At 43.8% G+C, this 72,089-nt stretch overlaps 1 protein-coding gene, 1 long non-coding RNA gene and 1 other non-coding gene across 4 annotated transcripts; 1 reads left to right on the plus strand and 2 right to left on the minus strand.

Annotated features, from left to right (window-relative positions):
* Window positions 1-33,166: 33,166 nt before the first annotated feature.
* LOC123398118 (hexuronate transporter-like) lies at window positions 33,167-37,846 on the minus strand. Of its 2 annotated transcripts, none has more exons than XM_045092622.1 (3): window positions 37,441-37,841; window positions 34,389-35,134; window positions 33,167-34,200 (listed from the first exon to the last, which is right to left on the minus strand). In XM_045092622.1, exons 1-3 carry the CDS (start codon window positions 37,732-37,734, stop codon window positions 33,708-33,710), a joined length of 1,533 nt encoding a protein of 510 aa, XP_044948557.1. In that variant the 5' UTR covers window positions 37,735-37,841; the 3' UTR covers window positions 33,167-33,707. The 2 variants fall into 2 exon arrangements, with proteins under 2 accessions (XP_044948557.1, XP_044948558.1); XM_045092623.1 differs by having other exon boundaries at window positions 34,086-34,186; window positions 37,441-37,846.
* TRNAK-CUU lies at window positions 33,290-33,362 on the minus strand. Its single transcript has one exon. It is a non-coding gene; the product is annotated as a tRNA-Lys (tRNA).
* Window positions 37,847-43,958: 6,112 nt separating the features above from the next.
* Window positions 43,959-44,909, plus strand: LOC123396009. The gene is made up of 2 exons (XR_006609877.1): window positions 43,959-44,595; window positions 44,698-44,909. It is a non-coding gene; the product is annotated as an uncharacterized LOC123396009 (long non-coding RNA).
* Window positions 44,910-72,089: the final 27,180 nt, after the last annotated feature.

The following is a 72,089-nucleotide window of genomic DNA, read 5'->3' on the forward strand; positions in this document are numbered from 1 at the left end:
ATCGGGATCGGTTCATGTTAACCCGCTAGACTAAGAGGCCGGGTTGGGTTGCTATGGCGACTTATGGAAGTAGGGTTATTTCCAAAGGCTATATTTCTGTGGATGGTAAAATCTATTCGTTCCAAAGCACTAAGGGGGGATGAAGGTTACAAACAGTTTTTTGCAAACAGTAAATGAGGAATGGATCTGCCGAACAGATGTGAAAACTTACGAATATGACTGAGCACGAACAATGTATTATCGGGTGACGCCCCTCGTTTGGAGAAGACATTGTGTTCAAAAATTCGCGAGTACAGCGGATGATTAAAATTATTCAGGGCACTGGCTACCCTATCGGTGCTCGGACTAATCGATTCGAGGGAGATGAATAACTGTGAGCGGAAAGCTTCAAAGCTACGGCAATGGCGGAAATACAAGCAAGGAATAAACCTACTCCTAAGAGGTTGAACGAGGGCCTAACCTTACGCTCTCGATCAAAGAAGACCGGCGGTGACGGAGATCGTTGGAGAAGCGCGGGGGTCCCGACGAACGAAGAGACCTTCGGCGGCGGCGGAGCTCGGGGCAAGCAACGAGGTGGTCGGTGATGATGTGATGGACAATGGCGGCGGACGGATCGTCTGAGGTGCGAAGCTTAACGACGGCAACGGCTTGCGGGCGGCGCTGAAGCTCCTCGAACGGGGGCGGAAGCTGCGACCGGCGGCGGAGCCCTCGGGAAGCGATGAGTTATTTTGCTGCGATAATGGGGGGGGACTGACGAGACTGGTAGGTGGCCAGCGCCAGCCCTGTCCCTTCCGTCTATTTATCAGGACGGGTGCTGGAATCGAGGCGCCGTGAGCGGGAACCGTTGGGGAATAAAAAGATTCGCCATGATGACGTCCGGAGATTTTGGGATAATGATGCACTAAAGATCCGTTGGGATTATGATAATTTTCCCGAAGATCGAGGGATAAGAAGATGCCAACAGGAAATGGTTTGGCGGCTCAAAGATTTTTTTTTTGGTGCCAGATGGCGAGTTACAATTTCTGACGTATGGAAAAAGACAAAGGAGTGAATCACCCTCGACTAAAGCGAAAGCATTGGCATGAAAGTTCAAGTCAATTTGGGGCCTAATGTTGGGGATATTGCTTATTAAGTGACCCGCCCAAGATGGGCCGGGTTACTAGTAAGGCGATTCATCCTTTGGGCTACTTGGGCTTCGGCCTGGGCGGTTCAAGGCTGCGTGACGGTTATGATTTATGGAAGATCTCTGAGTTTTGCAGGACGGCGACTTAGAGACTACGGTGGTCACGGTTTGTAAGGAGGAAGGGACTCTTGTAAACCCTAAAAGCCTCGACCTATATATAAAGGCGAGTCTGAAGGAGGATAGGCAAGTTAGTAATCATCGAGCACTAGGTTAGGCGAGTTACGCCTCCCTTGTAATCGAATCCACATCAATACACACAAAGCAGGACGTAGGCTATTACCTCCTCTCGAGGGGCCGAACCTGGGTAAACCGCCGTGTTCCTCCCGTTTAACCCCTTTGAGTCGCCACCGAGGTGCGATGGCTCCCGTACTAAGTCCTTTCACGAGGACATCTGCCGTGACAAAACCACGACATTATGGAAATCTTTCAAACTAATGAAGTGACAACCAGCCACTACAGAAACAAGGATTGATTGGGAGAAACAAGATATGAACAAATTCTTACACCAAGAGGATACATTGAAAACTTGGATTAATGACAAGCACCATGATAGCAACAATCCATAGGAAAGGCTTTAGGTGAAATCCAAACCAAGATATCTCAATGAAGAAATCATGGGTTGAAAAATATCTCATGACCATAGAATTGGTGGATTTAATTATCTCATACTTGAAAGGAAATCTCTTCGAGGCTCCTACACTAACAAGAATGCTATAATACCACCTCAAAGGATAAAGGAAGAACAAATGCACTTGGGAATGCAAGAGAATGGATACTTGAGGTTCTCCAACAAGAATCTTGAAGAACACTTTGAGAATGAATTGATATCATGAGCCACTCTGGAAGAAGAATTGAAATCTCTTGAAAGAAGGAAGGACAATAATAAGAATTATGTTATGCTCATCCTTCGTCAAATTAAATTGATGACAAGCAACGGATCTAGCATACAACTTATTCTTCTTGAAGGAAACTTGAAGAGAGAGATAGATATGCACCACATTAAGTAAAAATTAAGGAAGCACCGGTAAGAATTCACAACTGAATGGGAATTTCAAGAATGGATGGAAACACATGAGAATGAAGAGATCATGATCCACCTAACAGAAGACTTAAATAAGGCACCGGAATAATCGAGAGACGAACGAAGAGGCAACAATTGAGAAGATTTGAGGATGAAAGCTGAAAGCTGAGAACGAAGAAATCTTCTGAAATGATGGCCTTCAGAGGAACGAGAAATGAACACAACATTGAAATGCACCGGGTCGCAAGAAAGGGATACTCATGATTGGGAATAATTCAAGATGACGGCACAAAGCTGAAATGACGACTCTCCAAGAGAATGAACAAAGATTGAGAGAAACACTCCTTCGAATCTTCAATGGAGAGAATGACGAGAAGAACACCACCAAGAATTAATGAGACACTCCGGAACAAAGAAGAATGAAAGGTTGAGCCAAATATGAGATTAATCCAAACAGATCTTGAAGAAGGGATATGAGTGATGAAAATCATACTTACGTCATAGTTGAAAAGAATTTAATGATCTCCGGAAAAGATTAAAAGAGCCAGGAAAGATCCTGGGAAAGAACCTCTGGGTTATGGGCCCACTCAAAGAAATCACCGTTGAAACAATTGCTAGAACGAGAGATATTGCACCGGTATAAGAAAACTAGATGAGGTTAGCACCTCGAAATAATTAAAAGAATTGAAAACGAGAAACTACTGAAATATCTTTAACACTCCGAATAGAAAAGAGATGAATAAACAAGATAGGCTGATAAAAATCTCCAACATAGGAAAGAATTACAAGGATGAAAAGGATATGATGACACGGACAACTGAATTAAATTCATCGGTAAGAATGACAAGAATGAATAAATATGACACGAATCTCCTGAGAATCTTCACAATGAATCACCGGGTAAGAGAAAAAAGAACAGACAGCGAAAGCACAAAGAAAAGAAAAACTCCTGGATAAAAATTGAATCACTGAGAAAAAAGGGCGGGAGGGTGGGGAAAAACAAAGACAACTTGGGCTAGATTAGATGAACTCCGGATAAAGAGAGAATGATCTTGCAAAATTGGAGAGGATTGAGTTCACTTGGAGAGAAACACACCGGTTAAAAAGGAATTAACATGACGACTCCGGTTAACAAGAATTGACAAGACAACTGATTAAGCAAAAGGATTAGCATTCCCACAAAAATATGAGAACACCGCTTAGAGAAGATCTGAAATCACCACTTGACATCGAAGCAACTTGAATTACCATATTCCAACAACACAAGGGGTGCGGCTTATGAAACAAGCCAGAACAAACTCATGAGAAAGATTTCGTTCGATATTTTCGTGGACAGGAATCCACTAGATGTCGAACCCCAACCTAATATCATGCATTTGTTGGAAGATTGTCCTATAAGCAACTACTTGAATTCCCACCTATGAATGCCCGAAATATCTGGTTATGCAATCTGGTACACGGATACAAGGAGTAATATTCACACAACTCCTATACTAACCCGTCACCTGTATCACATCCGTCAACACAGAACCAGAATCTCGGACCTTCATCTACAACACACCCTCATGATCACAACGATACAAAGTATGGCAGTACTTCCGAACAATCTGCACCAGTACTGGGAACATCGGGGTTATCTTGCCACTACTAGTATTGAAGCAATTGCGAACATCCTTCATACTGAGATACTAGGAAATCTGAATGATAACGATGTGCTCAAGAATCCCCTGTAGCTCAACTCCCCTGAAACTCAAAGCAGATAGGAGGCACCAACACAGAACTCCGTCACATCGGCATCATATAGATTCCAAAAATACCCGCGTGATCCTAAAAAAAATTTGAGTGAGAAGAGGAGTAGAATTAAATTATTACGTCAAGATTCCTCACCAGAGCATAGAAGAGGAGAAAAAAGAATCCTACTCTCCGATATATAACTAGACTCAAAGTATTTTTTCACTAAACTCGACTCGGCCAAGTTGGCTCAATCAAGGGGGCTCCTAGGTCGGTACTGCTCTGATAGCAACTTGTCACGCCCAAGATGCGACCCTATCCTCAATTTGGCATGAAGGCCTCGTCAGGGATAGAAGTGCATCTCGTCGTGTCACAAGAACGGATATCGTTACAAGTACACGTACTGAAAAGAAGAGATATGTAAAGAGAGTTGGCTTACACTCGCCACAAGCTACATCAGAGTCACAGTAGTACATTACATAAACATCATGAAGAAGAGCAGGGTCCGACTACGGACGAAAACAAACGAGAAAATGAAACGACGTCCATCCTTGCTATCCCAGGCTGCTGGCCTGGAACCCATCCTAGATCGATGAAGAAGAAGAAGAAGAAGCAACTCCAAACGAACAATCAACACGCTCGCGTCAAGTAACCTTTACATGTACCTGCAACTGGTGTTGTAGTAATCTGTGAGCCACAGGGACTCAGCAATCTCATTTCCAAAGGTATCAAGACTAGCAAAGCTTAATGGGTGAGGCATGGTTAAGTGGTGAGGTTGCAGCAGCGGCTAAGCATATATTTGGTGGCTAAACTTACGAGAACCAGAAATAAGAGGGGGGAAGATCTACGCATAACGGACGTGAGTACTGACGATCAAATGAATGATCCTGAACACCTTCCTACGTCAGACATAACCCCACCGTGTCCTCGATCGGAGAAAGAACACACGAAAGAGATAGTCACGGTTACGCACTCAGTTGGCATATTGTAATTAATTAGCTTCAACTTATCTAGAACCAGTGTTAAACAAAGTTTCCACGTTGCCACATAACCGCGGGCACGGCTTTCCGAAAGATTTAACCTGCAAGGGTGCTCCTGTTGGGGAACGTCGCATGGGACACAAAAAAATTCCTACGCGCACGAAGACCTATCATGGTGATGTCCATCTACGAGAGGGGATTTCCGATCTACGTACCCTTGTAGATCACACAGCAGAAGCGTTAGTGAATGCGGTTGATGTAGTGGAACGTCCTCACGTCCCTCGATCCGCCCCGCGAACCGTCCCACGAACCGTCCCGCGATCCGTCCCGCGATCTAGTGTCGAACGTACGGCACCTCCGCGTTCAGCACACGTACAGCTCGACGATGATCTCGGCCTTCTTGATCCAGCAAGAGAGACGGAGAGGTAGATGAGTTCTCCGGCAGCGTGACGACGCTACGGAGGTGGGTGGTGATCTGATCTCGGCAGGGCTCCGCCCGAGCTCCGCAGAAACACGATCTGGAGGTAAAACCGTGGAGGTATGTGGTCGGGCTGCGTTTGAAAAGTTCTCTCAAATCAGCCCTAATTGCTCCATATATATAGGAGGAGGGAGGGGAGGCTTGCCTTGAGGCTCAAGGAGCCCCAAGGGCTGCGCCACCAAGGGAGGAGGAGTCCTCCTCCAATCCTAGTCCAACTAGGATTCGAAAGTGGAGTCCTTCTCTCCTTTCCCACCTCCTTTCTTTTTCTTTCTCTTTGATTTTCTATCCTTGGCGCATAGGACCTTCTTGGGCTGTCCCACTAGCCCACCAAGGGCTGGTGCGCCACCCCCAAGGCCTATGGGCTTCCCCGGGGTGGGTTGCCCCCCCGGTGAACACCCGGAACCCATTCGTCATTCCCGGTACATTCCCGGTAACTCCGAAAACCTTCCGGTAATCAAATGAGGTCATCCTATATATCAATCTTCGTTTCCGGACCATTCCGGAAACCCTCGTGACGTCTGTGATCTCATCCGGGACTCCAAACAACATTCGGTCACCAACCATATAACTCAAATACGCATAAAACTACGTCGAACCTTAAGTGTGCAGACCCTCTGGGTTCGAGAACTATGCAGACATGACCCGAGTGACTCCTCGGTCAATATCCAATAGAGGGACCTGGATGCCCATATTGGATCCCACATATTCTACGAAGATCTCATTGTTTGAACCTCAGTGCCAAGGATTCATATAATCTCGTATGTCATTCCCTTTGTCCTTCGGTATGTTACTTGCCCGAGATTCGATCGTCAGTATCCGCATACCTATTTCAATCTCGTTTACCGACAAGTCTCTTTACTCATTCCGTAATACAAGATCCCGCAACTTACACTAAGTCACATTGCTTGCAAGGCTTGTGTGTGATGTTGTATTACCGAGTGGGCCCCGAGATACCTCTCCGTCACACGGAGTGACAAATCCCAGTCTCGATCCATACTAACTCAACGAACACCTTCGGAGATACGTGTAGAGCATCTTTATAGTCACCCAGTTACGTTGCGACGATTGATACACACAAAGCATTCCTCCGGTGTCAGAGAGTTATATGATCTCATGGTCATAGGAACAAATACTTGACACGCAGAAAACAGTAGCAACAAAATGACACGATCAACATGCTACGCCTATTAGTTTGGGTCTAGTCCATCACGTGATTCTCCTAATGACGTGATCGAGTTATCAAGCAACAACACCTTGTATATAATTAGAAGACCCTGACTATCTTTGATCAACTGGCTAGCCAACTAGAGTCTTGCTAGGGACAGTGTTTTGTCTATGTATCCACACATGTATATAAGTCTTCGTTCAATACAATTATAGCATGGATTATAAACGATTATCTTGATACAGGAATAATAATAATAACTATATTTATTATTGCTTCTAGGGCATAATTCCAACAGTCTCCCACTTGCACTAGAGTCAATAATCTAGCCCTCACATCATCATGCGAATTACATTGTAATAAATCTAACACCCATACAGTTCTGGTGTTGATCATGCTTTGCCCGTGGAAGAGGTTTAGTCAGCGGGTCTGCTACATTCAGATCCGTGTGCACTTTGCATATATTTACGTCCTCCCCTTCGACGTAGTCGCGGATGAGGTTGAAGCGTCGTTTGATGTGTCTGGTCTTCTTGTGAAACCGTGGTTCCTTTGCTAAGGCAATGGCACCCGTGTTGTCACAGAACAAGGTTATTGGATTCAGTGTGCTTGGCACCACACCAAGATACGTCATGAGCTTGTTCATCCAGACACCCTCCTTAGCCGCCTCCGAGGCAGCCATGTACTCCGCTTCACATGTAGAATCTGCTACGACGCTTTGCTTGGAATTGCACCAGCTTACCGCACCCCCATTAAGAATAAATATGTATCCGTTCTGCGACTTAGAGTCGTCCGAATCTGTGTCAAAGCTTGCATCGACGTAACCCTTTACGGCGAGCTCTTCGTCACCTCCATACACGAGAAACATCTCCTTAGTCCTTTTCAGGTACTTCAGGATATTCTTGACCGCCGTCCAGTGATCCACTCCTAGATTACTCTGGAACCTGCCTGCCATACTTATGGCCAGGCTAACGTCCGGTCTAGTGCACAGCATTGCATACATGATAGAACCTATGGTTGAAGCATAGGGGACGGTGCTCATATGCTCTCTATCCTTATAAGTTGCTGGGCACTGAGTCTTACTCAATCTCGTACCTTGTAAAACCGGCAAGAACCCTTTCTTGGACTGTTCCATTTTGAACCTCTTCAAAACTTTATCAAGGTATGTGCTTTGTGAAAGTCCTATCACGCGTTTTGATCTATCCCTGTAGATCTTAATGCCTAGAATGTAAGCAGCTTCTCCTAGGTCCTTCATAGAGAAACTTTTATTCAAGTAATCATTTATGCTCTCGATAAACTCTACGTTGTTTCCAATCAGCAATATGTCATCCACATATAATATTAGAAACGCCATAGAGCTCCCACTCACTTTCTTGTAAATACAAGATTCTCCAACCACTTGTATAAACCCAAATGCTTTGATCACCTCATCAAAGCGCTTGTTCCAACTCCGAGATGCTTGCACCAGTCCATAAATGGATCACTGGAGCTTGCACACCTTGTTAGCATTCTCAGGATCAACAAAACCTTCGGGTTGCATCATATACAACTCTTCGTTAAGGAAACCGTTAAGGAACGCCGTTTTGACATCCATCTGCCAGATTTCATAATCGAAAAATGCAGCTATTGCTAACATGATACTGACGGACTTAAGCATTGCTACGGGTGAGAATGTCTCATCATAGTCAACTCCTTGAACTTGTGAAAAACCCTATGCCAAAAGTCGAGCTTGATAAACGGTCACATTGCCGTCAGCGTCCGTCTTCTTCTTAAAGATCCATTTGTTCTGAATAGCCTTGCGGCCCTCGGGTAGTACTTCCAAAGTCCACACTTTGTTTTCATACATGGATCCTATCTCGGACTTCATGGCCTCCATCCATTTGTTGGAATCTGGGCCCACCATTGCTTCTTCATAATTTGCAGGTTCATTGTTGTCTAACAACATGATTGACAAAACGGGATTACCGTACCACTCTGGAGCAGCACGTGGTCTCGTCGACCTGCGTGGTTCGATAGGAACTTGAACCGGAGTTTCATGATCATCATCATTAACTTCCTCCTCAACCAGCGTCGCAACGACACGGGTTTCCCCTTGCCCTACGCCACCATCCAGAGGGATGAGAGGTTCGACAACCTCATCAAGTTCTATCTTCCTCCCACTCAATTCTCTCGAGAGAAACTCCTTCTCGATAAAAGCTCCGTTTTTAGCAACAAACACTTTGCCCTCGGATTTGAGATAGAAGGTGTACCCAACTGTCTCTTTTGGGTAACCTATGAAGATGCACCTTTTCGCTTTGGGTTCCAGCTTTTCAGGCTGAAGCTTTTTCACATAAGCATCACATCCCCGAACTTTAAGAAACGACAACTTTGTTGCCATACCACAGTCCGTATGGTGTCGTCTCAACGGATTTTGATGGTGCCCTATTTAAAGTGAATGCAGTTGTGTCTAATGCATAACCCCAAAACGATAACGGCAAATCAGTAAGAGACATCATAGATCGCGCCATCTCTAATAAAGTACGATTACGACGTTCAGACACACCATTACGATGTGGTGTTCCAGGCGGTGTCAATTGTGAAACAATTCCACATTGTCTTAAGTGAGCACCAAACTCAAAACTCAGATATTCACCCCCACGATCAGACCGTAGGAACTTGATCTTCTTGTTATGATGATTTTCAACTTCACTCTGAAATTGCTTGAACTTTTCAAATGTTTCAGACTTGTGCTTCATTAAGTAGACATAACCATATCTACTCAAATCGTTAGTGAAGGTGAGAAAATAACGATATCCGCCGCGTGCCTCCACGCTCATCGAACCGCACACATCGATATGTATGATTTCCAATAAGTCACTGGCACGCTCCATTGTTCCGGAGAACGGAGTTTTAGTCATCTTGCCCATGAGGCATGGTTCGCACGTGTCAAGTGAATCAAAGTCAAGTGACTCCAAAAGTCCATCGATATGGAGTTTCTTCATGCGCTTTACACCAATATGACCTAAGCGGTAGTGCCACAAAAACATGGCGCTATCATTGTTAACTCTAACTCTTTTGGTCTCAATGTTATGTATATGTGTATCACTATCAAGATTCAATATGAAAAATCCTCTCACATTGGGTGCATGACCATAAAAGATGTTACTCATAGAAATAGAACAACCATTATTCTCTGACTTAAAAGAGTAACCGTCTCGCAATAAACAAGATCCAGATATAATGTTCATGCTCAACGCAGGCACTAAATAACAATTATTCAAGTTCATAACTAATCCCGATGGTAACTCAAGTGAAACTGTGCCGACGGCGATTGCATCAACCTTGGAACCATTTCCTACGCGCATCGTCACTTCATCTTTCGCCAGCCTTCGCCTATTCCGTAGTTCCTGTTTCGAGTTGCAAATATGAGCAACAGAACCGGTATCGAATACCCAGCCACTACTACGAGAGCCGGTTAAGTACACATCAATAACATGTATATCAAATATACCTGATTTTTCTTTGGCCGCCTTCTTATCAGCCAGATACTTGGGGCAGTTGCGCTTCCAGTGACCCATACCCTTGCAATAGTAACACTCTGTTTCAGGCTTAGGTCCAGCTTTGGGTTTCTTCGTCGGATTGGCAACAGGCTTGCCGCTCTTATTTGAATTACCCTTCTTGCCTTTATCGTTTCTCTTGAAACTAGTGGTCTTATTCACCATCAACACTTGATGCTCTTTACGGAGTTCAGACTCTGCGACTTTCAGCTTCGCAAACAACTCGCCTGGTGACTTGTTCATCCCTTGCATGTTGTAGTTCAACACAAAGCCCTTATAGCTTAGCGGCAGTGATTGAAGAATTATGTCAGTGATAGCCTCTTGCGGGAGTTCAATCCCCAGCTCAGCTAGACGGTTTGAGTACCCAGACATTTTGAGCACATGTTCAATGACAGACGAATTCTCCTCCATCTTGCAAGCATAGAATTTATCGGAGGTCTCATACCTCTCGATCCGGGCTTTCTTCTGAGAGATAAACTTCAACTCCTGGAACATCTCATATGCTCCATGACTCTCAAAGCGACGTTGAAGTCCCGGTTCTAAGCCATACAAGACTGCACATTGAACTACTGAGTAGTCCTCCTTACGTGTTAACCAAGCGTTCTTAACATCCTGGTCAGCCGTAGCGGGTGGCTCATCTCCTAGTGCAGCATTAAGGACATAATCCTTCTTCCCAGCTTGTAGGATCAACTTAAGATTACGAGCCCAGTCTACAAAGTTGCTTCCATCATCTTTCAACTTAGCTTTCTCTAGGAACGTATTAAAATTCAGGGTGACTGTCGCGTGAGCCATGATCTACAACACAAATATATTCAAAGTGAACTTTAGACTATGTTCAAGATAATTAGAGTTTAACTTAATCAAATTACTTGCTAAACTCCCACTCAAAAAGTACATCTCTCTAGTCATTTGAGTGGTTCATGACCCACTTACACTAGCCCAAGTCCGATCATCACGTGACTTGAGTATAGTTTCAGTGGTAAGCATCCCTATGCTAATCATATCAACTATATGATTCATGATCGACCTTTCGGTCTCATGTGTTCCGAGGCCATGTCTGCACATGCTAGGCTCGTCAAGCTTAACCCGAGCGTTCCGCATGTGCAACTGTTTTGCACCCGTTGTATGTGAACGTTGAGTCTATCACACCCGATCATCACGTGGTGTCTCGAAACGACGAACTGTAGCAACAGTGCACAGTCGGGGAGAACACAATTTCGTCTTGAAACTTTAGTGAGAGATCACCTCATAATTCTACCATTGTTCTAAGCAAAATAAGGTGCATAAAAGGATTAACATCACATGCAATTCATAAGTGACATGATATGGCCATCATCACGTGCTCCTTGATCTCCATCACCAAAGCACCGGCACGATCTTCTTGTCACCGGCGCCACACCATGATCTCCATCAACGTGTCGCCATCGGGGTTGTCGTGCTACTCATGCTATTACTACTAAAGCTACATCCTAGCAAAATAGTAAACGCATCTGCAAGCACAAACGTTAGTTTAAAGACAACCCTATGGCTCCTACCGGTTGCCGTACCATCGACGTGCAAGTCGATATTATCTATTACAACATGATCATCTCATACATCCAATATATCACATCACATCGTTGGCCATATCACATCACAAGCATACCCTGCAAAAACAAGTTAGACGTCCTCTAATTTTGTTGTTGCATGTTTTACGTGGTGACCATGGGTATCTAGTAGGATCGCATCTTACTTACGCAAACACCACAACGGAGATATATGAATTGCTATTTAACCTTATACAAGGACCTCCTCGGTCAAATCCGATTCAACTAAGGTTGGAGAAACCGTCACTTGCCAGTCATCTTTGAGCAAGGGGGTTACTCGTAGCGATGAAACCAGTCTCTCATAAGCGTACGAGTAATGTCGGTCCAAGCCGCTTCAATCTAACAATACCGCGGAATCAAGAAAAGACTAAGGAGGGCAGCAAAACACACATCACCACCCACAAAAAAATTTGTGTTCTACTCGAGAAGACATCTACGCATGAACCTAGCTCATGATGCCACTGTTGGGGAACGTCGCATGGGAAACAAAAAATTTCCTTCGCGCACGAAGACCTATCATGGTGATGTCCATCTACGAGAGGGGATTTCCGATCTACGTACCCTTGTAGATCGCACAGCAGAAGCGTTAGTGAACAGGGTTGATGTAGTGGAACGTCCTCACGTCCCTCGATCAGCCCCGCGAACCGTCCCACGAACCGTCTCGCGATCCATCCCACGATCTAGTGCCGAACGGACGGCACCTCCGCGTTCAGCACACTTATAGCTCGACGATTATCTCGGCCTTCTTGATCCAGCAAGAGAGACAGAGAGGCAGATGAGTTCTCCGGCAGCGTGACGGCGCTCCGGAGGTTGGTGGTGATCTGATCTCGGCAGGGCTCCGCCCGAGCTCCGCAGAAACGTGATCTGGAGGTAAAACCGTGGAGGTATGTGGTCGGGCTGCCTTTGAAAAGTTGTCTCAAATCAGCCCTAATTGCTCCATATATATAGGAGGAGGGAGGGGAGGCTTTCCTTGAGGCTCAAGGAGCCCCAAGGGCTGCGCCACCAAGGGAGGAGGAGTCCTCCTCCAATCCTAGTCCAACTAGGATTCGAAAGTGGAGTCCTTCTCTCCTTTCCCACCTCCTTTTTTTTCTTTCTCTTTGATTTTCTATCCTTGGCGCATAGGACCTTCTTGGTCTGTCCCACCAGCCCACCAAGGGCTGGTGCGCCATCCCCAAGGCCTATGGGCTTCCCCGGGGTGGGTTGCCCCCGCCCGGTGAACACCCGGAACCCATTCGTCATTCCCGGTACATTCCGGGTAACTCCGAAAACCTTCCGGTAATCAAATGAGGTCATCCTATATATCAATATTCGTTTCCGGACCATTCCGGAAACCCTCGTGATGTCCGTGATCTCATCCGGGACTCCGAACAACATTCGGTAACCAACCATATAACTCAAATACGCATAAAACAACGTCGAACCTTAAGTGTGCAGACCCTGCGGGTTCGAGAACTATGCACACATGACCCGAGTGACTCCTCGGTCAATATCCAATAGCGGGACCTGGATGCCCATATTGGATCCCACATATTCTACGAAGATCTCATCGTTTGAACCTCAGTGCCAAGGATTCATATAATCCCGTATGTCATTCCCTTTGTCCTTCGGTATGTTACTTGCCCGAGATTCGATCGTCAGTATCCGCATACCTGTTTCAATCTCGTTTACCGGCAAGTCTCTTTACTCGTTCTGTAATACAAGATCCCGCAACTTACACTAAGTCACATTGCTTGCAAGGCTTGTGTCTGATGTTGTATTACCGAGTGGGCCCTGAGATACCTCTCCGTCACACGGAGTGACAAATCCCAGTCTTGATCCATACTAACTCAACGAACACCTTTGGAGATACCTGTAGAGCATCTTTATAGTCACCCAGTTACGTTGCGACGTTTGATACACATAAAGCATTCCTCCGGTGTCAGTGAGTTATATGATCTCATGGTCATAGGAACAAATACTTGACATGCAGAAAACAGTAGCAACAAAATGACACGATCAACATGCTATGTCTATTAGTTTGGGTCTAGTCCATCACGTGATTCTCCTAATGACGTGATCCAGTTATCAAGCAACAACACCTTGTATATAATCAGAAGACCCTGACTATCTTTGATCAACTGGCTAGCCAACTAGAGGCTTGCTAGGGACAGTGTTTTGTCTATGTATCCACACATGTATATAAGTCTTCATTCAATACAATTATAGCATGGATAATAAACGATTATCTTGATACAGGAATTATAATAATAACTATAGTTATTATTGCCTCTAGGGCATAATTCCAACAGCTCCAACTAGTCCATCATACATTAGCACAAGCCGCATAGAAATCCTCAATCACGAAGCTCGCGATCTTGTCGGATTCCCTAGTGGAAAACCTCAACTCTTAGATTACCCAAAGCATCACCAGAATCCCGATGCACAAGATATTTCGTCAAAGGTAAAACTAATCCAGCAAGGCCGCCCGATGTGTCGACGATCCTGATAGGAGCCGCGTATCTCGTTCTCAGGTCACGGCGGATGGGTCACACTAGGAGAACCACACCTCGGGTTGCCCCGCGATGGCCCCGTAGTCTGCCAATTTGGACCAACACTCATGAGAAGCACTGGCCCGGGGGTTGATTAAATTTCCTCGGGTGCCGGCGGGTCCCTATGCATTATTATTAGGTTATTAGGCAAATGTAGTACCAAAGTTGGGCCTTGCCAGACCAGTCTTAATCTAAAACGAATTATCAAGGGGGTCCCCATAACAACCCCGATCGTGTTAGGAGCGCTCATTTATGGAACATAACACCAGTAGCCGAAAACTAAGGGGGCAAAGTGGAACAAAACACCAGGCTAGAAAGGCCGAGCCTTCCATCTTTTACCAAGTATATAGGTGCATTAAATTAAATACCATTCAATATGGTGATATAACAAGGAACCCGTGTTTTCACATGGAAGCAACTGCACCTGCAACAAACAACGCTAACACAGGGTTAAGCAAGCAGTAACATAGCCAATCAGTGGTTTGCTAGGTTGAACAGGTTGAAGGTTTTCATGGCATTGTTGAGAGGGTGATACTTAACAGGTGGTAGGCAAAAAGACATAATCGATAGAAATAGTAAAACTAGCATGGCAATGATAGTAATGGTATCTGGGAAATGGTCATCTTGCCTGAGATCCCGCTTGGAAGAAGAATGCCTCCGTAAAGCAGACGAACCGACGTAGTCGAACGGGTCCTCACATCCGACACGCTTGTGGAACTCTATCGAGACGGGGAAAACCGGAAACAAGCATCAACACACGGAATTCACCACACGATGCACAACACATATGATGCATGAGCAGCTGAATACATGCAAGACACGGCATGACAATTCACGACAAACAAACACTACACATTAAGTGAAGTTGAATATGCAACGAGTAGCATATTGACGAAACTCCACGTTTAATTATCTAGTTCTATCCCGATTAGATACACGGCAATATTAAATGTGATTAAACATGGCAAGAAGTGAAGCGCGATTAAACTACCTATCTAGGCATTTTAAATGAGGTCGGAAATGACATATAGCATCTCCGAGGCGACCTCACATGTTAATTTACAATTCTGTCCAGATCTGAACTAACACATTTAATTAGTTGTTAAACAGCAAAACAAATAGGTTCACGTGATTCTACGTGTCGAGACAAGCAATCTACACATAAAGAACATCTCCAACGGAGCTACGGTTCAAAAGATACAAGCACCGCAAGATATGATGGCATGAATGCAATATGTGTGCAACGACGGTCACGAGCACTTCAAAACACACAACCAGAAAGATAAAATGAAACTACACGAGATTCTAAGCAAGTTTCATGTAGGACACGATCAAATCGGAGCTACGGATCAAAAACTACGAGCAAAACAAGATATCACCACAATCTGCCAAAATCAGCCACATAGCACTTTCTACGACCCACAACTACGGGCTACACAACTCCGATAAACTCAAGCAAGGCATGACACGAAAGAGGGCAAGAAGCACTACTACAAACAACTAACAACAACTAGCATGGCATCATGAATCACTAGGAAAAGAAGTCACAAAATGGCTTCTCACACACACAGTTTCAGACTTGGTGAAAATAACACTTCATGAAAGTGCAGTTTTCAGCCTGAAGGCATATTGACAGCAGCAAAACCTATAGCTACAGGACTCCAAATGGCATGAAAATTCACAGCATGCTATAGAATCACAAGGGCTACAACTTACTCCAGTGCACCAACCTCAAAAGAGCTACATATCACAAGATACAAGCAAGACAAGACAGCAACAAAATATAACAGATTCCAGACTTAGAAATATTTCAGCTCTCCCAAATCAGCACTATTTTTAGCAACTTGAGAGCAAGCAAACCACACCTAAACATGCATTTTTATTGCAACCAAAAATAACAGGGGCTAGACTAAACATCCAAGATCAACTCTCTAGTTGACAACTCTTTCAAACGAAGCATGGAATAAATCCTACGAATTAAACAAAAGGGCAACATAGCAAAATATCGCGCGAACTAACTTACTCGAAAGCTAAAACTAATTGCACAGAAAAATCCCATGGATTTTTCTACCCCGAAAACATATAAACTGTGTGGGGTTGCAACACGAAAATACTGCCACACATAAATGCGAGATAAAGACCTAAACACGGAAATTAATCTAGCGGCTAATCCCTAGGCACAAATATACCAACGGCTACTCTAAAATACATGGAAAACGGTTCCTAAAAATAAATACGGGACGTAACAATGTAGACAGCACGTAATTCTAGGCATACGGCACGCTAAACGACGTCAAACAATTATGCAAGTTGTGCCAACGTATTCTACACGAGAAACTACACGAAATACATATATTACTCGCTTCGTTCCGACTTACGGATAATAATCTACGGGCGTTTTAATATCTATCATAACCCCGAAAATATTAAATCATAGATTAATTAGAAAAACCGAATCGGGCCGAATCTACAGAGGGCATTCAGCGCAAGATAATTAAATAGCACTACGGGCGGGGATTAGCGGAGGTGCTCACCATGGGCTTCTTGGGACGGCCTCGAGAGGAGGCGCTGGAGGGGGGTTGGTTGCTGGGTCAGTCGGGGCGCTGGCTTGGGCTGAATTTGGCTACCACGAGCGGGAGGCTCCTGGGCCGCGGGAGGCTTCGTCTCCCTCCCGTCGTGGCTCGAACGAGGCCTCGAGCCACGTCGCTGCTTCCCAGCGAGGCAACAGAGACCGACGGGGAGATTCCATGGGCGCGAGGGGGCGGCGGATCCAGGTCGCGGCGATGCAGATCCGGACACACTCCGGCGGCTGGCAGCATTGATGGCCTAAGGCGGATGGCGGCGACGTAGCTGAGCGCGGGGCCGGTGGGAGGCGGCGCTCGGGAGGAGGAGCAGCGCTCGGGAGGAGCGGCTGACCGGCGGCTTGAGGCCGAACCGGCTCAGGCGGCGGCTGCTCTGGATCGGGGCTCCTCCCTGATCTGGAGCTCGGGCATGAGGCTACGGGAGGAGGAGGATCTCCGGCCTCTGTTGGCTCTGTGGTCGCCGGAGATGTCCGGTTTGACCACGGACATGTCCGGTAGGTGGAAAAACTGGGCGAATCTGGGCCTGTGGATGGAAATCCAATGGTCCAGATCTGACATGGGATGAGATTTCGGTGGAGAGAGGAGATGGGGCTAGCAGGTGGGTTTTTTTTGAGGGGCGTGGCTGCAAAAATGTCTAGGGGGAACCCTAGTAAAGTGAGAGAGGCATCTCCATGGGGTGGTCTTAAATAGGGTTGGGCTTTGGTGGGGTGGACCTCGTCCGTCCGATCATGATCCGATGACCACGAACGGAGGAAGTGGCTAGATGGGTTTAATGGGCTGTGTAGATGGGCTGTGTAGGGATGAGAGGGAAATGGTGCGGCATGGGAACGTGATTTTTAAACACCAAAAAAACGTCCGACGATAGACAGAATATGGTGCCGCTACGGTCGACCGTTCGGGTACCAGACGAACTCCGATCGCTACGAAATTCGACAGGCGGCCTAGCTATAGCTAGTCACGACCGCATGCCAAGTTTCACCCCGATCAGAGAAAGTTTTCAACACACTTTTAAAACAGGGTTTTGACGATGTCGCGGGCGAGTGCGTGTGCAGTCGGGCTCAGAACGGACAACGACGAGAACCGGCAACTACTAACAGATGCAAGTTTTGAAAACTGGCGACAACGGAGATGCCGATGCAATGTAGATAATGCGAATGATGCGATGATGATGCGACCAAAGAAAATAGACACACGACGAAAACAGAAAGAAAAGGGGAATCTTCTAGAACGTCGGCATCGGGCTGTCACACCCGGGGGCCATAGTGTTCACTAAAGGCTTCTCTCATGATAGCAAGTATTACGGTGGGTGAAAAAATTACTGTCGAGCAATTGATAGAATGGCGCAAAGTCATGACGATATCTAAGGCAATGATCATACATATAGGCATCACATCTGAGACAAGTAGACTACTACGTTCTGCATCTACTACTAGTACTCCACACATCGACCGCTATCCACCATGCATCTAGTGTATTAAGTTCATAACAAACGGAGTAACGCCTCAAGCAAGATGACATGATGTAGAGGGATAACTTCATGCAATATGATATCAACCCCATCTTTTTACCCTTGATGGAAACAACACGATGCATGCCTCGCTACCACTTATGTCACTAGGTGAGGACACTGCATGGTATGAACCCAAAACCAAGCACTTCTCCCATTGCAAGAATTATAGATCAAGTTGGCCAAACGAAACCCATAACTCGAAGAGAATTACAACGATACGAAATCATGCATATAAGAAATCAGAGGAGACTCGAATAATATTCATAGATAATCTGATCATAAATCCACAATTCATCGGATCTCGACAAACACACCGCAAAAGAAAGTTACATCGGATAGATCTCCATGAAGATCATGGAGAACTTTGTATTGAAGATCCAAGAGAGAGAAGAAGCCATCTAGCTACTAGCTATGGACCCGAAGGTCTGTGGTGAACTACTCACGCATCATGGGAGAGGCAATGGTGTTGATGAAGAAGCCCTCCGTGTCCGAATCCCCCTTCGACAGGGCACAAGAACGGTCCCCAGATGGGATCTTGCGGAGACAGAAGCTTGTGGCGGCGGAAAAGTATTTTCGTGGCTCTCTCCTTTGGTTTCGGGATTTTGGGGAATTTATAGGCGAAAGAGGTAGGGCAAAGGAGCCACGGGGGGGCCCACGAGCCTGCTAGGCGCCCCCCCTAGGGCGTGCCTAGGGGGCTCGTGACCTCCCACTAGACCTCTTGCCTTGGTTCTCAAGTCCTCTCGTATCTTCGGTTATGGAAAAAATCACCCCGCAGGTTTTATTCCGTTTGGACTCCGTTTAATATTCTTTTCTGAAAAAGGTCAAAAACACGAAAAAAACAGAAACTGGCACTAGGCACTGAGTTAATAGGTTAGTGTGCAAGCACTGGAATTATCGGTAACAAGTGATTGTGTGGTGAGATGATTCGTAGCAAGCAACAAGTAACAAAAGTAGCAACGGTGCAACAAACTGGCCCAATCCCTTTTGTAGTAAGGGACAAGCCTGGACAAAGTCTTATAGGAGGAAAAACGCTCCCGAGGACACACGGGAATTTCTGTCATGCTAGTTTTCATCATGTTCATATGATTCGCATTTGTTACTTTGATAGTTTGATATGTGGGTGGACCGTCGCTTGGGTACTGCCCTTACTCAGACAAGCATCCCACTTATTATTAACCCCTCTCGCAAGCATCCGCAACTACGAAAGAAGAATTAAGACAAAGTGTAACCATAGCATTAAACTAGTGGATCCAAATCAACCCCTTACGAAGTAACGCATAAACTAGGGTTTAAGCTTCTGTCACTCTAGCAACCCATCATCGACTTACTACTTCCCAATGCCTTCCTCTAGGCCCAAATAATGGTGAAGTGTTATGTAGTCGACATTGACATAACACCATTAGAGGAAAAACAACATACAACACATCAAAATATCGAATGAATACCAAATTCACATGACTTTTATTAGCATGACTTATCCCATGCCCTCAGGAACAAAAGTAACTACTCACAAAGCATAATCATATTCATAACCAGAGAGGTAATAAGTAGCATCAAGGATCTGAACATAAACTCTTCCACCAAATAATCCAACTAGCATCAACTACAAAGAGTAATTAACATTACTAGCAACCTTACAAGTACCAATCGGAGTCGCGAGACGGAGATTGGTTACAAGATATGAACTAGGGTTTGGAGATGAGATGGTGCTGATGAAGATGTTGATGGTGATGAGTCCCCTCCGATGAGAGGAGTGTTGGTGATGACGATGGCGACGATTTTCCCCTCCGGGAGGGAAGTTTCCCGGGTAGGATTGTCCTGCCGGAGCTCTAGATTGGTTCTGCTCAAGTTCCGCCTCGTGGCGGCGGCGAATCCTCGAAAAAGCATCCTCCTAATTTTTTTTCCGTACGAAACCCTTCATATAGCAGAAGAGGGGGGCCAGATGGCCAGCTGGGTGCCCACAAGCCCCCTAGGCGCGGCCAGGGGGTGGCCGCGCCTAGCAGTCTTGTGGCCACCTGCTAGCGCCCCTCTGGCACTTCTTTGGCCCAGTATTTTTTATAATTCCGAAAAAAATCCTCGTTGATTTTTACGGTGTTTGGAGTTGCGCAGAATAGGTATCTCAAACTTGCTCCAATTTCAGGCCAGAATTCCAGCTGCCGGCATTCTCTCTCTTCATGTAAACCTTGCAAAATAAGAGAGAAAAGGCATAAGTATTGTAATGTGAAGTTAAATAACAACCCAAGAAGCGATAAATATCAACATGAAAGCATGATGCAAAATGGTCGTATCAACTCCCCCAAGCTTAGACCTCGCTTGTCCTCAAGCGAAAGCCGAGCTCAATAAATATGACCACATGTTTAGGGAGAGAGGTGTCGACAAAACAAAATACGAACATGCATGCATCATGATCATGATCAGAACAGCAACACCAACATATAATCTCTCATGCTAAAGTGACAATTCCTTCACAAAGTAAAGTATGGATCAGGAACCTTACCGAGAATTAGCAACCGATAGCCTTTAGTCATGGAAGCAATTGCAATTTATCACAACATCAGAAAGAGTCAAAGAGATTGTAAAGCAAATCCACATACTCAATCATCTTTTCATTCTCTACAATTGCTACAACTCACGTGGTACTCATGAGATCAAAGTTTCAGCTGAACACAGAGAAAGATAGGGGCTTATAGTTTTGCCTCCCAACTGCTTACCTCAAGGGTAACGTCAACAATAATAATTCATGAATGCTTACCTCCAAATTGACATATGAATATAGATCTTTCCCTAGCATATGACGTTAGCCAAGAAAAAGGCGAAACAAGGAATTGGTGAATATCACCATGACTCTTTCAAGGGCAAAAAGTAAAGGTACAAGATAGCCCCTTCGCAGAGGGAAGCAGATGTTGTCATGCACTTTTGAGGTTTGGATGTGTGTCCTCTTAGTGCGGAGGAACGTCACTTTATGTTGCCTCCTGTGATAAAGAACTTTATTATGCAGTCTGTCGCTTTTATGTCTTCCTCATCGCAGGTTCGTAGAAAGCTTATTTTCCACACACTAATAGATCATACATATTAGGGAGCAATTTTTATTGCTTGCACCGATGAAAACTTACTTGAGGGATCTTATTCAACCCATAGGTAGGTATGGTGGACTCTCATGGCAAAACTGGGTTGAAGGTTTGTGGATGCACAAGTAGTATCTCTACTTGGTGCGGGAGTTTTGGCTAATATGAGGTGGAAGCAATCGTCATATGCTAAGGGATCTCTAATCATATAACATTGTTCGGAACCAAGCAAACACAATTCATTATGTTGTCTTCCTTGTCCAACATCTACTTCTAGGCATGCAATAGTTTAGTGAGTGTTCACAATCATAGATGGTGTCAAAGATCATATATTTATATGTGAACCTCTCCTTCCTTATCACTTCCTATTAATTACAACAATGACCAATGTCTACGTTTGTCTACCCTCAACAAGTTTCAATCAACATTCTTTTTATATGTGAAGCCATCACTTCCCATAAGATCATTACATGATCTTTCATGCTTTTGTTCTTTTCTCACTCTTTTGATCATGGCAAGAGGCAAAGCCCTTCAACTAAGACACTCTTTATTATGTGGCTCACGAGCTCGAATACATTGGGGGTGACACAAAGAAAAACTCAAGACTAAAACACTAAGACTTTTAAACTACTAGAGAAAAGAAAACTGAAAAGGAACAAACTAAAACAAAGGTAAAGGCAAAATATGTGATGGTGATACGATACCGGGTCAACTCCCCCAAGCTTGGCACAAGCCAAGGGGATTGCCCATACCCATGCTTAGTCGTCTTCCTTTGGAGGTGACGGTGGTGGAGCTGCTTTGTCCTTTGATTCCAAGAGGGCCATCAATCTTTGATTTATACCTTGGAGATCTATGATATGTTTCTCCAGCAAAACAACTTCATGAGTGAGATAAGTATTGCGAGCACGAGTTGTTTCACAAAACCTCAAGAGTTCAATCAAGGATGGAGACAGTAGGTGGAGATAGGGTTGGAGGAAATCCACTTCTTCAACTTCTTCCTTGTTGAACGCAGATTGTGCTTCATCCCACGCCTGATTCTTCTCCTTAGTTTTGCCCTTGGTTTCTTTAGGTAGCCTTTCCTTGGCCTCCATTATTTTCAGATCAGCATTTACTTCTCCATAGACTTGAGGGAGATTGTTCTCCCCCACAGATTCCTGGGACGACATCTTGCTCTAAATCTGCGGCAGAAAACAAGCTCGAAACGAAAACAGAGGAAATCTGCGTGATACGAGGGTCAGACCTTTCAGGAGAATATATAATGATTTTTTTCCAGACCAGAAGGAGTACTCCGCACGAAAACGGAGTCCGGGAGGCACACGATGTGGCCACAAGCCCCGAGGCACGGCCAGGGGGTGGGCCCGCGCCTGGCAGGCTTGTCGCCTCCTCGCACACTTTCCGGACTACTTCCATTTTTTGTATTTTTTCAAATATTCCAAAACGGAGAAAAAATCCTACTGGAAAAGTTTTGGAGTCTGTTTTCTTACCAAATCACATACCTCTTCGTTTTCGGAGTCTGAAACAGGCTGATAAATATCCCTTAGGTATTCTTCCAGAGTTATGGTATTGATAATATTGCTTTCAACATTTATGGGAGTACCTGAGACATAATGCTTGATTCTCTGCCCATTTACAACTCTCGGACAATTACCTTCCGTGTTGTTTATCTTGACAGCATTGGAACAATATACTTCCTCAACAATATAGGGACCTTCCCATTTAGAGAGAAGCTTGCCTGCAAAAAATCTTAAACGAGAATGATATAGCAAGACATAATCACCTACATTGAACTCACACTTTTGTATCCTCTTATCATGCCACCTCTTAACCTTCTCTTTGAACAACTTGTCATTCTCATATGCCTGAGTTCTCCATTCATCAAGCGAGCTAATGTCAAATAACCTCTTCTCACCAGCAAGTTTGAAATCAAAGTTGAGCTCTTTGATTGCCCAATAAGCTTTATGCTCTAGCTCAAGAGGTAAATGACATGCTTTACCGTACACCATTTTGTACGGATACATGCCCATGGGATTCTTATAGGCAGTTCTATAAACCCACAGTGCATCATGGAGCTTCTTAGACCAATTCTTTCTAGACCTGTTGACAATCTTTTGCAGAATTAGTTTATTCTCTCTATTGCTTAGCTCTACTTGACCACTGGACTAAGGGTGATAGGAGACGCAATTCTATGGTTGACATCGTACTTAGCAAGCGTTTTACGGAAAGCACCATGAATGAAATGTGAACCACCATCGGTCATTAGATATTTAGGGACTCCAAATCTAGGGAAAATAACTTCTTTAAGCATCCTGATAGAGGTGTTGTGACCAGCACTACTAGTGGGGATAGCTTCTAGCCACTTAGTGACGTAATCAACAGCAACTAAGATGTGAGTATACCCGTTGGATTTTGGAAAAGGTCCCATATAATCAAAGCCCCAAACATCAAATGGTTCAATGACAAGTGAATAGTTCATAGGCATTTCCTGACGTTTACCGATATTACCTACTCTTTGACATTCATCGCAAGACAAGACAAACTTACGGGCATCCTTGAAGAGAGTGGGCCAATAGAAACCTGATTGCAATACCTTGTGTGCGGTTCTATCTCCCGCATGGTGTCCTCCATAGGCCTCGGAGTGACACTTCTGTAGGATCTGTCCCTGTTCATGTTCAGGTACACAACGTCTAATAACACCATCTACTCCTTCCTTATAAAGGTGAGGATCATCCCAAAAGTAATGTGTCAAGTCAAAGAAGAATTTCTTCTTCTGCTGGTATGTGAAACTAGGTGGTATATATTTGGCAACGATATAGTTTGCATAATCAGCATACCACGGTGCACTACATGAAGCGTTGATGACATTCAGTAGCTCATCGGGAAAGCTATCATCAATAGGTTGTGGGTCATCAAGAACGTTCTCTAACCTAGACAAGTCATCTGCTACGGGGTTATCAGCACCCGTCCTCTCGACAACGTGCAAAATCAAATTCTTGTAGCAAGAGAACCCATCTGATAAGTCTAGGTTTAGCATCCTTCTTCTCCATGAGGTACTTAATAGCAGCGTGATCAGTGTGAATAGTGACTTTGGAATCAAGTATGTAAGACCTGAACTTTTCACATGCAAACACGACTACTAAAAACTCCTTTTCTGTAGTAGCATAGTTTCTTTGGGCACTGTCTAGAGTTTTACTAGCATAGTGAATAACATTCAACTTCTTATCAACTCTTTGCCCTAGGACAACACCAACAACATAATCACTAGCATCACACATGATTTCAAAAGGTAAGTTCCAATCAGGTGGTTGAACAATAGGTGTAGTTATCAAGGCCTTCTTAAGTATTTCGAAGGCTTCCTCACAATCTTCGTAAAAAAAGGAATATCCTTTTGCAAGAGATTGGTAAGAGGCCTAGAAATCTTAGAGAAGTCTTTAATGAACCTCCTATAGAAACCAGCATGACCAAGGAAACTTCTTATACCTTTGATATCTGTGGGGTATGGCATTTTCTCGATCGCATCAACCTTAGCCTTGTCTACTTCAATACCTCTTTGAGAAATTTTATGTCCTAAGACGATGCCTTCATTAACCATAAAGTGGCACTTCTCCCAATTCAAGACAAGATTGGTGTATGTACATCTCTACAAGACTCGATCAAGGTTGCTGAGGCAATCATCAAAGGAAGACCCGTAAACGGACAAGTCATCCATGAAACCCTCAACAAGCTTTTCACAAAAGTCAGAGAATATAGCCATCATACATCTTTGAAAGGTGGTAGGTGCATTACATAAGCCAAAATGCATACGTCTATAAGCAAAGGTACCGAAAGGGCAGGTAAAAGTGGTTTTCTCCTGATCAGATTGTATAACTGGTATTTGGGAGAAACCAGAATAACCGTCTAGAAAGAAGAAGTGTGTGTGTTTAGACAGTCTTTCTAGCATTTGGTCGATAAAAGGCAAAGGGTAATGATCTTTCCTAGTGGCTTTATTCAATTTCCTAAAATCGATCACCATCCTATAGCCAGTAATAATCCTCTGTGGGATCAATTCATCCTTATCATTAGGGACAACGGTAATGTCTCCCTTCTTAGGGACGCAATGCACCAGACTCACCCAATCACTATGAGCAACAGGATAGATAATACATGCTTCTAGGAGCTTTCATATTTCTTTTCTTACTACGTCTTTCATCTTAGGATTTAATCTCCTTTGATGATCAGCAATTGGTTTGGAATCAGGATCAGTCTTAATCTTGTGCTGGCATAGAGTGGGACTAATGCCCTTCAGATCATCAAGAGTATATCCAATAGCACCACGGTGCTTCCTCGGAGTTTTTAGTAATTTCTTTTCTTCATGCTCTGAGAGGCTAGCACTAATAATAACAGGATATATCTCTTTTTCATCAAGATAAGCATACTTAAGAGTATCAGGCAACTGTTTAAGCTCGAACATAGGATCACCCTTTGGTGGGGGTAGATCCCTAAGCAGTTCAAGAGGCAAATTATTCTTAAGGATAGGATATTGTTCTAAGACAACTCTATCTATCTCATCCCTTTCATCCATATGCATATAATTTTCATGCTCAAGCAAGTATTGATCTAAAGGATCAGTAGGAGGCACGACAATAGAAGCTAGGGCAATAGTTTCATCCCTACTAGGCAACTCCTTTTCATGAGGTTGTCTACCAAACTTGGAGAAATTGAACTCATGTGACACACCTTCAAAGCCAACAGTGACAGTTTGCTTCTCACAGTCAATATGAGCATTGACGGTATTGAGAAAAGGTCTGCCAGATATGATGGGACAAAAGCTATCTTGTGCGGTAGCAAGAACGAGGAAATCAGCAGGATACTTCGTTTTACCACACAAGACTTCAGCATCCCTGACAATTCACATAGGGCAGATAATATCTCTATTGGCAAGCTGAATAGTGACATCAATAGGTTCTATCTCAACAGGTGCAATCTCGTCTTTAATTTCATCATATAAGGATTGAGGTATTGCACTAACACTAGCACCCATGTCACATAAACCATGATAGCAATGATCTCCTATCTTAACAGAAACAATAGGCGTGCCAACAACAGGCCTATGTTTGTCTCTAGCGTGAGGTTGAGAAATTCTAGCAACATCTTCACAGAAGTGAATATTATGTCCCTCAACATCGTCGTACAGAAGATCTTTGATAATAGCAATGCTAGGTTCAACTCTAATTTGCTTAGGGGTGTAGGTGTTCTAATATAGACTCTACGTATCACAGTTGAAGCTTTAGAATGATCCTTTATCCTAACAAGGAAAGTTGGTTTCTCAATGTAAGCACTGGGAACAATAGGATCATTATAGGAAATGACTCTCTCTTCAACTGGAGTGGATTTAACTACATTGACTTCTAAAGGAGAATGATATTTAAACCACTTCTCTTTGGGGAGATCAATATGAGCAGCAAAAGATTCATGAAGCTACTATCTGAGAGTCAAGTCCATACTTAGCGCTAAAATCACTAAAGGTACTTGTTTCAACAAAAGGATTTAAGGCAATCAAACTTGAAATTCAAAGCAAATATTTTCAGTAGGTGCAGTAGGTTGAGGAGCAACTATTTGTGCTTCCGTTCTAGGTGAAGATACCCCGAACAAGCCCCTCAGAGTATTAGTATCCATAGTTACAAGTGACAATAAATTTCAGCACACTATATGAATGTTTCATTACCAAGTTCCACTTACCAAAGGCGCTTCACTCCCCGGCAACGACGCCAGAAAAGAGTCTTGATGACCCACAAGTATATGGGATCTATCGTAGTCCTTTCGATAAGTAAGAGTGTCGAACCCAACGAGGAGCAAGGAAATATCTGCAAGCACTGAAATTATCGGTAACAAGTGATTGTGGGGTGAGATGATTCGTAGCAAGCAACAAGTAACAAAAGTAGCAACGGTGCAGCAAAGTGGCCCAATCCCTTTTGTATCAAGGGACAAGCCTGGACAAAGTATTATAGGAGGAAAAACGCTCCCGAGGACACACGGGAATTTCTGTCATGCTAGTTTTCATCATGTTCATATGATTCGTGTTCGTTACTTTGATAGTTTGATATGTGGGTGGACCGGCGCTTAGGTACTTCCCTTACTTGAACAAGAATCCCACTTATGATTAACCCCTCTCGCAAGCATCCGCAACTTCGAAAGAAGAATTAATACAAAGTCTAACCATAGCATTAAACTAGTGGATCCAAATCAACCACTTACGAAGTAACGCATAAACTAGGGTTTAAGCTTCTTTCACTCTAGCAACCCATCATCTACTTACTAGTTTCCAATGCCTTCCTCTAGGCCCAAATAATGGTGAAGTGTTATGTAGTCGACGTTCACATAACACCACTAGAGGAAAAACAACATACAATACATCAAAATATCGAACGAATACCAAATTCACATGACTACTATTAGCATGACTTAACCCATGTCCTCGGGAACAAAAGTAACTACTCACAAAGAATAATCATATTCATGACCATATAGGTAATGAGTAGCATCAAAGATCTGAACATAAACTCTTCCACCAAATAATCCAACTAGCATCAACTACAAAGAGTAATTAACACTACTAGCAACCTTACAAGTACCAATCGGAGTCGCGAGACGGAGATTGGTTACAAGAGATGAACTAGGGTTTGGAGATGAGATGGTGTTGATGGTGATGAGTCCCCTCCGATGAGACGAGTGTTGGTGATGACGATGGCGAGAATTTCCCCCTCCGGGAGGGAAGTTTCCCCGGCAGGATCGTCCTGTCGGAACTCTAGATTGGTTCTGCTCAAGTTCCGCCTCGTGGCGACGGCGAATCCTCGAAAAAGCCTCCTCCTAATTTTTTTCGGACGAAACCCTTCATATAGCAAAAGAGGGGGGCCAGAGGGCCAGCTGGGTGCCCACCAGCCCCCTAGGCGCGGCCAGGGGGGTGACCGCGCCTAGCAGGCTTGTGGCCTCCTGCTGGCGCCCCTCTGGAACTTCTTCGGCCTAGTATTTTTTATAATTCCCAAAAAAAAATCCTCATTGATTTTTACGGCATTTGGAGTTGCGTAGAATAGGTATCTCAAACTTGCTCCAATTTCAGGCCAGAATTCTAGCTGTCGGTATTCTCTCTCTTCATGTAAACCTTGCAAAATAAGAGAGAAAAGGCATAAGTATTGTACCATGAATTGAAATAACAGCCCAAGAAGTGATAAATATCAGCATGAAAGCATGATGCAAAATGGACGTATCAGAGACGTATCACGTGGTCGCACATGTAAGGTTGTGACGGTCGACACATCATAAATCTATTCCCATTTACGAAATCACTCACACCAAATATACGCGGCGCACCACTTCTTCACAAGTGGTCACCTAACTCATCATCACCCTCGGCCATTAGTGGCACTCGACGGGGTTTTCATAAACCTTTGATGTTTAACATCATCATGCTCATGCTTCTACTATGCTTAGCTCTACTTTTCAACATGATATTAGCGTGACCATCATAGGTGGTAGGATCATGCTCAAATACAAGTGCTCCGGAGGAGCCATCGGAAACATCATATCAACGATTTACCGAATATTCATGATCATATGCAACGGGAATATTTGCGCTACTAGCATGCAAATAATATTTTCTCAAACATGGTCAAAGGGCTGCTTGCCTTGATTTGCTAAGTATCCGGGGTCTTCGGGGTCTTCTAGTCCAACTCCTTCGTCAAACGTGGAATCTATCATCGTAGTAATAATAATAAAATAAGTAGCTCACTCAAAAACAGAACACAAAGTCACTTTAAAAATGTTAACCTATTATGATAAATCTATATTATGGTTTTAAAAATATTTGTTTTTGGTTTTGGTGAAAATATTATTTTAAAATTCAATTTAACACAAGCTAAAGTGTTCAAAATAAGACTTTAATTATAACTATACAGAAAAGTTGTCACAAAAATTGGTACTACGGCTCTATTAAATTCTACTCCTTTTAGAAGAACTGTGGTGGAAAAATAATTAAATTTAATTAAATAACAATTCCTACAAAAATATTTTAAAACAAATTAAAATCAAAAAAGGAAAAAGGGCTCAGCCCTGGCTTGGCTCGGCCAGTGGCTGGGCCGGCCCAACTGGCCAACTGGCCAGCCAGCCAGCCAGCAGCCCAGGCGCACGCGCCGCCAGGTTCAAATCTGACGGGTGGACCCGTGCGGTCAGTGGCAGAGAGAGGAGAGGGGGGAGAGATGAGCCACCGACGGGTGGGGCACACCTGTCGGGGTCGTCTTCCTCCTCTGGACAGAGGAAGGGGAGGCACACCGACGGCGACACCGACCCCCTCACGCCCCAACGACGACAGGAATGGGACCATCACATCGCCACCTTCCTGCAACAACAGGGAGGCCTTGGGTCACCGGTGACGAGGTGGTCACGGCGGAGATGCTACGGGAGAGTGGTGGAGAAGCTCCCTGAGCTCACTACGGTCACGGAGGAGGCGAGAGCTGGCCTGTAGCCCGAGGTCGACGGAGCTCCGAAGCGGCAGGGCCTCGATCAATCTCGAGCACCGGGAACTCGTTGTGCTCGAATGGGGTGGCTAGGGGCTCGGTAGAGGCTTTGGATGAGTGGAGTGAGGGTGCAGGAGCGAGGGGGAAGGCCTATTTATAGACCCTCAACGGTCAACCGAGCAGGAGGCGCCGGTGGTTTTACCGTGGCTCACAGGAGAGGCACAGAGAGATCTGGGTCGAAACGACGATATTGCGGACGTGGTTTAGGACCCCTGTGACTCACTGAGAGGGAGAGGGAGCAAGGAGCATGGGAGATGCGTGGATGCGTTCTTCTGGCTGGATCTGGCGCGCTCGGGCACGCGTGGCTCCGGTCAACAGAGAGGGGGAGGAGGGTGATGACCCACAAGTTTAGGGGATCTATCGTAGCCTTTTTGATAAGTAAGAGTGTCGAACCCAATGAGGAGCAGAAGGTATTGACAAGTGATATTGAACAAGGAATAACTGCAAGTACTGAAAGGTAACTTTTTATGTATTTTCTAGTATAAGCAACAAGGAAATAAATGCAAGTAAAGTAAATGGTGCCGAGGTGCAGCAAGTGGCCCAATCCTTTTAAACACAAAGGATAAGCCGAGGGACTAAACTTATAAAGACTAAGGCATTCCTGAGGACACACGGGAGAGATAGTAAAGTGCTTTCACCATATTCCGTCCAGTACTATGTTTTGTATTGATAAGTGTTATGTGGATGGATCTTAACTAGTGCATCGTCTAGGCTAAGACAAGCACACTCTTATGATTAATTCCTCTTGCAAGCATCCACAAATACAAGAGAGAAATTAAGGCAAAGCCTAACCATAGCAATAAGCTTTAGGATCCAATACTCCCTCATGCAAAAGTATGCAAACTCGGATTCAAGTTTCTGTCACTCCGGCAACCCACCATAAGCATTCTTTATACATGATGCATTCCCCTAGGTCCATAAAAAGGCGAAGTGTTATGTAGTCGACGTTCACATAACACCACTAGAAGAATAACACCATAACTTAAATATCAATCCACACATATTACTTCAACATCATATGACTACTAGCATCTAGACTTTTCCCATGTCCTCAAGAACTAACGGAACTACTCACAAGACATAAAAGAGATCATGATCAGAGGTGATGAAAATATGATTAACAATCTAGTCATAACAATAATTCTCCAACAAAACTCAATAGCATTCACCACAAAAGAGTAATCAACACCGGTAGAGTAGAGGGGATGCATAGTGCAAGGTACAACTCCGATTGCAATGGTGAAGTAGATGGGATGAAGGTGGAGATGGTATTGGTGTTGGTGATGATGGTGATGAAGATCTCGATGATGCCTGTGACGATGGTGATGATGATGAGGACGATCTCCCCTTCCGGGAGTAGTTCTCCCTCGCGGAATCTGCCCGCCGAAAAGGTATTTTCTTCTCTGTAGGTTTCCGCCACGGAGCGGCAACGGAATCGCGAAAACTCTTCTGTCCCCATCACTTTTAGGTCAAGAGGAACATATAGGCCAAAGGAGAGCACCAGAGGCAGGGCCCACCACCCAAGTGGCCTCCTCGCGCGGCCTAGGGGGGCGCCAGTAGGTCGCCTGGGTGACATGTGCCCCCCCCCTCCGGCCCTTCTTTGGCCTGTCTTTGGGATCTGTTCGAAAACTTCTTCCCTCAAAATTTGAGCGCAATTGGAGATGTTCTGATATTGCAACTCTTCGTGCTATTTTCTCCGCTGAATCCTGTGTTTGCTGTTTCGGCACCGAAAAGTTGTAAACTGTGTAAAATAAGCCAAAACACTATAAGTACACCATCATAAAGTGAAATATATCAATGAATAGAGACAAATTATGATACAAAATAGTGATGCAATTTGGACGTATCAGAGGGGCCCTGAGGCTGCCCTGATGCAGGTGGGGTGTCGGGGACGTGGAGAGGCATCGAGGGGAGGCTTGAACCGGCCGGGGCTAGCCATCTTTGTCTCGGGTGCGCCATGTAACGTGTCCAGAGCGTAGTTTTGGTATGCCACAACATCCTGGCGCGCTCTGGGGTGCTTTGGCCGTGTCTAGGGTGGGGTTAGATGATCCCTAGCCGTTTGAGAGCCGAGAGACTCACTGTGGGTCAAAGGGAGTGATTAAAGAGATGATGCCAGACTTGAGCCAGAAACTAAAATGGAGATTTTGGCTCTTTTGCTTGGAACCAGAGAGGGGCCACTCGAGTGCAGTTGAAGAGTGGTGCTGGCTGCTTAGACTATGAGTTTGGAGGAAAATGTATGGGTGTAGAGTGAGATAAGAGCTGATTTACCAAGATGGCAAAAGGTGTTCGACAAGTGTTTGGGGGCAGCTACACTTCATCACTGGTGATGAAAGTTAACAGGATTGGGTTTGATGCAAAAATAGGGTGCTCCACCAAATTTGAGCTTCATTGGACAAGTTTGGCAATGCTAACTTGAAATCACCCCAAATGGGCAGTTCTGCCCATTCAAAAGGGAATGTGGGTAAATCAATCTCCACAAATCCATTTTTTGGCAAGGACTCCTCATTTGGGGTGTTGAGCACTCCTGCAAAGTTTCAAGCCATTTGGACAAACTTTATTGTGTAGAGTTGCTTCAACTTGATTCTGGACAGAGAGGGTTTTGCGATTATTTGGTGAACCAAATCACCTTGGAATGAGGTGAAACTTGGCATGAACACCAAATATGGCTTGGGAAGGTTGCTGGAATTTTTTAGGAATTTATTCAACACGTCAAAACAAATAGGATAGGTTTTCACGGATTTTCTCAAGTATTTTGAACATAAATAGGGGTTGAAAATCTGATGTATGGAAAATATATGTCCTCTGAGTATCTTCAATTTTTCTTAGATTTTTCAAAGGAAGAAAAGTAATTGTTCATAGAAAAATATCATTTCTCGCCAGAGAAAAGGACATGCAAATAAAATAGGAAAATATTTTATAAAATAATTATTTTATGATTTTGAAGAGTAAAATAGTGCTAGAGCGAGAATACAATCTTTGGGTGAAGTCACTCCCTTGAAACGAGGGACTTGCAGTGCAAACCAAAGCAAGGTTTTGAAATAGTCAAAAATGAAAAAAATGTTTTTGTGAAAATATCATGCTATAAAATATGGTTTTTGAATCCACTCATTTAAGTATACATACAAACAATAGCATTCATGACACTCATAGCACTTGCTTAATGTTTTTTAATAAACTCAGGTTCTGACACGCCTAACACAGTCGATGATAATATTAAAATAATAGGGAAGGAGAAATAAAAATTAAAACATGACAATCGCCCACAATTCACTTTACGCATTTCTTTATGTTTGTGTCTCGTATTATTCTAACACGCCTAAGACAGTCGTCGATAATATTAAAATAATAGGGAAGGAGAAATAAAAATTAAAACATGACAATCGCCCACCGTGGGGCTCGAACCCACGACCACAAGGTTAAGAGCCTTGCGCTCTACCAACTGAGCTAGACGGGCCTGATGCGGTGTGCAGAACTTTTTGTGCCCATCACGACGTTGTGTCTCATTTCTCATGCTCTTTCGGCAAGGTAAAGCTTGAACTGGTAATTGTACTCCTGCATGTCCATCCCCCAAAAATTACTACTTCCACAAGTACTTCTGATTACTGCTCACCAATCCTACTGCGTAAACCAATATTTGTATACTATCAACAAAGTAGGAACTAAACGGAAATCTATTCCAGTATCGCTGCAAACAACAGCCGGGCAAACTGATCCCTTGAAAATATGCAATCTATCTTCTCGCCTATGCAAAGAGTAATCATGAAGTCTCCGATATCTTCCTGTACATATCACGCCCTGATCACCTGAGACTACCACTCTGTTCAACTTGGTGATGCATCAACGCTTTCTCATCATCATTTGCATCAAGCCCTTCCTCACCATACTCGATATCAATCACAGTGGCATCCTCCCTTCCCGCGTAGAACTCTCCTACTACATGACACCTTTCCAGCTCGATATGCTGCAACTCCGTTGTGATAAGAGAGTCCATTCTTGCCCTCTCCCTGTCGCGCGGGTATGTCCGGTACAACAGCGAGTAGATGAAGCAGCACATTACCATCGGGATGGCAATCGCCGTGTAAAGAGCTTTTGCTAGCGCAGCGGCATTGGACCTGTCGCTCGCGACACTGCTCACTCCAGCCCCATATGAGACAGGGCTGTAGCCGTATGCATGCTGGGCTAAAAAGCCGACGACTGATGGAGCAAATGAGGCTAGGACCGACTCGAAGGAACGGTCCAGCGCGTAAATACTTGCCCTTGATCTCTCAGGAACTATCTCTGCAAATATGGGGCTGCACATGAAAAGTTTATATTTATGGCCAAAATACAGAATTTCAAAGCTTATCAACAGTTTGTAGTTGGCAGATAGGAGTATACGTTAAGCCCCTTATTACGGATCAGAATAACAAAGTGCTAATGATGAAATTGTATAGTGTGTGTAACTATAACGATCCCAAACAGCCAATGAAAGTTTACTTACTTGTTAGTAGCAGGGCCATTCCAGGAGATGCTTAGCCCCATGATAAACATAACAAGTCCGTGCAAGACACCAGTAGACGAGTCTTCAGGTAGTCCAAGCAGCAGCAGAGCTGCAAGCGGGACTGCAGAACCCGAACTTATTTGAGACAGCACTATCCTGCCTGAATCCGGGTAGCGAACAGAGAGATAGTCCCCCATCTTTCCACCAAAGAGCCCTCCAAGTGAGCTTGCCAATGCAAATATTGCTGTGAGAAGTCCTGTTTTGTTGTGTGTAAAGCCCATCAGCTCCAGCCACATTGGGGCAAATGACAACGCCGACCATGGGAATGACCCTGTGACACCCTGAGCCACGATGATCTGAAATGATGGTATCTTCACAACAGCCTTGGCTTCTGCAACCAAACCCTTCATCTCTGCCCATGCTGACTTGCGCACGAGCTGCTCGTCACTCACGCCGGTGCAGAAATGAGGGTCCACTGCAAATAGATAGACCAACGCCCCGACGATCACACTGATGAGAGCAACAATGTGAAATGCGATACGCCAGCCGGCGAGACCCATGATTGTGGTCGATGCTAGCATGATAGAGAACAAGCCTCCAATCACTGAACCTATGTTGCCTGTAAGTTGAAGCCATCCAAACGCAGAACCCCGTGTACTATCATCTGTGTAGTCTGCCACTAGAGATTGGATAGCAGGAGTGACGAGTGCTAGACCAATGCCATTCAGTCCCCTAGCTACTGCTACCTGCTCAAAGAAGCATGTTTATGAGGCATCATAGCATTATTATTAGCAGATAAATCACATTGCACATAAATTGCTGCAGTTAAATATCTAGCAATCCCAACCCAGATATTTATCCCGGTAAAAAGAACAGATATTTATATTTGAATTCGCACATTGGATGCCATTCACCAGCCTTTCACTTGTTATTCAAATCTTACGAGATCGGAAAAAAATATTTCAAACAAAGAAACAGATTAAACTAAAATTTTAAATGTTTGACATGTACCAACAATTTACGAATTAAAATTCAAAATAAGCAGAAACCAAACATAACTGCCTGGAGGGAATATCACAAAGATATGCATGCTTTACTTCTCATGTAGGAGTACTCCTATTCGGTTATTTTACATTAATAGCAATAGTTATTACTACAGGTTCTTTTCTAAAAAAAAAACTATTGGAGCAACTCCAACCGGCCGACCCAAACGGACGCGTGCGATGTCCGCATTTTGTCCGTTTGGGTCAGCCCGACGGACATTCTCAGCTTTTGCAATTAGGCCGGCACTTGCGCCCAACGCGGCCATGACCCATTTTTAGGTGGCGCAAAAAAAAGTAAACATCTTAAAAATATAGGAACCATTAATTAAACATTCAATGCTGGCCTGGAAGGCCGGCGATATTTCACATTACATTAAACATGAAATTAAATAAACTAAAAATGAGGAGGCGTGCTGCCCTAGGCGTCCTCCTCGTTGTCGTCGGGGTCGGTGAGGACGACGAGCGTCGGTGCCGGGCCAGCCTAGGGGAAGGCCGTCTCCCAGGCGGCGGTGACGTCGTCTGCCGGTGGTTGCACCGGCGCTCGCTGCACAGCATGTCACTCCTCCTTAGCTTCGGCCTTGCGCTCCATCAGCTTAATGCGTCGGGCCTCTGTGCCCTCCTCTGACACCCACCGCTGCCGCCAGTGCTCCAGGTAGGCCGCCTCCTGCTCCGGCGTCGCACCCAACCAGACGGGTGGCGCGCTAACCCACTCGCGCGCCACCCTGTCCCAGGCGTACAGCTCGGGCCTGAGGACCAGCGACCCTGGCTCTGTGGGGGACGACGGGGCCAGCGGCGGCACGACACAGTCACCGACAGCGAGAGCGTCATGGCCTCCGCCAGCTGCTTCTGGTAGGCCGCCTCCTCCACCCCCTTGAGGAGCGCTTCCTCCTCGCTTGCGCACAGGACGGCCGCCAGCGCGTTCTGGTACGCCGCCTCCGCTGCCTGGTCTTCTTCTCGCACGACGAGGGGTCGCGGCGGCCCAGCTACCACATAGCCGACGCTACGCCGGCGCTACTCCTCGTGCTCCCAGGCAAACCAGACCTCTTAGTCGAGAGAGTCTGCAGCGTAGACGGGGTTGCACCGCTGCTCTGGTGTCAGCTGCTACCGCCAGCGTCTCACCTCCTCCGCATGCTCCCGCGCTGAGCGCGGCACCGCTGGCACTAGGATCCTTTTCAGATCCAAATGCCAGTCGTGTGGCAGCGTGACATCGGGGTAGGGGAGGGGGACGCGGTGTTCACAGTGCCACATCGCCTGGTGCACTGGTACGCTCACCCGCTGCCGAGGCGGATGGGAGGAAGACGCCGGCGACGGGAGCGTCGGGGACTTGCCTTGTCTTTGCTAGAGAAAAAACACATGGTGGCTAGGGTTTTGCCGCCGGCGGGGGAGCAACGGGTGGCTAGATGTGGATGGAGGCGGCTTCTGGAAAAGGATGAGCCCCCCCCCCCCTCCCGCGCTCGGATTAGAAAGGGATGTCTGTGGACTGCTGATGCGTGGGCCCGTGGTCGTCGTTAATAAAAACGGCGCTGGCTTTGACCGGGTGTCACGTAGGCGCGGACATGAGAAGGCGCGCGTCGGCGTCAACGCATTTTAGGCGCAATTTTGGGTCGGAAATGGGTTGAATTTGGGTCGGCGCATTGGGCCTTCACTTTTGTTTGTCATGCGTGCAGACGATTTGAGTCGCTGCTCTTACTACAGGTAAAGGTCGGCTACCAGGTCGGGGATCTTATTTTGGATGCGAATATGCTACTCCTATGAGAATCTTAGTCCAAATGGTTTGCTTCGGTTACGCCGACATGAACCACGCTTCAGATTTGACACCTTTTACTAGAACAAAATGCAATCATTCACCAACTTTTGGCTGTAAAGCGTGGGCCAGTACGGGAATAAGGAATGGATCTGCGGACAAACCTAAGCATATACGCGAGATGATCCATGTCCCAGTTCGCAAAATTGGATCGACAGTATCACGAGGCCGAGAAGAATTTGGGTGGTCTTTGGTCGGGACGGACCTGGGCGAAGGTGCCGGAGACGGCGACGAGGAAGGTGGCGGCGGCCCAGAGGAAGGCCCCCACGGCGATGACGTGGGCGCGGTTGTAGCGCACGGCGGCGTAGGCGGCGAGCGGGTAGCACGCGGCCTGCACGAAGGAGCGGTAGAGGGTGAGCGCGCCGAGCCCCATGGGCGTGGCGTGCAGCGCGGCGCCCACCTCCCGGTACACCGCCGGCAGCAGCGCCTCGTCCGCGCGCTCCATGATGGCCGCCAGGTTCACCAGCAGCAGCGTCCGCCCCTGCGCCGCCTCCGCCATGGCGCGCGCGAGCTTTCGTCGGCGGCCTCTTGGTCTCCTTCGCCTACCCGCGCTGCGGCCGTGCGGTGCGGTGCGGTGCGCTCTCCGCGAGAACGTCTGTCTCCTTCGCGGCGCGTTTTCGAACGACTTTTCCCGTGGTTGAGGAGAGCGACTGGCGTACGATCGCAACCGTTCGTCGACAATTAAAGGGTCTGATGCGCCTCCGGATCTGTAGCAATGTGTCAGATCAACCGACGGTGAAAGACGATGGCTTGGGTTGGCTGGCCGGACATCGCCGGCTGCGCTTCCACGTATGCTCGGCGAAAGGCGGAGGGAAGCCGGAATATTCAACGCGTGGACTCGGTGGGTCCCGCTGCCGCTCTCCATTATCCTTGTGAAAGAATAAAAACAAATGACCGAACAGTCTTTCTCATTGATTGAAAACTAGGTATTTATACCCTTCTTACAAGTCAGTTAGAGTTACAATATCGGTAACCACAACCGACGTAAACAACCGACTTAAGCATTGATTACTAGGATTAAATTAATCCTTAACACTCCCCCTAATCTATGCTAGTCTAATACGCTTCATCTTGATATAGATTCCTTCCGGTATGTGTTTGCCTTGAAAATGTTCATCGTCTTCATTTTGAGAAACACTTGTATAATCTTTGTAGTCTCCTCCAAAAACCCTATGGGAAAAATATGAGGAGTATAGTATAGATATGTTGCTAAAACTCCTTTAAACCCAGTGGGAAAAATAATAAGGAGAAAATAATGCAACATATAATGATTATTGTCTCTTGATAACTCATATGAGAAAAACCTTTGAAGAAGGAGAAAACTCATTAGTGAGTTTAGAGAACAATTGATATGTCTTGAGTACTTCCTTTAAAACCCCCAATAGGGAAAATAGAAAGTATGACATATGATCTTTGATAAGATATTGCCTCATTAAAAACCATTATGAGAAACTTTTGAGAGAAAAACTCATAAGGGAAAAGAGTGCATTTGACATGCCATTAAAAACTCCTTTAAAACCCAGTGGAAAAATATAAGGAGAAAATGATATGGCATATACAAACACTTGTGATTATATTGTCTCGTTACAAACCTTTTATGAGAAACCATTAAGGAAAAACTCATCGAGGGAAAAAGAGTACAATATATGCAATCTGATGATTGTTAATAGGTTATAGTTTGGGAGATTACTCCCCCTGAACTTTGTAAATATGGTGGATGTCTCATACCAATTTCATTGACATGAACATAAGATTGTGTATAATCTGTTGGATTTTCACATGATTTTGTTTGCAAATTATTTCCTCACTTTTCTATAATCCATGAGGATAAATAGTTTTCGAGCAATGTGATTTATGATATTGCTCTTCATATAACCTGTTGGTATTGAGTAACACAAGTGGAAGTAGCTTTATAAATCAAGTAATGTGATTCTGATGAATCTCAACCACATGATTTTGAGTGTGGTTAATCATTCTGCCAAGCCATGCATATTTTGCAATGCTTTTAGATAAAGCAATTATGTCATAATGATAAGTGGGAATAACCATTAAATTCCATTTAGATGACTTCCATATGAAGGCTATTCCAACAAATTCAGTCATTGATATGGCATCATTGGGATCAAATAAAGAGCCAATATCATCATATCATATCATGGTCATATTTTGTATTTGATGGAATTATCCAATATTTATTGTGAGCTTCAGATATAAGATGATATTCCATATATCAAGCATGTACCTTTTGTTGGGGGTTGCACTTTGAATAAACATAGCAAATATGGTGTCAGGCCTGACATAATTTGCAATCATATGAGTGCTTTGACATTAGTTAGATACAGAACTTCAGGTCTTTATGTCACTTCATTATCAACCCTAGGTATGTACCTTATCAAAGGTAGTATGACCATACATGTCTTTTGTTGTTATGATATATCCACACTGAACTTCTCGTATATGTTTTGGATATATGTAGACTGATATTTATTCTTGAGAGAATGCTCAAGTTGTAAGCTTAAGCTAAATTTGGTTGAATCCAAATTTTCCGTCTTGAGATGATTTTGTGTATGTTTATGTCTTGGAGAGACATTGATGATGAAATCATCGATATACACTGAGGTGATGTAAGGAAATAAAATTTTGGAATTCCTTTATTAACACATGAACAATCATCATCCTTTGAGTAATCCTCTGAAGAAGGAACTCGTCTAGTTGATAGTACCATATGATTCACGACTATTTCTAGTCATAGAATGACTTATGAAGTTTTACACAATACATGTTGCGATTTGTTTTTGGATTCGGAAATGAAGCCCTTCAGGGAATTTAATATAGATTTCCGAAATGAGTGACTCATATGAGTATGTATTCACTGCATCCATTAACTGCATGGATAATATTATTTGTACTGCCAATGGTATTTATTGTCGAAACTTAGTTCCACTCATACCAAGAGGCACTCTACCATGGATTTTGGTTCAGGGCCCAAAAGGTTTTAGCAATTTTCAGAACAAATATATGTCGACAAATGTAGACTTATGTTATATGATTCTGGAGGAATCAATGAAATTTGTGGAAATGTATTTATTCCTTTTAACTCCTTGTGATTTTCTACAACAATGGAGTCAAGGTGTTTCGATGTCCCGACACGAAAAAATTTGTGCACATTTATTTCGGGCTTTGGATGATGAGCATCCAGTGAGGTGTTCTTTCAACTTGATGTTGAATTACATTTACTGGTTGAGAATTTGATTTCCTCTATTTCCGCGGAAGCATATGCAAGATTATATCTCGTGTGGTCAGATTTCTCCCCCTCTTGCTCTCATTTCGGGAGAAGAGTGGTTTATCAAGTACCTCCACTCTTTCTGACACTTTACTGCAAGAATATAAAATTGAGTGACACCTTTGTGATGAGTAAATGTATGTGGCAGATTTGCAATGTGATGCAAATATGTGATTCTAAACTTCTTGTTCAGATTCTTTGAGTATGTGGATATAATGACTGAATGTGAATAACATTTCTAATTTATTTCTTGGCATTCTTTGTGTTAGTTATCCCCCCCTAATGCCAGAAATGTCCTTATTGCTGATGCAATCAGCATACGGGCTATGAATAATTTTGATTGACGAATAAATTGTTATTCCTCACATAGATCCCTAAATTTCTGTGAGAGCCCATTGATGTATGATGGAGTGGTGATATCGGTATGTAACCGAATTATCGCAGATAGGAAATACTTTGTTGATTTCCACGTAATTACTACCAGGGGAAAGTAGTATGCTATGCAGTTGGTATGATTTATATCATACTTACGGTGTGTAATGTTGTATTTGTCTAGCATGAGGCTAGTAAATTAAGATTCTATAAGTTTGGTCATATTTTTAATTTCATTAACTTTGATAAGATATTGAACTAAACCATTATGTGTATGTATATAAAGTATTATGTATAATCATACATTGCTTGTGAAATGAGTTCAACGAAGTTGTCCATTCGAATGAATTTATCCCTTGTTTAGGATAACTTGCTCTTACTTTGAGAATTTGAGCAATTAATTTAGTTATATCATTCATGGTTTGTGTGACAAGAGGCACACTGGAAATCATTTTATAAAGATTTCCATGAGTACCATGAAGTATCTATATAATACCATATAATGGTTGAGTAATCCACATATCTTCTGAATGTGTTCAAGAAAAAATGAGTTGGCTCATTTAGAATTGTAAGGTGAGAGTTCCTTAAATTAATTTCCCCTATGGCACATGTGGTGCACATAAAATCTGATGATTTGGGAAATTTTGCAACTTGTTAAGTTGTGACCAATAGAATTGTTAATAATTTTCTAATCATCCCCAAACCAGGATGGTTAAGGCTATTAAGCTTAATATTTAATTTATTGATACTTAGAAAATCATTGTGTACGCAACAATATTGAGTATGAGTTGTTTCATACATCCAAAAATTATCAAATATCAATGCCCGAAAAATAGGATATTGGACATCACTCTACATGTAATAATGCAATTATAGGCTAATGATATTTTTTGGAATAATCAGGAGATTACATGAGGTCTCCAATATTAGTGTTTTTTTTATTATATATATGCAAACATATCTTGGGTGCAAAGGAATTTACCAACCTTTTCTTGCACTAGATTTTTGGTTCTCCTTCTGAGGAAGATTTGAGAACAATCATTTACCAGAATAGTTTCCAGTTATAAGTTTGCAGTTTTTCAAATTTATCGTAATGACTTATTTGTCTTTTTAATAAATTTGTGGTGTGGTTTGACCATATGTTTGAGGGTTTGGTAATCATAGGTACGATGTTTAAATAACCACACATTTGACAAACTTGAGAGTTGTCGTTGATCGTTCGAAAACGATATATTCCCTGTTTAAGAAATAATTCCATCTTTGGTTGCATTTTAGCCTCCACTTTACTTTGAATACATCATGGTTCTATTTTGTGACCAATGACTTATTATTATTCACAATGCTAGCAAGAATTTCAAATAATGGAATAGCACCCGTTGGGTGAATCTGATGATTTTATGAATTTCCATGTTTCTTCATCATGAAAATGGTAGGACTATCATAAGAATATGTAAAGTGTATTGAGGGCTTTTCAACTGGATCTTCGGATGAAAATATTTGATCATGAGATCTCAACTTAAAGTTGATTGAGTGGCAAAATTCTTTGCTGCGATAGACTTGATGTCTTGAAAAATGAATGGGAGATCATTCGCGATGTGCTCATGGCAACATGTTTATCTTAAGGGAATATTCAAGGTGATATATATTCATTCATTGTGTATTTACTTTGAAAACCAAGTGAAGTTGGTGACATATAAAATGCGTATTTGCATCAATTGAATAGCCATGTGTTACATGATATGATCATGCATTATTTCATTTACTTCTTGGAGTAAAATAAAATATATGGATGAAATGACTTTGTTGAGCACAATCCACCAAGGTGATGCTTGGTGAACATGGGATGTAAACCTTTAATATAGTGCATGCGATGAAATATTTGCTAATGTTTTGGGGAAAGTGTGACTTTAGAGTCACGATCAAAACATAGACTTTGCAACTTTAACATTGCTTAGTCACTATGAAAATAACAACCACAATGTGATGTGGATCTTGCAATAGTGTTTGAGACACTCGTTATAAATTATGGTATCCATCTTGATGGATGGATGGATGACACTGTAATTAGAAATAGTGACGTTGGCTCTATTGTCATGCATTTACCAATGTAATAGAAGGTAATCGTTGGAGAGTATGCAAATATTTGCATAATTTTCCAAGACTTATTCAAGCAAATTGAGGCTTAAATAATTCATATTGGCACAAACATACAATTTCAAGATGTAGTGACTATCCATGAATGGTATTTTACTATGAGAGTAAAATATTTTAGTGAACAACAACAACAAATGCTTCAGAGAAGCAAAAAAAAATTGTATGGCTGATGCCTTATAGCCATATGTGTAGATAGCCATATGTGTAGACCTCAACTGATATAGGATAACAGTTTGAAGATAATTACCAATATGGTGTAGATCTCACAGTAATAGAAAACATAGTTTAAGTTTCGTCAGTAGATGTTCATAATTCTATTACCTTATGTTATGCTATTTTTTAAGAAAATCACGTTGAAGGTAGTCATCTGTCAGAATGACCTGATGTAGACCTTGCAGTAATAGTGGATAGTCTGCAAAATTTTACAGTAGATGCCAATATTACCTTATGATATCTTGAGGTAGTCACATCTAATATTAATATTTGGAAGAACACTTTGGAGGTAATCATCTTGTAAAACTGACAAGATGTAGACCCGATAGTAGTGATGGATAATCTATGAATTGTGCAGTAGATGTCATCAATACCTTGTGATTCACAAATAAAAGTTTAGGCTATATACACATTAATATTTGGAAGAGCAGATTGAAGATAGTCGTCTTGTCAAAATGACAGAACGTAGATCTTATAGTAATGATGGATAATCTGCAAAATATGCAGTAGATGCCACCAATACCTTGTGATTTGCAAATTAAACTTGGGCTCGTCATATTAAGAATGACACTTATAATTTTCACGTTTGCCAAAAAGAATTTCTTTCAGTTGCAAAAATATTGTTGTTGTATTAAAATGGCATAGTACATAAAATGTCAATGCAAAATATGGCATAAATTTTACAGTAAGTGTCCTAAATGTATGCAAAGTCTTCCTTTTGCAATAGCATTACTATGGTAGTATATGTAGTGCAAAATATACATACGTACACAAATATGATGACTTTAGTGTTCAAATGGCCTGATGGCTTGTTTGTAAAATTAATTTAGCCAAAGGGCTAAAGATAAATTTGCTTGACTTATGTGGCATTTTCATGTAATCCAGGGGCGACTCATAAGCCTGAGGGCACATAAAATAATTGCATGGACAAATCCACGAATGAGTAAAATTACAAGGGCTGAAGTGCAATATTTGCCAAAGGATAAGATTCCCCAATCTTCTTCTCTCCTCTGCGTGCGTACGCGGTGGCCATTGAATACACCGCCGATGTTGCTATCTTTTGGAACGACGACTTGCCGTGCGTCTGCACGCGCCTGGAACCGATGAGGCAACGCCGCGCGTTGCCACTGGGCTGAGGCCCGCGCCGCCGTCTGGGGCAGTCTGGTCGTCTAAGTCCAGCCGGAGCAGTGGAGGCCTGGAGGGCGCTACCGCCCTATGGCGTGCATCCGGAGAAGCCGCGTCGAGGCCGAAGACTGCAACAGATCTTTGCGCTTGGAGCCGCCTCCGTGCCGGAGGGTGTCGGCGTACCACGCGCCGGCATCCTTGACCATGTCGACGGTGAGAATAATTACCAATCTTCACCGGTTCCTCATTTCATCTCTCATCGTGGCCTTCGCACTCGGCCGAGTCTTATTTGACATCGGTAATCCAATGTTGAAGATCGACGGAGATGTGGATCGCCAGGGTTGGTGATGTTCGTCGTGTCGGATAATGCCGACAATCGCGCGAGGCATCGAGGAGGTCTGTGCGTGTACGCCTTGTTGATGCGTCCGAGCGCCGTCGTATGTTTCTCTGGCCTAATCGCTCTGTTAGGGCAAGGTGTTGATAACGTGTGAAGAATAAAAGCAAATGACCGAAGAGTCTTTCTAAAACTGGGTATTTATACCCTTCTTACAAGGCAGTTAGAGTTACAATGTCAAAACCGACGTAAACAACCGACTTAAGCATTGATTACTAGGATTAAATTAATCCTTAACAATCCTTTCAGTGACGAGATCAGACTTTTTAGGAGAAAACTAAATGCATATTTTTCCAACACGCGCAGCAGCGCAGGATGTTAAGGCCATGTTTGATTCATAAGTCTCAACTTATCTTACCTAATCTTACCTTACCTAATAATAAAGCAAATTTGGTTTCTGGTCGTCCGTCAAGTTATTTACCCCTAGAGTTCGCAGGAATTACGCCCCTATGCCATCCGTAAGTGGAAAAACGATATTGTTTCTTTAAAGTCACTAGAGTTGCGGTTAACGTATGTAGAAAGTTATTCGATCTGAAACCACCTGCACGCCGACAACTTACTGGTTGGGGCCTTCCACTCCCACACAGCCAACCCGGGTTTGATGCTCACTTCTCCCCTTTCTTCCTTTTCCTCTTTTCCCTTGATTTCATGTGTGCATAAGATAGACCAGCCTCGCCATCTTATCCGATGGGCTACATCATTTTTAATTTCGGCCCAACCATTTTCTTCTTAAACTTTTTTGGCAGATTCAAGTATTTTCAAAAATATTCATTCCTTTTAAATGCTAACTTGAAATTTAGAAAGTTATATATGGAAATCATTGAAAAATGTGTACATTCCAGATATGATATTATCTTGCAAGATAATCATATCTAAAATTATTTTTAAAATATGTATGGGTAACACATTATTTTTAGGCATCACTAAAGAGGAACACCACAAAGACGTGAATTGATATCGGTAACTCGGTGATATTTTTATTATCTACTAAACTAGACACAACTTTCGTTATTTCAAAAATCATCCCACCTTTATATTTGTGCACAACATCATTTATCATATTGTTTCTCATATGGTATTTTCAAAAATATTCATTCCTTTTAAATGCTAACATGAAATTTAGAAAGTTATATATGAAAATCACTAAAAAATGTGTACATTCCAGATATGATATTATCTTGCAAGATAATCATATCTAAAATTATTTTTTAAATATGTACGGGTAACACATTATTTTTAGGTATCACTAAAGAGGAATACCACAAAGACGTGAATTGATATCGGCAACTCGGTGATATTTTTATTATCTATTAAACTGGACACAACTTTCGTTATTTCAAAAATCATCTCACCTTTATATTTGTGCACAACATCACTTATCATGTTGTTTCTCATATGGTATTGTGAATGATTTCATATGATTTTTTATGTCGTTCACTGTGTATGAAGGGTGATTTATTTTCTCCCGTTGCAACGCACGGGCATGTTTGCTAGTAAGTCCTAAGTCCTTAAAAAGTTCCTATCTGTTTGGTTCCTAGGACTTAACATGGACTAAAAGACCATATTACAACTATAAGTCTCTATAAGACTCTTCTTGAGAGTCTTATTTCATAAGTCTCAAATGCCCACTTAAAGTCCCTATAAGTCCCTCCTCTTTGGTTTAGATGAGACTTAAAGAGACTTATAAGTTTTAAGTCTTTAATAAGTCCCTGTAACCAAACACCCCTTAAAAAACTAGATGATGTCTCGTCACGTTGCTGCGAAAAATTTATTAAAGGAATGTATAAAAGTTTTTAAAAAATATCAATAACTAACGGAAAACAAATCTAAGATTAAAAATCAAAAAAATACAAAGAATGTAAAAAATGAATTATTGTTAAAATAATGTCATGCTAAAAAAATGTGAATGTAAACTTAACGGGTAATGGCCCTAGATATACCAAAGCGAAGAAAATCCTTTTTCAAGACATTTGGGGTCGGCTACCCCCGGCCCGTCTGGTGGCAGCCGGCCCGTCTGGTCGCCACACTGTCGGTCGACTGGCCGTATTAGGCCCGACCGGCTGACCCGACGTGTGGCAACTGGTTTTTTCAGAAAATAATTTCCGAAAAACAGATCTTTGTGTTCACCAGCCTCAGGACTACTGTTAGCTCGTAGACACTCACTTCATACAGAAAATCCAAGAAAAATAGAAAATCCGGGTTACAAGACCATGAAGGTCTACTGGTTTGGACCGAAGTCTGAGGTTGACAGCGCAAGCGACTCGAGGAATATCGAGTGCCCATGGGACAACATTCCCACAGGAACAACTGACGTGGATAAATTCCTATTTCACAAGGCTGCTATCCTGGACTCCTAGGTTTCGGGGTTGACGGCTATCGTGCTCCTCTCCGAACGTAATCTGGCCAAGACAATAGCTAGAGACATGCCAGCGAGTACTTTGAATGTACTCCAGTACTTCGAATGTACTCGCAAACATCAAGAAAACAAATGAGTTAAAGTAGGTGAGATGCATGCATAATGCACTTAATAACCCTACCATGCCATTAGAATTAATTCATGGATGCATTCGTGCATATAAGCAATTTCCATCAATGTTGTATAAACAAGCAAGGAAGGTAACCATGAATAAGTAATAACATGCGTGTCGCAGTCGTGTGTCGGAGCAACACCGCCTAAATGGCTCACATGCAAGTAATAACAGTTGCCACAGTCGGGCGTCTAAGCGACACCACATAAAGGACTTATAAGAAATAATAACGAGCATGCCACAGTCGGGCGTCTAAGAGACACCACAAAAAGGGCTTATAAAAAATAATAACGAGCATGCCACAGTCGAGCGTCTAAGCGATACAACAGAAAGGGCTTATAATAAATAATAACGAGCATGCCATAATAGGACGTCTAAGCGACACCACATAAAGGGCTTATATGAAAGAAATAGCACTTGCCACAGTCGAGCATCTAAGCAACACCACACAAAGGGCTTATAAAAAATAATAATGAGCATGCCACAGTCGTGCCTCTAAGCGACACCACATAAAGGGCTTATATGAAACAATATTAAATATTGAATATTCGGGAGGTAGAATTGTCCCAGGGATATTCATAAAACATAATCATAGGGGTTAGTCCACAGTAAAATAATAATATGATCATCCACCATATTTCATGATTAGTCTCACGATTTCGTTAACTTCCTCCGAAGATCGACACTTGACTAGTCAGCCAGTCGTCCTTGATCGTGGACACGCCTACTTGAATAGTTTTGACTCTGCACAAGGTGTGCTCTTTACCCACAACCCACGGGTTTCAATAGTCACTCGGACTAATCCTGCGTACGGTATCTCATAAGTAAACACTCAGAACCAATACACACCCATTTTTCTCCCACGAAGACAGACATAACTCAGACTACGCTTCCAGAGAAAAACCATAGGACGGGAAATCTCCAACTTCGACTAGCATGGGATCAAATTTACACCGCGCACTACAAGGGAATGGCCATTCCCTCTCGGTCCCAGACCGGAAACACCCATGCCCCTCACCAGATGACTGGATTTAGTCCAGGGCCATGGATACGTTCATCCCGGCCTCTCTACTTGGTGTGTACCTGGTAATAGGTTTACAACCTACTAGACCGTGTTCCCTTTCGGAAAGACCTGTTGCAACACAAAGTGTAAGATGACACACAGACAAGACTCGATCTACGGTCGACTTAGGAGGTTTGATATTTCCCTGCAAGGGTTAATATCACACAATCTTGCTGAAGAAATTATCTCAGGGTTACCACCATCACACCCCGACATGCTTTTACTGACGACTCTCGTTCCACGAGATGTCAGCCCATGGTCTCATTTCCACCATGACCTACCTTACTCCGAGGTTTTCCAGACCAACATAGCATAAGAGGCATGAGGCAGTACCCACTCATCACTTGCCTTGCACATACTTAGCAACAAGAATACCCATAACATGCTCTTATGCAAGGCATGATTTCATGTGAGATTTTTATCAACATAACCTAAAATCACGCAATAGATGCACCACAACAAACATCACATGACTTTATGCAAATCAGAGTTCAAGATGCTTGCCTTTAGAGTTGAGGAGGGTGATGTGCACCACAAAATACTTGAAGTGAGTCTCCTCTTTCAAACATCCTATTTTGAAAAATGTTTGAATTAACACACAAACACAAAACAGCACACAAAAGTTGTTTGAATTTCTTTGAAATAAATTTGTAAATAAACTAGCAGAATTTTGAAAGAGGTAGGGAAAAAATCAGTTGATTTGGAGTTGTAAATAAAAAGTTGTGAGGAGTTAAAGTTCTTGTTTAAATCTATTTTTGAAAAGAATGAGAGAAGAACACGGTATTATCAAAATACGCTATCGGGGCAAGGGAGGCGCACTAACAGACACACGTTTTCCCAAGGGGAAAACACACTTCGGGGGCAGGCACCAGCAGGGCTAGGGTTGGCTCATCGACAGGCGGGGTCCACCTGTCGGATTCTTCTCCCTCCTCAACACGCCCGGCGATGGATAGTTGGGGACGGATTCCAGCGTCGATTGCCGGTGACTTAGGGCACTCCACGACGTGCTCCTGCTATGCACATGCTCGGGGAAAGGCACTACATCCATTTTTGGAGGCTAGGGGCGCGACGGAGCTCGAGGCTGGGCGGTGTTCCGACAATGGCGGAAGGGACTTCTGGTCCGATGGGTTCGGCCTACGGTGGCTCCGTATCAAGTTTGAGCGGCAGAATGGCTTCGAGGGGGTCAAGGGAGTGCAGCTTGTGGGGTGAGGTGAGGTTAGGGGCTTTGGTTGCGGCGAATCTCACCGGACGACTGTGACGGTCGAAGCTGTCGGAGGGGAGCAGGGTCGTCGCTCTAGCCGAATTGATGCGAGGGGGAGTAAGTTGCGGGTCTAAGAGGCTGCCTGATGCTCAAGGGGGCTCGAGGCTCATTTTTATAGCCGATTTAAGTCGGTTCCGCAGCAGGTGCAGATAGAGACGCCGGCGACAAGTGCTGGCGATGGCTCAGGCGCACACGGCGGCAGCAGACAAGAAAAGTGTTACACGAGTCAGCCAAAAGTGCATTTCCCCAGAGGAAGGACTACAAATCCTGCACGAGATCTACTCGGAAACTTGTGGACATCACGCGTCCTCCCGGACCATGGTGGCCAAGGCTTTCCGAGCAGGTTTTTATTGGGCCCGAGCCAATGAGGCAGAAATGAACTTAGTGGACATGTGCGCCGGATGCTAGTTCTCCAAGAATCAACCGCACAAGCTTGCATCCGCGCTAAAAACGATTCCGCTCACTTGGCCATTCGCCGTATGGCGCCTCGACATGGTCGGCCCCTTGCGCACCGGGATGAGTGGATTCACCCACCTGCTAGTGCCGGTGGATAAGTTCACCAAGTGGGTTGAAGCTAAACCGATCGAAAAGTTGGATGCGGCGACTGCCGTCAGCTTCATTCGGCAGATCATATTCAGATTCGGAGTCCCTCACGACATCATCACCTACAATGGGACCAACTTCGACTCGGAAGAGTTCCGTGAGTTCTGTCACTTCCAAGGCACTCGGGTTAATTACGCCTCCGTGGCGCACCCGCGGTCGAATGGGCAGGCGGAACGGGTGAATCGTATGATACTTCAGCGACTGAAGCCCCGGCTGATGAGAGACCTCAAATTTGTTGCGGGCGCATGGGTAGAAGAATTAGCATCCGTCCTATGGGTATGCGAATGACTCTAAATTGTTCAACCAGGCGTACTCCATTCTTCATGGTGTATGGGTTGGAAGCCGTTCTGCCGAGTGACTTACATCACAACTCCCCCGAGTGGAGCAGTACAATGAAGCTAAAACTGAAGCAGCACTCCAAGACAATTTGGATCTTGTGGAGGAAGAAAGAGAGAGAGAGACGACCCTCATTCGGTCCATGGCGTACTAGCAAGACCTACAACGCTACCATGACAAGAAAGTCAGGGGTCGAGTGTTTCAAGAGGGAGATTTGGTCGTCCGACTAGACCAACATAAACCTCAGAAGCTGACACTTCCATGGCAAGGGCCATTCGTCATCTCCAAAGTCCTGCACAACAAAGCTTATCGGCTATACAACATCGATAACGACGTGGAGGAGCCTAGAACCTGGAACGCGAACCTGCTCCGCAAGTTCTACACATTGAACTTTCCTTTTTCATTCCTGTAATGAATCCGAATGATTAGAAGAATAAAGTGCTTACTTTCTTCAACTATCCACAAATACCTCACTCCGGTGAAACACGCCCCCGGTGGGTAGAAAATCCTTAACTGCGAACCTGTTTTCGCTTAAGGTATAACCTTCCCCGAGTGTGGACAGCCTCCACACTCAGGGGCTTAGGTGCGAACCAGCCTTCGCCTAAGTTAAAACAGTTCCGATTGAAGACAAGATCTTCATTCGGACTCCAAGATGGACAAACCTTCAGCGTGTTCGAAAGAACAATCATTTTTTGGTATCGAACCTGTTTTGCCTAAGGTGAATCCTTCCCTAGTGATCTTGGAAGCCTCCACACTCACAGGCTTAGCTGCGAACCAGTTTCGCCTAAGTTAAAGTGGTTCCGAATGAAGGCAAGATCTTCATTCGGACGCCAAGATAAACAAGAAAAACATTTCTTGGTAGCAAACTTGTTTCGCCTAAGTAAACCCTTCCCCGAGTGTGGACAACCTCCACACTCAGGAGCTTAGCTGCGAACCAGTCTTCGCCTAAGTTAAACAGTTCTGAATGAAGGCAAGATCTTCATTCGAACGCCAAGATGAACAAGACAATCATCCCTAGCAACGGTTCCGCTTTCGCCTAGGGAGAAACGATCCCGAGTGAGGACAACTTCCACACTCGGGGGCTTAGCTGCGAACCAGTTTTCGCCTAAGTCACAAACGATCCCGAGTGAGGACAACCTCTACACTCGGGGGGCTTAGCTGTGAACCAGCATTCGCCTAAATAAAAAACGACCCAAGTGAGGACAACTTCCACACTCGGGGGCTTAGCTGCGAACCATCTTTCGCCTAAGTCACAAACAATCTCGAGTGAGGACAACCTCCACACTCGAGGGGCTTAATTGCGTACCAGCATTCGCCTAAGCCAAAAATGACCCGAGTGAGGACAACTTCCACACTCGGGGACTTAGATGCGAACCAGCTTTCGCCTAAGTCACAAACGACCCGAGTGAGGACAACTTCCACACTCAGGGGCTTAGCTGCGAACCATCTTTCGCCTAAGTCACAAACGATCCCGAGTGAGGACAACTTCCACACTCGGGGGCTTAGCTGCGAACCAACTTTCGCCTAAGTCAAAAACAATCCCGAGTGAGGACAACTTCCACACTCGGGGACTCGGATGTGAACCAGTCTTCGACCAAGTAAAAGTGACCCCAAATAAAGACGACTGAGCAAATAAGATCCAAACTCAAACATGGATAAATGGGATCAAGTTTAGCAAAAGGTACGCGTAAGAGAGGGTCTAGAGCCCGCTCGAAGTTTGGGGGTACATAAAATCACTCGGCATTTCTAGGTGAATTAAAACTTAAATGTCTTTCCTCCGAGCATCACTCGGAGGCCGAAGATTCCACTGCTTCCACGAAGGTGTCAAGATCGATCTCCTCCGCAATATGAGTGGCGGCCGCCATGAACATCTCCATGAAGTCTACGAACTTGGCGCTTTTGCAGCTGACGACCCGGAGACTCTTCATCTTTTCTTCATCCACCCCTTTACAATGGATGCGGACGAGTGAAAGGGCACTGTCAGCTCCGACCCTTGCCGACGACTTCTTCCACGACTTAAGTTCATTGGGAATGGCCGTCACACAGTTCACGATGGTCTGGGCATCCTTCACGGGTGCACTATCAGGGGCTTTCTCCTAGTCTATCTCCCCAACGGACGACTGGAGCCACTTGAAACAAGCCAGTACATAATCGACGCGTGCCTCCAGCCCGAGGAGAGACAAAGCAGTGCTGTCCTTCAAAAGCCCTCTCTTGGGATCAATCTCTTTTTCTATTCGCGTCCTCTCTTCTTCAACATCAGCGGCGAAGGCTGCACTGAACGGGAAAACAAAGGATGAGAAACGTCACTCAAATTTTTTAGAGTGGCAGTGGGGAAGCATTCATACGCTCAACATACCTTTGAGCTTCTCCATCTCAGCTTTCTTGGCGGCGACCTTCTCAAAGTTGGTCTCCCACTCGGTATAGTGCTTCTCAAAGAAGTGAGCCTAGCTCACTTGGCTAGTCGAGTGGATGTACAACCCAGCCACCCAAGTTCAAGTCCCCACGGGCTCGAATTTGGGTTCTTATTATTTCAAAAAAAAAACTCACTGTGGGGGGTTTCCCTTACAGTTTTCCTTAAAAAAAAAGCTCCGCTACGGTCTTCTGTGCACTGGTTTTCACAAGCCAATTCTCTGCTTCCAACATTCCAACCGTCTTGAGCTTGGTCATGGTCACCTGGGTATTATGCTTGGCCTCCTTCCAAGTGGACACGAGCTCTTCATCCCTCTTCTCAAGGGCATCTTTCATGGTAACTAGAGAAATGGAATTCTTCAGCCTCTCAGAAAGGCGATCTAACAAGAGAGCCTCAATCAGATAAGAAAAGATAGCCAAAGCGAGAATCAGTCGGATGGAGAGATCTTACCTTCAACTATTATTTTTCCTGCTCCACACGCTTTTTCTTGGCTTTTTCCGCATCTAGGCTCAGTCGGAGTCCCTGCAACTCTTTATCCACGGCATCATCACGGCCCTTGGACCCACAAGCAGTCTGCCATCAACAAATACAAGTAAGGCATAATATAATATCACAACTCTAAAACTATCGTTGAATGCTTCAGTCGACGGTAGCCTCGGGGACTATACCCAGTGGGTGCGCTCAGCGCGCCCCCACTGGAGCAATAGAGGATAAGGGCTCCGCACACGACTAGCCTCTATCGATCAAGACAAGGAAACTGAGACTATCACCGACTGCTTCAGTCGACGGTAGCCTCGGGGACTACACCTAGTGGGTGCGCTCAGCACACCCCTAGTGTATATATATAGGAAAGAAAAGGGCTCCACACCCTACTAGCCTGTGTCAAACAAACACAGCAAATAAGACTAGCGTTGATTGCTTCAGTCGATGGTAGCCTCGGGGACTACACCCACTGGGTGCGTGATACGTCTCCAACGTACCTATAATTTATAAAGTATTCATGCCATGTTTACAATAAATTTATATGATTTTGGTATGATTTGATTAGAACTAACCCGGACTGATGCTATTTTCAGCAGAAGTACGGTGGTGCTGTTTTTGTGCAGAAATAAAAGTTCTCGGAATGAGCTGGAAATTTACAAAGAATATTTTTGGAAAATATAAAAAATACTGGAGCAAGAAGATACCGGAGAGGAGTCCCGAGGCAGTCACAAGCCTAGGGAGCGCACCTCCCTAGGGCGCGCCCCTAGCTTGTGGATCCCTCGGGAGTCCCCTTGATGTGAGACCGACGCCAAAAATTCATATAAATCCAAAAACCCCATATAGAAACTTAGATTAGGAGTTACGCTGCTACAAGCCTTCAGAGCCACGAAAAACCAATCGGGAGCCCGTTCCGGCACCCTGTCGGAGGGGAAAACCATCACCGGAGGCCATCTTCATCATCTCGACGATCTCCACGACAAGGAGGGAGTAGTTCACCCTCGGGGCTGAGGATATGTACTAGTAGCTATGTGTTTGATCTCTCTCTCTCGTGTTCTCGAGATGGCACGATGTTGATGTATCGCGAGCTTTATTAAGATAGATGAATCATTTGGAGTTTTCCCTTCTCTATCTTCTTATGATGAATTGAGTTTTCCCTTTGAAGTTTTCTTATCGGATTGAGTATTTAAGGATTTGAGAACACTTGATGTATGTCTTGCCATGGGATATACGTGGTGACAGTGGGGTGTTCTATTGATCCACTTGATGTATGTTTTGGTGGTCAACTTGTGGGTTCCGTGACCTTGGGAATCCATGCATAGGGGTTGGCACATGCTCTCGTCTTGACTCTCCGATAGAAACTTTGGGGCACTCTTTGAAGTCCTTTGTGTTGGATTGAACATGATGAATATGAAACTATGTGATGCATATCGTATAATCAAGCCCATGGGTACTTGTGGTGACATTGGAGTATCTAGGTGACATTAGGGTTTTGGTTGATGTGTATCTTAAGGTGTTATTTTAGTACGAACTCTAGGTCTGTTCGTGACACTTATAGGGATAACTCATAAGATTGATCGAAAAGATAACTTTGAGGTAGTTTCGTACCCTACAATAATTTCTTCGTTTGTTCTCCGCTATTTGTGACTTTGGAGTGAATTCTTTGTCACGCGTGATGGATTTATATATGATTCAACTATGTTAGTATTGTTGGGAGAACTTGCACTAGTGAAAGTATGGACCCTAGGCCTTGTTTCCAAGCATTTATACAACATTTTGCTTGTTATTTACTACTCCCTCCGTCCGAAAATACTTGTCATAGGCATGGATATATCTAGATGTATTTTAGTTCTAGGTACATCCATTTTTATCAATTTGTGCGACAAGTAATCCTGGACGAAGGGAGTATTTGTTACCTTGCCGTTTTTATATTCTCAGATTACAAAAACCTATATCTACCATCCATATTACACTTGTATCACCATCTCTTTGCCTAACTAGTGCACCTATACAATTTACCATTGTATTGGGTGTGTTGGGGACACAAGAGACTCTTTGTTATTTGATTGCAGGGTTGCTTGAGAGAGACCATCTTCATCCTACGCCTCCCACGGATTGATAAACCTTAGGTCATCCACTTGAGGGAAACTTGCTATTGTCCTACAAAACTCTGCCCTTGGAGGCCCAACACGAGTCTACAAGAAGAAGCTTGTGTAGTATACATCAAGCTCTTTTCTGGCGCCATTGCCGGGGAGGTTAGGTAAGCGGCACTCACATCCCGTCAACGAAGCTCTTTTCTGGCGCCGTTGCCGAGGAGGTGAGTGCTTGGAGGTATATCTTTAGATCTTGCAATTAAATCTTTTAGTTCCTTGTTTTCACTAGTTTGGTTTTATAAAAGAAAACTACAAAAAAATTGGAATTGAGGTTGCCTCATATGCTTCATCTTTTCAATGTCTTTCGTGGAAATGATGGAAAGGAAAATTGTGCTCAAGTGTTAGAATAAGAAGTTATTAAAATGTTTGGCACTAAATCTTTGAGTGATGAGCATGATTGCAATGTTGTTAGTATGAATTCTTTGAATATCCATAGTACTAATGATGATTGCACTAGTCATGATAAAAAGATTTCTTATAAGCATGTCAATTTTTGTGGAGTGCATAGAGTTTGTGAAGACATGCCTAAAAGGGAAGATAGATTTTGTAAGAGGCATAAGTATTTATAAACTAAATGGTTGCAAGAGAGGCTATATGTTTGTGCTGGAAGACTTAATTTTTCTCGCCGTCCTTGTGAACTTTGCAATGAAAGTGGTCATTTTAATTTCCAATGTGGATTATTTCATGATCGAATTATGTCCAAAAATTTGTGATTGTTGGGGAACATTGCATGGGAAACAAAAAAATTCCTACGCACACGAAGACCTATCATGGTGATGTCCATCTACGAGAGGAGATTTGGATCTACGTACCCTTGTAAATCGCACAGTAGGAAGCGTTTAAGAAACATGGTTGATGTAGTGGAACGTCTTCACGTACCTCGATCAGCCCCACGAACCATCCCATGAACCATCCCGCGATCCGTCCCACGAACCGTCCCGCGATCCATCCCACGAACCTCTCGCGATCCGTCGCACGAACCGTCTTGCGATCCGTCTCACGATCCGTTCCGATCTAGTGGCGAACGGACGACATCTTCGTGTTCCGCACACGTACAGCTCGATGACGATCTCCATCTTCTTGATCCAACAAGAGGGGGCAGAGATGTAGAAGAGTTCTCCAGCAGCGTGACGGCGCGCCGGTGGTGGTGATGATCTACTCCAGCAGGACTTCGCCTAAGCCCCGCAGAAATACGATCTAGAAGAAAAACTGCGTGGTATAGGGTCGAGCAGCACATGGCAAAGTTGTGTCTCAAAAACCCTCAATACCTGTAGTATATATAGGAGGGGGGAGGGGAGGAGGCAGCCTCAAACCCTCAAGGTTTGGCCGAAACTGGAGGTGGAGGAGTCCTACTCCAATCCTACTCGGAGTAGGATTCCACCTTCCCACTTGGAAACTCTTTCCACCTTGTGTTTTTTCCTTCTCAAACCTTATGGGCCTTAGTGGGAACTTATTACAGCCCACTAGGAGCTGTTTTATCTCTTCCCATAGCCCATGAGACCCCTTCTATGGAGCTTCTTCATGCAGTTATACCAACAGGTATGGTTTGCATGTCTCAAACGTTTCAAAAATGAGTGAGTACAAAGATCCATCAGCATGGAGCTTCTTCATGCATTTTATACCAACATGACTCAAGTAGCAGTGCCACAACTAAGTGGTACTATCATTATTACTTTGTATCTTTTGGCACCAATACTATGAACATGTGTAACACTACGATCGAGATTCATTAAACCATTGAGGGTAATTATTCAAGCAAAAAAATAACTTTTATTCTCTTTAAATGAATAATCCTATTGCAATAAACACGATCCAATAATGTTCATGCTCAACGCAAACACCAAATAATAATTATTTAGGTTTTACCACCAATCCCGATGATAGAGGGAGCGTGCGATGTTTGATCACATCAACCTTGGAAACACTTCCAACACTTATCGTCACCTCGCCTTTAGCTAGTCTCCGTTTATACCATAGCTATTATTTCGAGTTACTAATCACTTAGCAACCGAACCGATATCTAATACCCTCGTGTTACTGGGAGTACTAGTAAAGTACACATCAATATCATGTATATCAAATATACTTCTGTCGACTTTGCCAGCCTTCTTATCTTCCAAGTATCTAGGGTAGCTCCACCTCAGTGACCGTTCCCCTCATAACAGAAGCACTTAGTCTCGGGTTTGGGTTCAATCTTGGGTTTCTTCATTAGAGCAACAACTGGTTTGCCGTTTCATGAAGTATACCTTCTAACCCTTGTCCTTTTAGAAGTTAGTGGTTTTACTAACCATCAACAATTGATGCTCCTTCTTGATTTCTACTTTCGCAGTGTCAAACATTGCGAATCACTCAAGGATCATCATATCTATCCTTGATATGTTGTAGTTCATCACGAAGCTTTAGCAGCTTAGTGGCAGTGACTTTGGAGAACCATCACTATCTCATCTGGAAGATCAACTCCCACTTGATTCAAGCGATTGTTGTACTCAGACAATCTGAGAACATGCTCAATGATTGAGTTTTTCTCCTTTACTTTGTAGAGAAAGAATCTTGTCGGAGGTCTCACACCTCTCAACAAGGGCACGAGCATGAAATCTCAATTTCATCTCCTAGAACATCTCTTATGTTCCCCGACGTTTCAAAACGTTTTCGACGCCTTGCTTCTAAACCATTAAGTATTATGAACTAAACTATCACGTAGTCATCAAAACATGTATGTCAGATGTTCGCAACATCCACAGACGACGCTCGAGGTGCAGCACACTGAGTGGTGCATTAAGGACATATGCCTTTTGCGTAGGAATGAGGACAATCCTCAGTTTTACGGACTTAGTCCGCAAAGTTGCTACTATCAACTTTCAACTAAATTTTCTCTAGGAACATATAAAAACAGTAGAGCTATAGAGCAAGCTACATCATAATTCTCAAAGACCATTAGACTATGTTCATGACAATTAGTTCAATTAATCATATTACTTAAGAACTCCCATTCAAAAAGTACATCTCTCTAGTCATTTGAGTGGTACATGATCCAAATCCACTAACTCAAGTCTGATCATCACGTGAGTTGAGAATAGTTTCACCTGTAAGCATCTCTATGCTAATCATATCAACTATACGATTCAAGCTCGACCTTTCGGTATCTTGGTTCCGAGGCCATGTCTGCACATGCTAGGCTTGTCAAGTTTAACCCGAGTGTTCCGTGTGCAACTATTTTGCACCCGTTGTATGTGAACGTTGAGTCTATCACACCCGATCATCACGTGGTGTCTCGAAATGACGAACTGTCGCAACGGTGCATAGTTGGGGAGAACACAATTTCGTCTTGAAATTTTAGTGAGAGATCACCTCATAATGCTACCGTCGTTCTAAGCAAAATAAGGTGCATAGAAGGATCAACATCACATGCAATTCATAAGTGACATGATATGCCCATCATCATGTGCTTCTTGATCTCCATCACCAAAGCACCGACACGATCTTCTTGTCACCGGCGCCACACCATGATCTCCATCATCATGATCTCCATCAACGTGTCGCCATCGGGGTTGTCGTGCTACTTATGCTTTTACTACTAAAGCTACGTCCTAGCAATATAGTAAACACATCTGCAAACACAAACGTTAGTTTAAAGACAACCCTATGGCTCCCGCCGGTTGACGTACCATCGACATGCAGGTCGATATTAACTATTACAACATGATCATCTCATACATCCAATATATCACATCACGTCATTGGACATATCATATCACAAGCATATCCTGCAAAAACAAGTTAGACGTCCTCTAGTTTGTTGTTGCATGTTTTACGTGGCTGCTATGGGTATCTAGTAGATCGCATATTACTTATGAAAAAACCACAAAGGAGATGTGCAAATTGCTATTTAACCTCTGCAAGGACCACCTCGGTCAAAACCAATTCAACTAAAGTTGAAGAAACTGACACCCGCCAGTCATCTTTATGCAACGAGGTTGCATGTCAAGCGATGAAACTAGTCTTTCGTAAGCGTACGAATAATGTCGGTCCGGGCCGCTTCAACCCAACAATACTGCCGAATCGAGAAAATATTAAGGAGGGCAGCAAATCGAACATCACCATCCACAAAACCCTTTGTGTTCTACTCGAGATAACATCTATGCATGAACCTAGCTCATGATGTCATTGTTGGGGAACGTTGCATGGGAAACAAAAAATTTCCTACGCACACAAAGACCTATCATGGTGATGTCCATCTACGATAGGAGATTTGGATCTACGTACCCTTGTAGATCGCACATCAGGAAGCGTTTAAGAAACACGGTTGATGTAGTGGAACGTCTTCACGTCCTTCGATCAGCCCCACGAACCGTCCCATGAACCGTCCCGCGATCCGTCCCATGAACCGTCCCGCGATCTTCCCCACAAACCATCCCGCGATCCATCCCACAAACCTCTCGCGATCCGTCGCACGAACCGTCTTGCGATTCGTCTCACGATCCGTTCCGATCTAGTGCCGAATAGACGACACCTCCGCGTTCAGGACACCTACAGCTCGATGACGATCTCCACCTTCTTGATCCAGCAAGAGGGGGCGGAGAGGTAGAAGAGTTCTCCAGCAGCGTGACGGCGCGCCGGTGGTGGTGATGATCTACTCCGACAGGGCTTCGCCTAAGCTCCGCAGAAATACGATCTAGAGGAAAAACTGTGTGGTATAGGGTCGAGCAACACGTGGAAAAGTTGTGTCTCAAAAGCCCTCAATACCTCTAGTATATATAGGAGGGAGGGAGGGGAGGAGGAAGCCTCAAACCCTCAAGGTTTTGCCGAAATTGGAGGTGGAGGACTCCTACTCCAATCCTACTTGGAGTAGGATTCCACCTTCCCACTTGGAAACTCTTTCCACCTTGTGTTTTTTCCTTCTCAAACCTTATGGGCCTTAGTGGGAACTTATTCCAGCCCACTAGGGGCTGGTTTATCTCTTCCCATAGCCCATGAGACCCCTTGGGGCGTGACACCCCTCCCGATGGTCCCCGGCACCCCTCCCGGCACTCCCAATACACTACCGATGAGCCCGAAACTTTTCCGGTGACCAAAACAGGACTTCCTATATATCAATCTTTACCTCTGGACCATTACGGAGCTCCTCATGATGTCCTGGATCTCATCTGGGACTCTGAACAACTTTTGGTTACAAACACCTATAACTCAACTATACCGAAACGTCACTGAACCTTAAGTGTGCACACCCTGGGGGTTCGAGAACTATGTAGACATGACCCGAGACACTCCTCGGTCAATATCCAATAGCGGGACCTAGATGCCCATATTGGATCCTGCATATTCTCCAAAGATCTTATCGGTTGAACCTCAGTGTCAAGGATTCATCTAATCCCGTATGTCATTCCCTTTGTCCTTCGGTATGTTATTTGCCCGAGATTTAATCATCGGTATCCGCATACCTATTTCAATCTCGTTACCGGCAAGTCTCTTTACTCGTTCCGTAATACAAGATCCCGTGACTTAAACTTAGTCACATTGCTTGCGAAGCTTGTGTGTGATGTTGTATTACCAAGTGGGCCCCGAGATACCTCTCCGTCACACGGAGTGACAAATCCCAGTCTTGATCCATACTAACTCAACGGACACCTTCGGAGATACCTGTAGATCACCTTTATAGTCAGCCAGTTATGTTGCGACATTTGATGCACACAAGGTATTCCTCCGGTGCCAGTGAGTTATATTATCTCTTGATCATAGGAACAAATACTTGACGCGTAGAAAACAATAGCAATAAAACGACACGATCAATATGCTACGTTCATAGTTTGGGTCTTGTCCATCACATGATTCTCCTAATGATGTGATCCCGTTATCAAGTGGCAACACTTGCCTATGGCCAGGAAACCTTGACCATCTTTGATCAACGAACTAGTCAACTAGAGGCTCACTAGGGACAGTGTGTTGTCTATGTATCCACACATGTATTTGAGTTTCCAATCAATACAATTCTAGCATGGATAATAAACGATTATTATGAACAAGGAAATATAATAATAACTAATTTATTATTGCGTCTAGGGCATATTTCCAATAGTGATAACGTCATTACCCTTGAGCATCATAATGAACTTAGTCTATTTTTGGGGTATGAAGAAATGAAACATGAAACTAAGGATGTTCCAGCTTGGGCTCTCATGAAAATGATCGATTTTGATCTAAATGAAATTTACATGTATTGCGTGGTAAATTGCACTGAGAATCCTTATATTACCAATTACTTAAAGACAAGAAAACAAATAGAAGATGAAGAGAATACTAATAAAGGGGAAGAGGTTTCCCAATATCCTCCTATTTTTTCTTATGATGAATTGGGTAACGAGGAGGAGCTTTTTATTCAACCAACCTCTTCAAAAAGAAGCTTGGAGGAATCAAATAAACCCACACATAATGCGGTGAAGAAGAAGAAAATAAGGAAAAGTAAAGGTAAAGAGCTATATCTCCCAAATAATGTTGCTCTCATTATTGATAGGCATCATGAGAGTGAATCAAAAATAGTTGTGGAAGATGATACACTTGAGGATGATTTTGTTATGCCTATTGCTTGTTGTGATAATTATAATAGGGAAGATAATGATACTTCTTATAATCTTAAAAATATTTATGGAACCAACTTGGAGGATGATGATAATAATTGTTATACTATTGGTGCTATTCATACTATTAATGATGAGAGTGATTATGTTTATGATATACAAATCCACAAGCTTGGGGATGCTATGTTTTATGACAATGACATTTTTGAGAATTTATTTGCTGCAATTAATGTTTTCCCAAGCTTGGGGATGCTATGCTTAATGAAGATGATCTTTTTATTCCCCCTACTTTAAATGATCAAATTTGTTATAATGATTGCATGCCTCCTACTTATGATGACTATTGTGATGATACTTATGCGATGAAAAAGAGTGATGATTACTATTATGATACTTTTCATAATTATGAATATCCTTTATTGAATATTACCCTTTTAATGTGGAACCAATTTGTAGTATTCAATTAATTTACGATACTCCCACTATTAGTCATGAGAAGAAATTTTCTTGTGTGGAGAGTAGTAAAATTTCTATGCTTGTAGTGTTGGGGAACGTTGCATGCGAAACAAAAAAATTCCTACACACATGAAGAACTATCATGGTGATGTTCATCTACGAGAGGGAGATCGGATCCACATACCGTTGTAGATCACTAAGCAGGAAGTGTTAAGAAACGCGGTTGATGTAGTGGAACAACTTCGTGATTCAAATCACTGTCGTCCCACGATCCGTTCCGATCCAACGCCGAATGGACGGCACCTCCGCGTTCAGCACACGTACAACTCGATGACGATCTCCGCCTTCTTCATCCAGCAAGAGAGACGGGGAAGTAGATGAGTTCTCCAACAGCGCGACGGCGTGCCGGTGATGGTGATGATCTATTCCTGCACGGCTCCGCCCGAGCTCCACAGAATACCGATCTAGAGGAAGAACTACGAAGTAGAGGTTTAGGGTTGCATGTGGCAAAGTTGTGTCTCAAAAAGCCCTAAACCTCAAGTATATATAGGAGGAGACAAGGGGTGGGGCTTGCCCTAGGGGCGCCGGTCGGAGGGAGGAGGGATCCTCCTCCAAGTCGGTTTAGAGGGAGGAGTCCCTTCCTTCCTTCCCACCTCCTCTTTTTTTTCTTTCCTTTTTTTTCTTTCTCCTTGATTTTTTTCTTCTTGGCCGAAATAGCCCACTTGGTCTGGCGTCACCAACCCAGTAAGGGCTGGTGCGCCACCCTTGGGATATTAGGTTCACTCCCGGGTGGGTGGGACCCTCCCGGTTAAAAACCCGGAACCCATTCATCACTCCCGGTACAATGCCGGTAATGCACGAAATCTTTCCGGAGGCCGAATGAAACAATCCTATATATCAATCTTCGTTTACGGACCATTCCGGAAACCCTCGTGAGATCCGTGATCTCATCCGGGGCTCCGAACAACCTTCGGTCACCAACACCTATAACTCAACTATACCGAAAGTCACCGAACCTTAAGTGTGCAGACCCTGCGGGTTCGAGAACTATGTACACATGACGTGAGACACTCCCCGGTCAATATCCAACAGCGGGACCTGGATGTCCATATTGGATCCTACATATTCTACGAAGATCTTATCGGTTGAACCTCTGTCCCAAGGATTCATATAATCCCGTATACCATTCCCTTTGTCCTCCGGTATGTTACTAGCCCGAGATTTGATCGTCGGTATCCCTATACCTATTTCAATCTCATTACCGGCAAGTCTCTTTACTCGTTCCGTAGTACAAGATCCCGTGACTAACACTTGAGTCACATTGCTTGCAAGGCTTGTATGTGATGTTGTATTACCGAGTGGGCCCTGAGATACCTCTCCGTCACACGGAGTGACAAATCCCATTCATGATCCATGTTAACTCAACGGACACCTTCAGAGATACCTGTAGAGCACCTTTATAATCACCCAGTAATGTTGCAACGTTTGATGCACACAAGGTATTCCTCTGGTGTTAGTGAGTTACATGATCTCATGGTCATAGGAATGAATACATGACACACAGAAAACAATAGCAACAAAATGACACAATCACATGCTACGTTTATAGTTTGGGTCTTGTCCATCACATCATTCTCCCAATGATGTGATCCAGTCATCAAGTGACAACACTTGCATATGGTCAGAAAACCTTAATCATCCTTGATCAACTAGCTAGTCAACTAGAGGCTTACTAGGGACATTGTTTTGTCTATACATCCACACATGCATCTATGTTTTCATTCAATACAATTATAGCATGGATAATAAATGATTATCGTGAAACAGGAAATATAATAATAAATATTTTATCATTGCCTCTAGGGCATATTTCCAACAGTCTCCCACTTGCATTAGAGTCAATAATCTAGTCTCACATTGCTATGCGATTTACATTGGAATGAATCTAACACCCATACAGTTCTGGTGTTGATCATGCTTCACTCGTGGAAGAGGTTTAGTTAGCAGATCTACAACATTCAGGTCCGTGTGCACTTTGCAAATATTTGTGTCCTCTCCTTCGACATAGTCGCGGATGAGGTTGAATCATCGTTTGATGTGTGGTCTTCTTGTGAAACCTTGGTTCCTTGGCTAAAGCAATGGCACCAGTGTTGTCACAGAACAGAGTTATTGGATTTAGTGCGCTTGGCACAACTGCAAGATCCGTCATGAACTGCTTCATCCAGACACCCTCCTTAGCCGCCTCCGAGGCAACCATGTACTCCGCTTCACATGTAGAATCTGCTACGATGCTTTGCTTGGAATTGCACCAGCTTACCGCACCCCCATTAAGAATAAACACGTATCAGGTTTGAGACTTAGAGTGATCCGGATCAGTGTCAAAGCTTGCATCGACATAACCCTTTATGACGAGCTCTTCATCACCTCCATAACCGAGAAACATTTCCTTAGTCCTTTTCAGGTACTTCAGAATATTCTTGACCATCGCCCAGTGTTCCACTCCTGGATCACTTTGAAACATGCCTGCCATACTTATGGCCAGGCTAACGTCCGATCTTGTGCACAACATTGCATACATGATAGACCCTATGGCTAAAGCATAGGGGACGATACTCATATTTTCTCTATCTTCCACAGTTACTGGACACTGAGTCTTACTCAACTTTATACCTTGTAACACTAGCAAGAACCCCTTCTTGGATTGCTCCATTTTGAAATTCTTCAAAACTTTATCAAGGTATGTGCTTGGTGAAAGTCCTATTAGGCGCCTCGATCTATCTCTATAGATCTTAATACCTAATATGTAAGCAGCTTCTCCTAGGTCTTTCATTGAAAAACATTTGTTCAAGTAATCCTTTACGCTCTCTAAAAACTCCACATTGTTTCCAATCATCAATATGTCATCCACATATAATATTAGAAATGCTACAAATCTCCCACTCACTTTCTTGTATATATAAGATTCTCCAACAACTTGTATAAACCCAAACGCCTTGATCACCTCATCAAAGCGCTTATTCCAACTCCGAGATGCTTGCACGAGTCCATAAATGGATCGTTGGAGCTTGCATACTTTGTTAGCATTCTTTGGATCGACAAAACCTTCGGTTGCATCAGATACAACTCTTTCTTAAGAAAGCCATTAATGAATGTCGTTTTGACATCCATCTGCCAGATTTCATAATAAAAAAATGCAGCTATTGATAACATGATTTGGACGGACTTAAGCATCGCTACCGGTGAGAATGTCTCATCGTAGTCAACTCCTTGAACTTGTGAAAAACCTTTTGCCACAAGTCAAGCTTTATAAACAGTCACATTACCGTCCGCGTCCATCTTCTACTTAAAGATCCATTTATTCTGAATAGCCTTGCGACCTTCAGGTAATACTTCCAAAGTCCACACTTTGTTTTCATACATAGATCCTATCTCGGATTTCATGGCCTCTAACCATCTGTTGGAATCTGGGCCCACCATTGCTTCTTCATAATTTGCAGGCTCATTGTTGTCTAACAACATGATAGATAAGACAAGATTCCCGTACCACTCAGGAGCAGTACATGATCTTGTCGACTTGTGAGGTGCGATAGTAACTTGATCCGAAGCTTCATGATCATCATCATTAGCTTCCTCCTCAACTGGTGTTGCCTCGACAGAGATTTCTCTCTACCCTGCGCCACCATCCTGTTGGAGCAGAGGTTCCACAACCTCATCAAGTTCTATCTTCCTCCCACTCAATTCTTTCGAGAGAAACTCCTTCTAAGAAAAGATCCGTTCTTAGCAACAAACACTTTGCCCTCGGATCTGAGATAGAAGGTGTACCCAACTGTCTCTTTTGGGTAACCTATGAAGACACACTTTTCCACTTTGGGTTCCAGCTTTTCAGACTGAAGCTTTTTGACATAAGCATCTCATCCCAAACTTTAAGAAATGACAACTTTGGCTTCTTGCCATGCCATAGCTCATATGGTGTCGTCTCAATAGATTTTGATGGTGCCCTATTTAAAGTGAATGCAGCTGTCTATAATGCATAACCCCAAAACAATAATGGAAAATCGGTAAGAGACATCATAGATCGCACCACATCTAACAAAGTACGATTACGATGTTCGGACACGCCATTACGCTGTGGTGTTCCAGGCAGTGTCAACTCTGAAACGATTCCACATTGTCTTAAGTGAGCACGAAACTCGAAACTCAGATATTCGCCCCCTCGATCAGATCGTAGGAACTTGATCTTCTTGTTATGATGATTTTCAACTTCACTCTGAAATTGCTTGAACTTTTCAAACGTTTCAGACTTGTGCTTCATCAAGTAGATATATCCATACCTACCCAAATTATCAGTGAAGGTGAGAAAATAACGATATCCGTCGCGTGCCTCCACACTCATTGGACCTCACACATCAATATGTATGATCTCCAACAAGTCACTTGCATGCTCCATTGTTCCGGAGAACGGAGTCTTAGTCATCTTGCCCATGAGGCATGGTTCACACGTGTCAAGTGATTCGAAATCAAGTGACTCCAAAAGGCCATCAGGATGGAGTTTCTTCATGCGCTTTACACCAATATGACCTAAGCGGCAGTGGCACAAAAAGGTGGCGCTATCATTGTTGACTCTACATCTTTTGGTATCAATGTTATGTATATGTGTGTCATCACAATCAAGATTCAATATGAACAAACCCCTCACATTGGGTGCATGACCATAAAAGATATTACTCATAAAAATAAAACAACCATTATTCTCTGACTTAAATGAGTAACCGTCTCGCAATAAACAAGATCCAGATATAACGTTCATGCTTAACGTAGGCACTAAATAACAATTATTTAAGTTCATAACTAATCCTGATGGTAACTGAAGTGAGATTGTGCCGACGGCGATTGCATTAAACTTGGAACCATTTCCCACGCGCATCGTCACTTCATCCTTCGCCAACCTTCGTTTATTCCACAGTTCCTGCTTCGACTTGCAAACATGAGCAACAAAACCGGTATCAAATACCCAGGCACTACTACGAGAGTTGGTTAGGTACACATAAATAACATATATATCACATATACCTGGTTTGGCGTTGGCTACCTTCTTATCAGCCAAATACTTGGGGCAGTTGTGCTTCCAGTGACCAATCCCCTTGCAATAATAGCACTTTCTTTCCGACTTAGGTCCACCCTTGGGTTTATTCGTCGGAGTGGCACAGTTTTACCGCTCTTCTTGGAGTTACCCTTCTTTCCTTTACCATTTCCCTTGAAACCAGTGGTCTTGTTGACCATCAATACTTGATGTTCTTTCCGGAGTTCTGACTCTGCGACTTTCAGCATCGCGAATAACTCGCAGGGTGACTTGTTCATCCCTTGCATGTTATAGTTCAACACAAAGCTCTTGTAGCCAGGTGGCAGTGATTCAAGAATTCTGTGAGTGATAGCCTCTTGCGGAAGTTCAACTCCCAGCTCAGCTAGACAGTTTGAGTACCCAGACATTTTGAGCACATGTTCACTGACACACAAATTCTCCTCCATTTTGCAAGCATATAATATATCGGAGGTCTCATACCACTCATTCCGGGCATTCTTCTAAAAGATAAACTTCAACTCCTGGAACATCTCATATGCTCCATGACGTTCGAAGCGTTGTTGAAGTCCCGGTTCTAAGCTATACAAGACTGCACATTGAACTACTGAGTAGTCCTCCTTACGTGCTTGCTAAGCGTTCAAAACATCTTGATCAGACGTAGCGGGTGGTTCACCTCCTAGCACTGCATCAAGGATATAATTCTTTTTCCCAGCTTGTAGGATGAACCTTAGATTACAAGCCCAGTCTACAAAGTTGCTACCATCATCTTTCAGCTTAGCTTTCTTTAGGAACGTATTGAAATTCAGGGTTGCTACCGCGTGAGCCATTGATCTACAACATTAAATATTGCAAAGTGGACTTAGACTATGTTCAAGACAATTAGAGTTCAGCTAATCAAATTACTAATAAACTCCCACTCAAATAGACATCACTCTACTTACTTGAGTGTGGCATGATCCAAATTCACTAACTCAAGTCCGATCATCACGTGAGTTGAGTGTAGTTTCAGTGGTAAACATCTCTATGCTAATCATATAATCTATATGATTCATGCTTGACCTTTCGGTCTCTTGTGTTCCGAGGCCATGTCTGCACATGCTAGGCTCGTCAAGTTTAACCCGAGTGTTCCACCTGTGCAACTGTTTTGCACCCATTGTATGTGAACGTTGAGTCTATCACACCCGATCATCACGTGGTGTCTCGAAACGACGAACTATCGCAACGGTGCACAGTCGGGGAGAACACAATTTTATCTTGAAATTTTAGTGAGGGATCACCTTATAATTCTACCGTCATTCTAAGCAAGATAAGGTGCATAAAAGGATTAACATCTCATGCAATTCATAAGTGACATGATATGGCCATGATCTTGTGCTTCTTGATCTCCATCACCAAAGCACCGGCATGATCTTCATCGTCACTGGCGCCACACCATGATATCCATCATCATGGTCTCCATCATCGTGCCGCCATCGAGTTTGTCGTGCTATCTATGCTATTACTACTAAAGCTACAACCTAGCCATATAATAAACACATCTGCAAACACAAACGTTAGTTTAAAGACAACCCTATGGCTCCTGTCGGTTGCCGTAACATCGACGTGCAAGTTGATATTTAACTATTAAAACATGATCATCTCATACATCCAATATATCACATCATGTCTTTGGCCATATCACATCACATGCAAACCCTGCAAAAACAAGTTAGACGTCCTCTAATTTGTTGTTGCATGTTTTACGTGGCTGCTATGGGTAACTAGTATGATCGCGTCTTACTTACGCAAAACCACAACGGAGATGTGTAAATTGCTATTTAACCTCTCTCCAAGGACCGCCTCGGTCAAATCCAATTCAACTAAAGTTGAAGAAATAGGCACCCGCGAGTCATCTTTATGCAACGGGTTGCATGCTAGTTGATGAAACCGGTCTCTCGTAAGCGTACGCGTAATGTTGATCCGGGCCGCTTCAATCCAACAATACCGCCGAATCAAGAAAAGACTAAGGAGGGCAGAAAATCAAACATCAACTCCCACAAAAGCTTTTGTCTTATACTCGAGATTACATCTACGCATGAACCTAGGTCATGATGCCACTGTTGAGGAACGTTGCATGGGAAACAAAAATTTTCCTACGCACATGAAGACCTATCATGGTATTGTTCATCTACGAGAGGGAGATCGGATCCACATACCCTTGTAGATCGCTAAGCGGGAATCATTAAGAAACGCGGTTGATGTAGTGGAACAGCTTCGTGATTCAAATCACCGTCGTCCCACGATCCGTTCCGATCTAGCGCCGAACGGACGGCACCTCCGCGTTCAGCACACGTACATCTCGATAACAATCTCCGCCTTCTTGATCCAGCAAAAGAGATGGGGAAGTAGATGAGCTCTCCGGCAGCGTGATGGCGCGCCGGTGATGGTGATGATCTATTCCTGCAGGGCTCCGCCCGAGCTCCGCAGAAAACCGATCTAGAGGAAGAACTACGAAGTAGAGGTTTAGGGTTGCACGTGGCGAAGTTGTGTCTCAAAAAGCCCTAAACCTGAAGTATATGTAGGAGGAGCCAAGGGGTGGGGCTTTCCCTAGGGGCACCGGCCGAAGGGAGGAGGGATCCTCCTCCAAGTCGGTTTGGAGGGAGGAGTCCCTTCCTTCCTTCCCACCTCCTCTTTTCTTTTTCTTTTTCTTTCTCCTTGATTTTTTCTTCTTGGCCGAAATAGCCCACTTGGTCTAGCCTCAGCAACCCACTAAGGGATGGTGTGCCACCCTTGGGCTATTAGGTTCACTCTCGGGTGGGTGGGCCCCTCCCGGTTAAAAACCCAGAACCCATTCGTCACTCCCGGTACAGTGCCGGTAATGCCCGAAAGATTTCGGAGGCCAAATGAAACAATCCTATATATCAAACTTCGTTTCTGGACCATTCTAGAAACCCTCGTGATGTCCGTGGTCTCATCCGGGACTCCGAACAAACTTCGGTCACCAACACCTATAACTCAACTATATGGAAACGTCACCGAACCTTAAGTGTGCAGGCCGTGCGGGTTCGAGAACTATGCAAGCATGACCTGAGACACTCCATGGTCAATATCCAATAGCGGGACCTGGATGTCCATATTGGATCCTACATATTTTACGAAGATCTTATCGGTTAAACCTCTGTGCCAAGGATTCATATAATCCCGTATACCATTCCCTTTGTCCTTTGGTATGTTACTTGCCCGAGATTTGATCGTCGGTATCCCTATACCTATTTCAATCTCGTTACCGGTAAGTCTCTTTACTCATTCTGTAATACAAGATCCCGTGACTAACACTTGAGTCACGTTGCTTGCAAGGCTTGTATGTGATGTTGTATTACCGAGTGGGCCCCGAGATACCTCTCTGTCACACGGAGTGACAAATCCCAGTCTTGATCCATGCTAACTCAACGGTCACCTTTGGAGATACCTGTAGAGCACCTTTATAGTCACCCAGTAACATTGCAAGGTTTGATACACACAAGGTATTCCTCTGGTGTCAGTGAGTTACATGATCTCATGGTCATAGGAATGAATACTTGACATGCAAAAAACAATAGCAACAAAATTGACACGATCACATGCTACGTTTATAGTTTGGGTCTTGTCCATCACATCATTCTCCCAATGATGTGATCCAGTCATCAAGTGACAACAGTTGCATATGGTCAGAAAACCTTAACCATCCTTGATCAACTGGCTAGTCAACTAGAGGCTTACTAGGGACATTGTTTTGTCTATATATCCACACATGCATCTATGTTTTCATTCAATACAATTATAGCATGGATAATAAACGATTATCTTGAAACAGGAAATATAATAATAACTATTTTATCATTGCCTTTAGGGCATATTTCCAATATGTAGTTCATGAAAAGAATGCTTTATGTGTTGGTTATATTGTGAGATTCCTTCATGATGCTACTGAAAATTATTATGAGGGAGGAACATATGCTTGTAGGAATTGCAACAATATCAAGTTTCCTCTCTATGTGTTCAAAGTTTTGAAGTTATGCTTGTTTTGCCTTCCTATGTTAGTTGATTCTTGCTCCCATAAATTGTTTGTTACAAAATCCCTATGCATAGGAATTGGCTTAGATTTAAATGTGCTTGTCATGAGATTCATGATGCTATTTTGCATGTTATAATTATTATTCCTATGTGAGCATTATTGAAATCATCATGCCTAGCTAAAAGGATTTAAAGAAAAGCGCTTGTTGGGAGACAACCCAACACTTTTAATTTATGTTTCTTGGTGTTCACATGATTAAGCTACTGTAGTAATCATGTTTTATGCCTTTTATTTTAATAAAGTGCCAAGTAAAGCCTTTGGGATAGTGTGGATGATAG

The sequence above is a fragment of the Hordeum vulgare genome, chromosome 5H (assembly GCF_904849725.1).
Source record: "Hordeum vulgare subsp. vulgare chromosome 5H, MorexV3_pseudomolecules_assembly, whole genome shotgun sequence".
Lineage (NCBI taxonomy): Eukaryota > Viridiplantae > Streptophyta > Magnoliopsida > Poales > Poaceae > Hordeum > Hordeum vulgare.

What these genes read in the sequence shown, in the direction of transcription:
- LOC123398118 (XM_045092622.1), bottom strand. Translation starts at nt 37,734, where the DNA reads ATGGCGGAGGCGGCGCAGGGGCGGACGCTGCTGCTGGTGAACCTGGCG. An exon ending in TCTCCGGCACCTTCGCCCAG is followed by an intron (nt 35,135 to 37,440) that starts GTCCGTCCCGAC and finishes TTCTTTGAGCAG; the next exon opens with GTAGCAGTAGCTAGGGGACT. An exon ending in AATGGCCCTGCTACTAACAA is followed by an intron (nt 34,201 to 34,388) that starts GTAAGTAAACTT and finishes TTTCATGTGCAG; the next exon opens with CCCCATATTTGCAGAGATAG.